General features: G+C 33.3%; 1 protein-coding gene, 2 long non-coding RNA genes and 1 pseudogene across 5 annotated transcripts; 3 read left to right on the plus strand and 1 right to left on the minus strand.

Moving 5' to 3' along the window:
- Window positions 1–15751: 15751 nt before the first annotated feature.
- On the plus strand, window positions 15752–25102 carry LOC145567610 (citrate synthase, glyoxysomal-like). Of its 2 annotated transcripts, XM_081626928.1 has the most exons (14): window positions 15752–15936; window positions 16773–17023; window positions 18072–18252; window positions 18757–18842; window positions 19011–19115; window positions 20585–20647; window positions 21113–21222; window positions 21368–21487; window positions 21569–21644; window positions 21809–21882; window positions 21985–22105; window positions 22453–22550; window positions 22640–22763; window positions 24738–25102. In XM_081626928.1, the coding sequence occupies exons 1-14, from the start codon at window positions 15930–15932 to the stop codon at window positions 24867–24869; spliced, it is 1548 nt and encodes a 515-aa protein (XP_081483054.1). In that variant the 5' UTR covers window positions 15752–15929; the 3' UTR covers window positions 24870–25102. The 2 variants fall into 2 exon arrangements, with proteins under 2 accessions (XP_081483054.1, XP_081483053.1); XM_081626927.1 differs by lacking the exon at window positions 15752–15936 and having other exon boundaries at window positions 16760–17023.
- Window positions 25103–31549: 6447 nt separating this feature from the next.
- On the plus strand, window positions 31550–34642 carry LOC145568951 (uncharacterized). Of its 2 annotated transcripts, none has more exons than XR_014096025.1 (5): window positions 31550–31671; window positions 33351–33572; window positions 33708–33918; window positions 34004–34120; window positions 34273–34642. It is a non-coding gene; the product is annotated as an uncharacterized LOC145568951 (long non-coding RNA). The 2 variants fall into 2 exon arrangements; XR_014096024.1 differs by lacking the exon at window positions 31550–31671 and adding an exon at window positions 32506–32620.
- Window positions 34643–47703: 13061 nt separating this feature from the next.
- Window positions 47704–51217, plus strand: LOC145566691 (uncharacterized; annotated as a pseudogene).
- Window positions 51218–53283: 2066 nt separating this feature from the next.
- LOC145568952 (uncharacterized) lies at window positions 53284–55084 on the minus strand. The gene is made up of 2 exons (XR_014096026.1): window positions 54907–55084; window positions 53284–53731 (listed from the first exon to the last, which is right to left on the minus strand). It is a non-coding gene; the product is annotated as an uncharacterized LOC145568952 (long non-coding RNA).
- Window positions 55085–60948: the final 5864 nt, after the last annotated feature.

Raw genomic sequence — 60948 nt, forward strand, 5'->3', positions numbered from 1 at the left:
TCGCTCGCCTCTCCTCTCCTCCTCTCTTCTAGGGTTTCTCCAAAATCTTGGGCGTTTAGGCCGGATCTAGTCTAATTTCTTCAAAAATTAGACTATTTCCGACCCTTGTCTATTTTTGACCCTTTTCTCATAATTTTCTTTAGTTTTGCAATTTAGGTTTCAGTAAATCTACACGAGTAGTGTACATATTCGTCCGTCTCCCTATGGTGGAGTCGTTAGTTTTTGTTAGTTTAGTAGTTTGTTTATGTTTAGGGTTTGTTTGTGTGTTAGAGTTTATATAAAAAGTAATCATCTTTTGCCCTGTTGTCAGTTCGTTGGTAAAGTTTGTTCGGGATTGCAACGGTTGTCAAGTTTTCAAATGCGTTCAAGCGAATCAGATGAAAATTATCCTTACCGCTACAACAAATCGTTAGATCGTTTCTTCGAAAAGGCTGTATATTCCAGCAATGTGTGTGATATTTTTTCAACGATTGTACCTTTGATGAAAGAAACCCTAATTTGATTCAATTTTATATATTTGTTAATATAGATTTAATTTGTAGATGGCGGATGACTTTTTATTAATGAATTGATTTGTTACGAAAAAAAAAAGATAATTAGAATTATAGTGGGTGTAGGCACCCAAATGTGTCTCCCCAAAACCAAACCCAGTGATGAATACCTTTTATGTCATTTGATTATCGAACAAGGTGAAAGTGTAAAAGGTCTAGTGATGAGGATGTTTTTATTAAAATATTTCTCTTTCTGTTTTCAAAAATATTTCTTCTCTTACTCTATTTATGAAAATAGCCAGTCAAATTTGGTTTGGTCCATGAAAAGGGTCCAATAATAGTGTAGTTGGATTGGGCTCGAAAAGAGCTTTCCAATGACATATTATAAGCCCAATTCCGATGAATAATGAGGAAGTTATAAATTATATTAAATTGAGCTCGAAATGATTTTTATATGCGGCCCAATGATGTAGAGGAGGGCCTATTAATTATTATTCCTAAAGTTATTAGGATTGATTTTAATCTTCTAGAATATTTAGATTCTTTTTAATTCTAATGAGATTAGGATTAATAATTATTTTAAAGAGTTTTATTTGGAATAAAATAAGCGTTTTATGATAAATCTGATCTTAAAAACTGTTTACCGCGGATTCTAATTACTTAATTATATTAGGAAAAGGATCCGTACAAAGCGCTTTTTATCTTTTAATTAGCGCCAAACGACAGAGTTTGTCGCCAGATGACAGAGTCTGTCGCCTGGCGCTAATGTCTGTCGCCTGGCGCTAATCATGTCGCCTGGTGCTGATGTCTGTCGCCCGGTGACAGAAGCCAGTTTTATTCCGATTCAAATTCTTACTCTTTCTATCAGTTTTCGAACTATTTTTCTATAAATAGGGGTCGTATCTCCCCGTTTTTAATCATTCACAACAATCATCTCTCTCTATTCTCTCTCTAAAAAAGCTAGAAGCTTCTTCTCTCTATTCTTTTTTTAAACCTTCCCTTTTACAAAATTCCACATACATTAGCTCTAGACACACCTAGCCAAGTTCGAAGTTGCCTTTGCCCTAGACGTGAAAGGTTGATAATTTCTGAGGGTTTGGTCCCAAACCTTATTACAATTCTTTGATTAGATTTACCGTTTTAATATTTTTCCTTGAAATTACTAACGTGTGTATTTTGTTATTAGAAAGAGGTACGAGGCATCGAAGTAAGTACTTTAATTGTTTTATTGATCTTTTGATATAGAAATCATGCTTAAATTATTTTGTTGATTCCTAGTATCATGTTAGGATGTTATATTGCTTCCTAGTATCATGTTTAGGGTAATAACTAAAATTTTTAATATCATGTATATTATTATGATGCTTCCTATTTCTTTCCTAATATCATGTTAGGGCTAAACCTTTGATCTTTAATGATTAGTGACATGCTAGAGTTTGTAATTAATCTTGTTAGTATCATGCCTAGGATCTTGCTATTATTATTACGCTTTATTGAGATTATTATAATGATGATTGTTATTGTTGCTTGATATTTTTATTGTTATTATTTGATCACGCCTTTTATGCATGTTTAAAGGGAATTTGTACTTGTAATCACGCTTAATAAGATAATTAATAATCTTGTTTAGGTTAATATGATTATAATTCAAATGATCGCCAATAATAGTTTTGTCTGTGCATTAATATTCAACCAACATAGATTAAACAGGTTTAGGGTAAACCTATTGATTGCATGTTAGTCAGAAAGCGCACATGAATATGAGAAGAATAAAGTAGAGGCCTATTATTAGGGCAAGTTCAATCTCTTTAAGGTTGGATTTGTACCTTCATCCCCGAACTTCCAGTCATGGTTCCAGACCTATTGGAGTTAACGATCTCCTGGATCGTTAAGGGGTGTAACCTTCACCCTGTGAACGGTTTACAAGTTTCTAAAACTTGTTGGCGACTTTTTTACTCTAGCTTCCTTCCCTTTGGACGCCACCATGCTTAAGTGTATGATCACAGTGGGGCTCAAGTGTGGGATGCTTGAAATATTCCCTACAGTGGGTCATCTCAACTGAAAGATTAAGATAATGGTTAAGGCCCAAAAATAGATTTATACTATATCATACCCCTTACACGAGAGCCCGTTGGGCTTGAAGAGTGGATGCAGCATTGACTCTCTCATACCATGTGCGCTTAATATTCCACTTTGAAAGGAGGGGTGGATGAGATTCGAACATGTGACCTTTATATCATGGTGGCTCTTGATACTATGTTAAATGATTAATTCAACCAAAAGGTTAAGCTGATGGTTGAGACCTATAAATATGTATTATACTCTATCAATTTTTTTTTTTTTTTTTTTTGAACGGCTCTATCAATTATCATAACTTAAGGTATTACGTAATAAAAACTACTTTCATAAGTTAAACATGTGCATTAGAGACTACAGTACATATAATGAAATTAAAACAACTAATTTTCTTGTTTTTTTTTTTTTGGAAAAAAGGAATAAAAAATGGATGGATTATAGATTTTTTTTTTTTTTTTTTTTTGGGAATAAAAATTGATGGATTACAATTAAACTCAAGTCAATTAGCATTAAAAATTGTATTTCATCAATGCTCCTTTTATTTAAAATGTTGCCAAAATTTATTTATACAAGGCCATAATATGAAATAATATCATCTTGATACTTTAATTTGTTTATACTTCCTTCGATTTAATAAAATTAGTAACACTTGACACTCAGCGTATTTTCTAATACAAAACCTTGACATTCATATTTAAATTTTTTAAAATTAAAATACGAACTCTTACAATAAAATTAATAAGATTTTTCTTAGTTCACTTTATTTCATTACCTTATTTCAGATCAAATTTGAAAAATAAGTTGAAATTAGACCTTATAGCTTTATTTGCGATTTTTTATCAATCTATAATCTTGTGATGAAAACAATTATGAAAATAACACAATGAAAAAAATACACATTAATACAAATCTAAGAGTAATTTCAATGGTTGTACCTAGAAACTTGCTTGCAATATTAAATAATCCCTAGCTACTAGCAATCTAGCATGACCATTTGAGCTAGAATATGCAATTAGTTTGGCCAAGCAAATTTTCTTTGCTAAACTGATTTGCTTGGAAAAAAAACTTGCCAAAATAGAGTAAATAAAATGAAATACAAAAAAGTTAACTAATTAAGTGGAGTTTATATATTCAAATAGTAACTAACTAGTTAAAGTCCCGTGCCATGCACGGATTTTATAAAATTATTTAACGAACTATAACATTAGTTTAACAATTATATTAACAAAGAATTACATTTATAAACGTAGAAAAAAATTATTTTACCTTTCCTTTTTTTTTTTTTTTTTTTTACAATGATGCCTGTAAAGGCTGTTGATGTGTTAGACTCTATAAATATGAAAAAAAAAAAATAAGAGTTTTGATTATTTAGAACCCATACTATATACCTTATTATGTCCCTATTTTGTTGATACAATTTTGACATACACATTTGTTTATACAAGTTTAATTAACTTTAACTTTATTTTTCTATATATAAAAATCAAATTTTTAAAAAAGAGTGAGAAATCGTAGGTTTTTATTATAATATATAAGTAAACTGAGGAAAATAATGAAACATCAAATACTATTATTAAAAAAATATATATATTAGCATGGGATTATTAATAGAAGTAAGGCTTTTCCAAATAATAATAGTAGCATGGGATATTATAGAAATATTAGCATGAGAATATTGTAGAAACATTGGAGAATATTACAAAAATTACTTAATATAAAATATATACATATAAGAATATTTCATTAAAAAAATATTAGTGTAAATACTTTCATGGAAGATTGAAAAAATAAAAAAAAAGGCCAAAAAAAGAAAAAGAAAAATTGGAGGGAAAATTTTTAACCATTGAACGACATGTGTCATCACTAGTTTCGCTTTTAGTATTAAGTTATTGATGAGATATTATAGAAATATTAGCATGAGAATATTGTAGAAACATTGGAGAATATTACAAAAATTACTTAATATAAAATATATACATATAAGAATATTTCATTAAAAAAATATTAGTGTAAATACTTTTCATGGAAGATTGAAAAAATAAAAAAAAAGGCCAAAAAAAGAAAAAGAAAAATTGGAGGGAAAATTTTTAACCATTGAACGACATGTGTCATCACTAGTTTCGCTTTTAGTATTAAGTTATTGATTGATAGCTAGCCGTTGGAGCTCAAAGTCGCTAATTAAAATGGCAATTAATTTAAAAGCTTATGTGACATGATAAACTAATTTGACAATTAGCTAGTTATTGCCTTATTGGAATTGCTCTAATAATTCCCCATTCAATATATTTTTCCTTATAAATTAGCATGCATATAAGGTTAAAGTTTAGTCACAATCAGATCAAATAAAAAACTAAGTTTTGAAATGGTTAGATAAGCAAAGATAAGGAGAACAAAAAATAGCCTAGATCATCGATTTTTTACTTGATAAAATCTGATGTTTGAAAATTAAGTTAAAATATGAAAATAGTATTATACACCCGGGTGCACCGGCCATGAGCATGGTGCACCCGGAAGGCGGAAAGAACAAAATGTTATTTGACAAAGAACATATCGTGTATGTCAAAGAACATACTTATGTTTGACAAAGAACATACCTAATTATCTACATATGTTTGATAATATGTTTTATGTTCTTTAACATATGTTGATTAAACATGTTTTTGGGTTTCAATAATACAAAATATGTTTCTTGAATTTGGCTCGTATGTTCTTTGAAGTAATGACTTCTTTAACATATGTTTTATAACATATGTTATTTTGAATTTTGAAATTTGAAATTTAAAATTTAATTTGAAAATGAAATTTTGAATTATTTTTACTTGAAAATAATTTTAGAGAGAGAAAACTAAAATTATTATGAAAAGTTGCATTTTTTGAGAGATAGAAAACTATTTTTGGGGAAATGATTTATTTGGTAAAGATTTTTCCGTTAATGTGTAATTTCTCATGAAATTTTATTAAAGTTTTTATCATGTTCTATTTGTAATGTCTTTATGTTCTTTAGTAATGCATGGTCTTTGTTAAAAAAAACATGTTCTTTTTCAAACACCTAAATGTTCTTTTTCAAACACCTAATGTTCTTTTCAAACACGCATGACAAAATGGTCATGCATCATACACATATCATGCATTATAATATGGGATCAAATTTATAAAATTAAGAAAAAAATTGTCAAGAACTACCCAACTAATAGAGTAATACGTCATTTTATCAACAACTACTCACTTAAAATTTTTATCAAAAAAACTATCCTCTAAATTTAAAGTTTGAGTAGCACTACCCATTAGTTTTCCGGCAACAAAATTTGGCAAGTATGGCCGAATTTTACTTTCCCCTTCCAAAACTTAAGCCTAAACCTCGTATATAACAACCAATCTAATCTCCTTTGCATCGACTTACCCTAAAAATACAAAATTTTCAATATTTCGCCAATTAAAGAGGGCGAAAGTAATTGTTGTTTTAATTAAGAGATATGTAATGCTTTTAAATTGATGTTAAATTCACCTGTTTTGGCTTTTTAATTGAGTGATTCATCATTTCGTGTTTCAATTTTGGAAGAAAAAATAAAAGTGAGTCCCACTCGTCGAATTTTGTTGCCGGAAAACCAAAATGGGTAGTGCTACTCAAACTTTTTAAATTTAGTGGGTAGTTTTTTTGATAAAAATTTTAAGGGGTAGTTGTTGAAAAAATGACCTATTAGACGGGTAGTTCTTGACAATTTTTCCTAAAATTAATAGTGTAGAAATGCCTGTATAGTAATTAATGGGTGGTTTAACTAAATTTTGTTATTTTCCTCCTAAAATAAAAATGTTGCAAAACTAAATGTGTGCAATTATTTCTAGACATAAATAGTGATACCAATTACCAAACTACCAATATAAATACAACCCTATATCAAGTGAAATCTAACCCATAAAAAAACACATCATATATATATAATTTCTCTTTTGCTACTTAGTTTACCTAGCTAGCTAGTTGGCTAGGTTCAATTCCAAAAATAATCATCACAACATATTATACTCGTAACTCGTATTATTTTATGGTGCATGTACCTTAACTAGTTACAAAATAATACCTTAACTTGCAAATTAATAGTCATTTTTTCTTTTTGAGTTCGATTATCAAATTCTACTTTAATTTGTATTAGATTTGTTTTGATGTGTATCAGTAGATATTTTTAAAGTATGATTTTTCACAAATTTAAATTTGGTTTAAGGATCAAAATTGTGCAATTAGAATATGTGACAACTGAAAAGACAAACATGTGGGTTTTTTTTTTTATTTTTTCATTCTTGGCAAGACGAAGTATTATCTCAAGGGAAATTATCTAATAAAGCAATCTTACTTAATTAGACGATTTCCAAAATAATACCACAAAATTGGCGCTATCCAAAAAATTTACCTAAAGTAGAAAATTTCTGTTGCAAAGTCAACTTACTATAACAGTAATATTCCAAATTTCTGTCTTTTATGCTTAATCAGAAACGATTGTATATATTCTTTTTGATGGCCAAGGTAATAATACTCATGCCCATACAACTATACAAGAGCAAGCAAATTGATCAGTTGATCTAGAGGTGTCAATGATATCATAACCGTCATTAAAAAAGTTCATGTTGGATAGATTAAATTAAAATAAGTTCAATAAATAAAAACTGCAATGTGTAAATCAAATAAAACACACATTAAGGTTTATCAGCTCTGATTATAGAACATATATGAACTATCAACAACCAATATAATCTTTTCGATGAGTATAATCAAGTAGATAGTCATGTGTATTTCATTCTTAACATGGTGATGCCAAAGGTACACGATAAACTACATACTAGCAAACTTAACATGTACGAAGTATAATTTTATGTGTTGTGTGGCATGCATTAGTTTTTATTGAGAAGCTATTGCGAGAAGTTCCAGAGGTACAAAAGGTGTACCTCTTGATAAGGGCTAACAATGAAGAAGCTGCAATGCAAAGAGTTAACTCTGAAGTACGTAAGTACAATCAATTATATATATTGTCGTGATTAATTAAAATGCTTCCCTTGTAGCTACTTTATGATTAAAGTATATTACTTTATTATCTCTTTCATTACAAGTTTAAATTACATTATCAATGACTTAATCATAAAGTAATATTATGATTTCATAAAAATTAACATTCAATTTAAATGTCGGGATCATATTACATAACTATGAAAACGCCATGTCATTTTCTATTATGTGAATAGATCATAGATTGCGCACCATTCAAGCGGCTGAAGGAAATGCATGGAGATAAATACGAGGAGTTTATGAAGAGCAAAGTGGTACCTGTAGTTGGAAATATTTGTGATCCTGGTCTTGGAATGGATAGCGATATGGCTGCTGTCATTGCAAATCAAGTTCACATCATAATTAATACTGCAGGCAATACCGCAATACCAAATGGCATGAGAGGTTTACACATTCTTTCCCTACATTCATTTACAAAGTAATTACATGGATCGATGAAGTCTTGGCCTAATGGTTAAGCCTGAGGGCTTGCATATACTCCATTCAATTCGTCCCACAATAATTGGCAAGTTGGAGATATTTTTCTGAAGTCCATCTATTGATAGTTTTTCTTTCTAAAAACATGGAGATATGTTGTAAACACAATTTTTTTCCCCCTAGTTCTATTATTACATAATTGTAAATTTTTGCTAAGCCTCTCTAGTTCTATTATTACAGGTATGATGTGCTCCTCGAGGTCAATGTGAAAGGACTCTCAATACTGCTTAACTATGCAATGAGTTGCACGAAACTTGTCCTTTTTTTACATGTTTCAACTGGTATACAAATGGGTAATTCCCAGTTTCTCTTCTTGAGAAACAAAGTTTGTATCTCATGAGGTTAAATTTGGAATTATCCTATGTACATCTAAGGGTAAGAGTGACTTTTTCTAGAATATGCCAATTTGGAAGTTGCTAAGCTTAAAGTCTACCTTTTGACGGAGTTAATGCTACTGTTAACCAAGTTTCCTCCTTACAACTTACCTCTGTCAGTGCCCAGTTTACCCACCACATGAGTTTTCTCCGGCGAATTCCTCAAAATCCAATTCGCCGTTCGGTAAACATAGCGAGGTTTTGAAGGCAATTCATAACATGTCCGGCGATGTACGAGTAGCGGTGTATTTGTATGCGACGAATTTCTCCATCCATTCTCATACCTCCATCAATAGAATAAAACCCTTCAATGGAGAAATTAAAATACACGCACTTCTTCAATGGAGGTGGAAGTCAGACCCTACCCTTAAGGGTTAACCAAGCCCTTATTTCTCCATTATTTCTATGGGTTTTTCGTTTGATTCGGCGGCGAAGCCGCCGAAAAGGCTAAGGAGGTTGAAGAAGGGCTTCACATCAGCAAGTTGAGTGGATACGAGATCTGGAGACAACTACATATAGTGATACGAACTAAACTTCACTTTCGTTCAAGTTTTCCGACGGAATCCTCCGACTTTGCTACTGGATCGTCCCTTCAAATTACAGTGCTTGGATGGATATTGAGGAATGAGATCTGACGGCAGTTTTTTAAGAAGTTAACACCGTATACTAGGGTCCACATAAGCAAGTTGAGTGGTTTTTACAATCAGCAAGAAATAGTATTAGTTTACAATTCCCAAAGCACAAAAACTTCAAAACTGCCATTAGAGAAACACTTCTTGTTTCTCAAGAAGAGAAACTGGGGTGCCCCCCAAATGGGTAATTCCCAGTTTCTCTTCTTGAGAAACAAAGTTTGTATCTCATGAGGTTAAATTTGGAATTATCCTATGTACATCTAAGGGTAAGAGTGACTTTTTCTAGAATATGCCAATTTGGAAGTTGCTAAGCTTAAAGTCTACCTTTTGACGGAGTTAATGCTACTGTTAACCAAGTTTCCTCCTTACAACTTACCTCTGTCAGTGCCCAGTTTACCCACCACATGAGTTTTCTCCGGCGAATTCCTCAAAATCCAATTCGCCGTTCGGTAAACATAGCGAGGTTTTGAAGGCAATTCATAACATGTCCGGCGATGTACGAGTAGCGGTGTATTTGTATGCGACGAATTTCTCCATCCATTCTCATACCTCCATCAATAGAATAAAACCCTTCAATGGAGAAATTAAAATACACGCACTTCTTCAATGGAGGTGGAAGTCAGACCCTACCCTTAAGGGTTAACCAAGCCCTTATTTCTCCATTATTTCTATGGGTTTTTCGTTTGATTCGGCGGCGAAGCCGCCGAAAAGGCTAAGGAGGTTGAAGAAGGGCTTCACATCAGCAAGTTGAGTGGATACGAGATCTGGAGACAACTACATATAGTGATACGAACTAAACTTCACTTTCGTTCAAGTTTTCCGACGGAATCCTCCGACTTTGCTACTGGATCGTCCCTTCAAATTACAGTGCTTGGATGGATATTGAGGAATGAGATCTGACGGCAGTTTTTTAAGAAGTTAACACCGTATACTAGGGTCCACATAAGCAAGTTGAGTGGTTTTTACAATCAGCAAGAAATAGTATTAGTTTACAATTCCCAAAGCACAAAAACTTCAAAACTGCCATTAGAGAAACACTTCTTGTTTCTCAAGAAGAGAAACTGGGGTGCCCCCCAAATGGGTAATTCCCAGTTTCTCTTCTTGAGAAACAAAGTTTGTATCTCATGAGGTTAAATTTGGAATTATCCTATGTACATCTAAGGGTAAGAGTGACTTTTTCTAGAATATGCCAATTTGGAAGTTGCTAAGCTTAAAGTCTACCTTTTGACGGAGTTAATGCTACTGTTAACCAAGTTTCCTCCTTACAACTTACCTCTGTCAGTGCCCAGTTTACCCACCACATGAGTTTTCTCCGGCGAATTCCTCAAAATCCAATTCGCCGTTCGGTAAACATAGCGAGGTTTTGAAGGCAATTCATAACATGTCCGGCGATGTACGAGTAGCGGTGTATTTGTATGCGACGAATTTCTCCATCCATTCTCATACCTCCATCAATAGAATAAAACCCTTCAATGGAGAAATTAAAATACACGCACTTCTTCAATGGAGGTGGAAGTCAGACCCTACCCTTAAGGGTTAACCAAGCCCTTATTTCTCCATTATTTCTATGGGTTTTTCGTTTGATTCGGCGGCGAAGCCGCCGAAAAGGCTAAGGAGGTTGAAGAAGGGCTTCACATCAGCAAGTTGAGTGGATACGAGATCTGGAGACAACTACATATAGTGATACGAACTAAACTTCACTTTCGTTCAAGTTTTCCGACGGAATCCTCCGACTTTGCTACTGGATCGTCCCTTCAAATTACAGTGCTTGGATGGATATTGAGGAATGAGATCTGACGGCAGTTTTTTAAGAAGTTAACACCGTATACTAGGGTCCACATAAGCAAGTTGAGTGGTTTTTACAATCAGCAAGAAATAGTATTAGTTTACAATTCCCAAAGCACAAAAACTTCAAAACTGCCATTAGAGAAACACTTCTTGTTTCTCAAGAAGAGAAACTGGGGTGCCCCCCAAATGGGTAATTCCCAGTTTCTCTTCTTGAGAAACAAAGTTTGTATCTCATGAGGTTAAATTTGGAATTATCCTATGTACATCTAAGGGTAAGAGTGACTTTTTCTAGAATATGCCAATTTGGAAGTTGCTAAGCTTAAAGTCTACCTTTTGACGGAGTTAATGCTACTGTTAACCAAGTTTCCTCCTTACAACTTACCTCTGTCAGTGCCCAGTTTACCCACCACATGAGTTTTCTCCGGCGAATTCCTCAAAATCCAATTCGCCGTTCGGTAAACATAGCGAGGTTTTGAAGGCAATTCATAACATGTCCGGCGATGTACGAGTAGCGGTGTATTTGTATGCGACGAATTTCTCCATCCATTCTCATACCTCCATCAATAGAATAAAACCCTTCAATGGAGAAATTAAAATACACGCACTTCTTCAATGGAGGTGGAAGTCAGACCCTACCCTTAAGGGTTAACCAAGCCCTTATTTCTCCATTATTTCTATGGGTTTTTCGTTTGATTCGGCGGCGAAGCCGCCGAAAAGGCTAAGGAGGTTGAAGAAGGGCTTCACATCAGCAAGTTGAGTGGATACGAGATCTGGAGACAACTACATATAGTGATACGAACTAAACTTCACTTTCGTTCAAGTTTTCCGACGGAATCCTCCGACTTTGCTACTGGATCGTCCCTTCAAATTACAGTGCTTGGATGGATATTGAGGAATGAGATCTGACGGCAGTTTTTTAAGAAGTTAACACCGTATACTAGGGTCCACATAAGCAAGTTGAGTGGTTTTTACAATCAGCAAGAAATAGTATTAGTTTACAATTCCCAAAGCACAAAAACTTCAAAACTGCCATTAGAGAAACACTTCTTGTTTCTCAAGAAGAGAAACTGGGGTGCCCCCCAAATGGGTAATTCCCAGTTTCTCTTCTTGAGAAACAAAGTTTGTATCTCATGAGGTTAAATTTGGAATTATCCTATGTACATCTAAGGGTAAGAGTGACTTTTTCTAGAATATGCCAATTTGGAAGTTGCTAAGCTTAAAGTCTACCTTTTGACGGAGTTAATGCTACTGTTAACCAAGTTTCCTCCTTACAACTTACCTCTGTCAGTGCCCAGTTTACCCACCACATGAGTTTTCTCCGGCGAATTCCTCAAAATCCAATTCGCCGTTCGGTAAACATAGCGAGGTTTTGAAGGCAATTCATAACATGTCCGGCGATGTACGAGTAGCGGTGTATTTGTATGCGACGAATTTCTCCATCCATTCTCATACCTCCATCAATAGAATAAAACCCTTCAATGGAGAAATTAAAATACACGCACTTCTTCAATGGAGGTGGAAGTCAGACCCTACCCTTAAGGGTTAACCAAGCCCTTATTTCTCCATTATTTCTATGGGTTTTTCGTTTGATTCGGCGGCGAAGCCGCCGAAAAGGCTAAGGAGGTTGAAGAAGGGCTTCACATCAGCAAGTTGAGTGGATACGAGATCTGGAGACAACTACATATAGTGATACGAACTAAACTTCACTTTCGTTCAAGTTTTCCGACGGAATCCTCCGACTTTGCTACTGGATCGTCCCTTCAAATTACAGTGCTTGGATGGATATTGAGGAATGAGATCTGACGGCAGTTTTTTAAGAAGTTAACACCGTATACTAGGGTCCACATAAGCAAGTTGAGTGGTTTTTACAATCAGCAAGAAATAGTATTAGTTTACAATTCCCAAAGCACAAAAATTTCAAAACTGCCATTAGAGAAACACTTCTTGTTTCTCAAGAAGAGAAACTGGGGTGCCCCCTATACAAATATAAGTGATCAACATCATTATTCTTAAATAAGTTGATTTTTTTTTTGAGGGATTAAATAAGTTGATTTGTTATGTGACACTCTCCTTTTTCATTCAACGAGATTCATTTTTATGTAATATTTGTATTTATGTTTTAAAACTTTTTTTAAAAATTTGAATGTGTGGCCTCCTCAAGTGTAATAGCTCTAACCATTAAATTATACTTCCTCCGTTTCTTTATAGTTGCATCACTTTCCTAAAATGAAAATGTCAATAGTTGCAACACACTATAATTGGAAAGCATTTTATGTCAAAAGTTGTACTATTACCCTTATTATAATCTCACGGCCCACTAAATTACACTCTCAACAATCTCTCTCCTCCATTTTAAGTATTTTAAATCATATAAGACCCACTTTTCTTAAATTGCGTGAAAAAAATGTGTGTTGCAATACAATTATTAAAAACGGAGAAAGTATGTCATATTTGCATTACTCCGATCCAACTATTTCTTTTATATTGTTACTATACATATAATATACTTTGATCTTCACAATCTCGAGTGCACATATTTGACCACATATATTGATCAATATGATTAAATAAAAGTATGTATTTATATGAAATAATATCATATACTACAAAGTTGATATATTGAAAATTCTTTTAAAACAAATCCAAAATTATCCCGCATAATATGGTTTTGATAGTTATCATAATTAATACGAGTAATGTATTTTAAATGATGACCACCAAAGTCAAAACAAAACAACAAAAAAGAAACGAAGGCAGTATATATTGTCTTTTCAAATTAAAATAAACTATGAAGAAATTGTTCATGGCGTTCATGCTTAATAGTATAGAACTTGTTATATATATGCAATAACTCAAGGCATTTTTAAAGCCCAAAAACTACATGATTTACTAAAACTTATATTGATATAATACATGTCATATAAAAGAATAAAAAATTAGTCAAACTTATTAAAATTTTGATAATTTTAAAAACTGACAATATAGATAAGTAGAAATACCTTTTTCTTGTTTCCCGTTTTTATAAAAAAAATTAACCGAAAACGATACCAAATAAACATTATTACTTTTTATTTTTGAATTTTTTTTAATATTTTTGATTACTTCTTCTGACTAACATTATTTGAACACTTTATAGTGGTGGAAAATTTTCTTTTGAAAATAATGTTTTCTTTCCATCATTTTAATTAAAATTTTATTGTTTTAAGGAATTTTATTTTACTTCTAAGGCCCTATTGGTATTTTATTATATATATATATATATATATATATATTATTTTGGTAAGGAAGGTCTTATTCAATTCACCTGAAATTTACTGAAATTGAATTATTTTGACTGAATTGAAATTATTTTTTATACTAAAATTAAATTATGTTTTGCTCAACTAAAACTTAATTATTTACTGAAATATAATGACCAACTTAAATTATTTGTATATTTTTTTTTAAAAAATAAAGTTTATCTACGTTAAATTGAATTGAACTTATTTTCACCTAATACTATTATTGTTTCTAGGTAACGATAGCTAGGCTAACAATTTTTTTTCTCCCATTAAGAACAAGGGCTGAATATAATTTGATTTTCTTGGTTTCAATAGCTTATGTCGCCTTCAACCGGGACATCATAGGAGTCGTTATGGAAAACCCTATAGCCATGAAAGAAAGCACAACAAAGAGGCCAAACTCAAATGTAAGCATGCCAACAGCAACCATGTATATCGAAACTGAACTAAAAATGGCTACGAAAATGGCTTCAGAAATTCCTAACCAATAACTACCAATAGAGATGGCTAAGTTAGGCATTAGGAGGTAAGGTGTACAAAATTTTTCTTACTTGATCATGCATTAAATATTTTGGTCTGAATGTGTAGTAAGTTCTATTTATATTTAGGGTCATAATGTGTGTTTAAATTATTGAGTACTTAATTTGTTCAAATGTTTAAATACTTTTTTGAATTACCTAATTTTTGTTATCTTTCTCTAGCTACCTCTAATTACCTAATTACGAGAACTAACTCTATACATGTTACGCTCAAATTATCAAAACCTATTTTTTGTTCAAATGTGGTTTTTTGCTGTGCAAAAATATATTAGGACATAAATTTCATTGGTTAACCTTGCACCCGAGTGTATTTTTTTACTTTTTTTTACTGATTATATTGTGTTGGTTATTAACTTATTATAAATAGATTGTAGTCACACTCTAAACAATATTATTATAAAAAAGGACTTTGTTAAAGATTATGATTTTGTGAATAAAATAAGGCTAAACTTCATGGATGCTTTAACACTTACCAACTAACAAAAGCCATGGGAGAGATGCTAATAACCAAACTAGAAGGAAGATTATCGACAGTCATCATCCGTCCGACTTTGGTCGAAAGCAGTATCAAAGAGCCATTTCCTGGATGGATTGAGGGATACAGGTGATAATAAACATGATATGTTATTAGTTTATTGTTTACACTCCTCCTCAAGTCCTCAGTACTGCATGTTTGTTTAGGGGGATAAATGGAGAGAGATAGGGATTTGGGGAAAAGGATTTTAAAATCTCATGTTTATTTATAAGGATTGGGATTAGAGAGAGGGATGGGACAAGGACAAAATCACCTCTTATCCCTCAATTTCTATACCTAGGGGGGTTGGAATAAGAATGAGGGATATGAATTTATAATTAAAATGACATTTATATCCTTAATGAAGAGAAAAAAAACAAAGGAGAAAGATAGAGTTAGTAAGAATATTTCGTAACTTTATTACTTATTCTACTTGTATTCCTAACTTATACTAAACAAAGAAAGGATAACACTTAATTTAATCCATATCCCACCCAAAATTCTTTGTCTTTATCCCATCCTTAAGACTTTCTGCTACTGAATTACTCATCTAGCCGCTTTTATACGTACTCAAGAACTCAACCCTCCTTCAAAATTTTCTCAAATCTCAACTTCTCAAGTTAAGCTCATAAAGGACATCAATTATTGAAGAAGGAAAAAGAGATCAAGATCGACAATTTTGACAAAGAACAAGCTTTTAATATATGGCAGGTGCGTTTTATTACTCTCTTTTCTTGTAGATCTGTAGTTGTTCTTGTAGTTTTGTTAGATATTGATAAAATTTATTCATATAGTTGGACAATTTTTTATGTTCTTGAGAAATTAGATGATTAATTTGGGTGATTTTTAGCCAAAATTTACAATTAATTGGGCGTTTGATTTTGTGTGGAAATTAAATCCGTTTACCCAATTAATTTGGGCGTTTCTAGTGTTTGCTTATTATGAAATCAGAATCATTCCCTTTTATGCTAGCTTTGTGATTTCGTGACATTGCAGACCACCACCACTTTCACTAATCTCATTAATTATCTTTTGTTGATTTTTAATTTCATTATGATAAAATATGTTACTCCGTATTAGATGTATGCATTAATTTCGATTGAAACAGAACATAGTCTAAAAATGTATGTTCTTTTTTTTTTATTTATTTATTTTCTGTCCTATATATACCGTGTTAAGAAACGTTTTTCTAAATTAAAAATAAAAATACCCTGCAAATTACCGACTTAGGGCCTGTTCTCTTACGTTGAAATTCAATTCAGCTCAGTTCAGCTCAGCTCAGCTCCTAATTTCCTTCTCTTATAAAATATTCAGTTCAGTTCAGCTGAACTGAGTTCAGTCAATGAGGCGGTGCTTATTCCTCAAGCAATCACGAATTTGTTTCTATATAATGCACTCAAGAATCAAGATTAAATTATTTCTGAATTGCCTTTAACAAAATTAAAGGCAAGGTTAATTAATTTCTAGAGTCAAAAAACACATTGATCAAGTCCATAAAATTGAATTATAATTCTGAATTATCTCACCTACAAAAATGGAGACTACAGATTTTTCCAGGAAAGCTCAAGGTAGATTAGCTGTTCTTGCAACTCACCTTTCAACAGCAGTATCATCATCAGCTGATCCACCGCTTAATTTCTCAAATGTTCTTGATTTATCTTGTGTTTCATCTCAATCCATTGTTGCTCCACCTCCTAATTTGAAGGGATCTATCACAATTGTTGATGATAGAACTGGGAAAAAGTACCAAATTCCTGTTTCTGAGGATGGCACCATCAAAGCTACTGACTTGAAGAAGGTAATCTATGATGGGTTTTTTTTTTTTTTTTTTTTGATCATTGATTTTTTATTTATTTATTATTATTATTTTTGCTTGAATTTTGTTAAGATATCGATATCTTTGATGTGGGTTTGTTAATTTCTGTGATTTTTTTGGTTTGTGTTTATTGATTTTGTAGTTTTTCCGGAAAAATGATGCATGTTGGTTATTATGATTTGATTTGTTGTTTTGTGGGGAAATTTTAGATGATTTTTATATTAGGAAGTGGGAAATTAAAATTTAATGGACATTGTTTTTTTTTTTTTTTTAAATTCATTTGGAGGTCTTGTTGATTCTTTTCAAAGCTCATTTGGTCTTAATTTGGTTGTGAAGGGATTGCATTGAATTATTGATGCCAAGGAAGAAAGTATAGATTTGTTAAGAATTATTTGGATGGAAAATTGAACTGATTTTTATGTTAAATTGATGAGAGAAGAATAGAGATTTGATAACAACTATGTGAGGGAATTTCTGATTTATCCTCATGTTATATTATGAGAAGGGGTATGTTGTAGAAGTGTAATTTTGTTAAGAAATTGCCATCGTAGCGAGTAAAGTGAATCGGTAAAAAAGAATCTATTTTGTAAAACACAATGGTGGGATTTTCGAATAGAGATTCACCATTTGATGTAAAGATGAGAGGGAGCGAATCATCTGTAAAAAGTAGAGATGCTTTAGGAAGAAAAGAAAAAAAAAGTGTGGGGGTATTAAGCTATTTGTATCAGGATTAGAGTCATTCTATACAAAATAATGAATGATACCAATAGCCTCCACGTTTTATAAGTTGCGTGTGGTTTTGTGTTTATTTTTGTTAAGAGAAGACAGTTACCTAAAAGGGTGCTTCAAGCTTATGTGGAATTCACTTTCCTGTTTTCTTGAAATATTGTGTTGTGTAGCACTGAACTGTTATCAGTTAAGTTAATGTATCTTGTTCTTCTTTGCACATTTAATAAATGTGGGAGTTTATCTTGTTGTGTTACTCTTTACATGCTCACTTAAGTATGAGATTCTTTCTCGTGTGTGATAGATTACAACTGGAAAGAATGACAAGGGACTTAAACTTTATGATCCTGGTTATCTCAATACTGCTCCTGTTCGATCATCGATTTGCTATATTGATGGTGATGAAGGGATCCTTAGGTATAGAGGCTACCCTATTGAGGAGCTGGCTGAGGGTAGTTCATTTCTAGAAGTAGCATACCTTCTGAGTAAGTAATCATGAGACTTTTGTCTATGTGTGTTTGCTGATATGACTGATTTTCATTAATGTTATTTCTACCAAACCATAACAATAAAGAATAATGACAATCCAAAACGGAATTCCCATTGTGGATATAGATATTGTGAGATATTATTATGTTTGAATTGAAGTTGTGGCCATGATGAGTAAGTTGCTATTGATATATAAAATACTTTCTCAGTACCTGTGACAATTGCTTCTTTATTACAAGAAAAGAATTTTGGAAAGAATATGTATAAACCAACCATCATAATCAAGTTCCCATTAAGACAATGTTGTGATATAATTTGATGTTTGCATATGTGCTACTTGATAGCCGGTGAAAACTGAATATATCATTTAGCTATAATTTTGCTGGAGTGATTATAGATTAAAATGGCCACTTGACTTTCATGTGCTTCATTTTGTTTAAAATGCTTTTTGTTTTACATGTTAAGTTGTTCTTTAAATATAATTGCGTTTCACATTGCAGTGTATGGAAATCTACCCTCGAAAAGTCAGTTGGCAGAATGGGAATTCGCTGTATCCCAGCATTCAGCTATTCCTCAGGGCGCATTGGTGTGTCTTTGAACTTCTTAGACCACAAATTAATAGTCTTCCTTGCACCCTGTCCTTTTAATTAAAGCTTGTTCAATTTGTTTCTGAACCAAGTTCCAACTAACATGGATATTATAAGTTAGTGAAAGATATTGATTTATATTCTGAAATTTTTCAATCATTTTGTAGGATATCATACAAGGAATGCCTCATGATGCACACCCAATGGGCGTTCTTGTTAGTGCAATGAGTACTCTTTCTGTCTTTCACCCTGATGCTAATCCTGCTTTGAGAGTAAGTTTACATTTTTAAAGTGTACTCTTTTATCATATGTTCTATCCTGTATAATGTATGTGAAAAAAGCAGCATGCCTCTATCATCCCAACAATGTAATGCTCCTTGCTGTTCAAACCTATGCACTTTGATCTTGTGTGATATTGTTTATTTTATATTTGGCTCGTCATTATGTTTAGTAACGATAATCACATTTTCCAGTGGCCGCAAATCTAGGAATATTGGGGTAATTGACGCATTACAATAAGAGGCTTTTTTATTTTTATTTTTTTTATTTTTATTTTATTTTTATTTAGGGGGGAGAGTGGTAGAAGTCTGATAAAAGTTGAAAAGAGATGATGGGAGGAGTTGGTGTTAATTTTGTAATTTCTAACATCAGAGGCTTTTTAAAAGAATTTATTGTCACCTTAAAACTGTGATTTGACTATGTTGGACCTCTTTCATACCTGGTCATGGGAGGTTGCACCTATAGACTATGCTCAGCCTGACTTTCAGCCCTTCTAACTCCCTCTGCCCAAAAAAAAAAAATCACTTTTTTACATGGAATCTAGTTGAACTGATTTCTATGATTTATTAAGATCATGTATGTTATTTTCCAGGCCTTCTTTAGCATCTATTTAGTATAATGCGGATTCAGTTCATTTCTGTTTAGGTATTCTTAGTAACTATAAGGACATGAGTTCACAGATGCTTCTGTACAATTGCGTTATGATGCTGCTCTTGAGCCTTAATGCTTATTTATGAATAATTTGCTTATTCAGATCAAAATTGATAATGCTTGACTTCTAAGGATGACCTTTCGGAACATATGGAGATTTACTGTTTATACCTTGAAATTATTTACTGTTTTCCTGTGCTCCACTTCTGACATGCACTAATAATGACAATCTCTGTTCTGGAAATTGACTTTGATTTACGAAGTGATGAGCTCTGTGTTTTTTTCATTACATTTCATCATGTTTATGATCTACTAATGTGGTTTATGCTGCTATGAGTGCTATCTTTGTAGTTAAGGATAATTCTCTTTGAAATCTATTGCTGTTACCTATTGGTTAGACTGTTAAAACTGCTTATTTGCTGGCCATTTGCCCATTCTCCAACAATATGTGTGATGAGTTCTGTAATCTGTTTAGTTCCCATGTAGTGTTTGGCCATGCTCCTGTGAGATATAAAACTGACCTACTTTTATCATTAAAGCAGTTTAGTGATAATGCTTGATTTTCCTGGTTGATTCTGCTGCCGATTTTAGCCTATTAATCTTTTATAAAAAATTTATCATGGAGGGTCTAACTTTCTATAATGATGAGAAAACTATTTTGGTGATAGTTCTCCTTTGTGAATTTATGTACATCGGACCTTCATCTTAAGATATGATATCAGGAGTTGGTTACTCATTTGCTATGGATCTGTCTTTTAATGGCCTCAAAGTACTTGTCAGCTCTTTATGATCTATTCTGTTTTTTTTGCAGGGTCAGGATCTTTACAAGTCAAAGCAAGTGAGAGATAAACAGATAGTCAGAATACTTGGGAAGGTCAGTATCACAATTTCTGCACTTAATAGTCTTATCCAAATAATTCGACTGTCAAGATTTAAGAATTCTAAAACATGGTGGTCTAGCAATTAAGCATTTATTGAACAATGCGTTGTGTTTTTGTATACTTGCTCCATTATAGGATGTGTTTACATGTTCACCACAGTCATGTTCAATTGTTCAAAGCCATTCACACATGATTATATATAATTTAATTTTTAGGAAAAGGGTAAAGCGAAAAGTGGGACTATTATTGTTCTTCAACCCATATGGCCATGTCCTCTAGTTATTGGTTTGGGGACAGGTATGTGGTTAATAAATGTGATTGTTTAGAAAATAGGGTGGTAACATGTAACTGAAAGTCTGAAACTTCATTTGTTCATTTCTTGTTGGAAAATTGCTGTTCTTTGAAAATCTTCTAGTTTGATGTCTCATCCCTTAAGATTTATTTTAATATCTTTACAGGCCCCAACGATTGCAGCTGCAGCTTATTTGAGATTGGCTGGACGGCCTCCAGTTCTTCCTTCCAACAACCTTTCATATTCAGAGAACTTCCTTTACATGCTTGATTCTTTGTATGTTCTGTTTACAAACTCCTTAGATCACCAAGGGTTAATTATTTGTGTTTTTTGTGCTACCTGTTCATGTGTGGTCTTTTATTGATTCAATAATGATGTGACTTGTCACTTTTAGTATTGATTTTTCCTAAACTGCATGCAGAGGTGATAGGGCTTACAAACCAAATCCTCGTTTAGCCCGAGTTCTAGATGTTCTTTTCATACTACATGCTGAACATGAAATGAATTGCTCTACCGCTGCTGCTCGACATTTAGCATCAAGGTATATGATATATTAGTGAAACATGTTCAGATGGTTTTGTTATAATACATTTCAAGTATTGATCTGGTATTGTACATGCAGTGGTGTTGATGTATACACAGCTCTTGCTGGTGCTGTTGGGGCACTCTATGGTCCTCTTCATGGGGGTGCAAATGAGGTAATATGCATTAAAGATATCTATCTTAATCTGGTAGCTCTATAATGTAAAAGTTAAGTAGATTGTGGCATGGAAACTTTGTCCATGCATCTCTCTGGTGACTGAATTCATCAGAAGTATTCTATAAGTGTTTAATAAGTTCGCCTTTTCTATTCGGAACTTAGGCTGTGCTCAAAATGCTGAATGAAATTGGAAGTGTTGAAAACATACCAGACTTTATCGAGGGTGTCAAAAATAGGTAGTTTTTTCTGTATTTGTCATATCATTATGTATGGTTATTGCTTTCAAAGTAACAAACAAAAGTTGGACTAATAAAACTGTCATTTTTGCATCTTTGAAGGAAACGGAAAATGTCCGGATTTGGGCATCGTGTGTATAAAAATTATGATCCCAGAGCAAAGGTTATTAGGACGTTGGCAGAGGAAGTATTCTCCATAGTTGGAAGAGATCCCCTCATTGAGGTACTTTATTATAACTTGTGATTTCATCCACTACCTCCTTTATCTAGCCCCATTCTAGAGATGAATAATAATGACTTGTATGTTAGCGAATTATTCAGGGTTTTAAAGATTACATTAGAGATGTAAATAGAGAAAAAATCACTTCCAACATCAAATACAGTAATTTTTTCCAGAAAAATTGATGTCATCTTTCTTTACCGTTGGTTGATGAACCATGAGATTTGGTAGAAATTTTTAAAAACAGTTTTGAAAAGATCAGAGCTGCTCAATTGTATGGCAGGAAATCTTAGTAGACAAAAATTCAATGCAGAATCATCCATCAATTTGAAATTATGAATATTGTGCAGGTGGCTGTTGCTTTGGAGAAAGCTGCCCTATCAGATGAGTTTTTCATAAAGAGGAAGTTGTACCCAAATGTTGATTTTTACTCTGGGTTAATCTACAGGTGATTTTCTGTGCAGAGTTAATTTCATGTATTTAATTTTAATCTTATTACATTGTAAGTTGATTTATTTTTATTTTTTTCCCAACCAGGGCAATGGGCTTCCCAACTGAGTTTTTCCCTGTTTTGTTTGCAATCCCTCGAATGGCTGGGTATTTGGCCCACTGGAGGGAGTCACTTGATGATCCTGATACAAAGATAATGCGACCCCAACAGGTTCGATTTTAAATTTGTGAGATCTTTGATGCTCAAAGGGCTTACAATTGAAGGCTTAAGAAAGATTTACAGTCATTATTCTATGTTTTCAAAAATATCTCTGTTTAATGCATCATCGTATTCATTCTGGCTAAATAACCACCACCCCTTGTGTTTTTACATCTGTATGATTAACTTTTAATCGATAATCACTACAGCTTAGGATTTTATGCAATTTTAATTGCTCCGTTACTAATTTTGTTCCAAATGTTACCCACTTACCCATATGATTAACAACTGCTCCATCTCCACTGTCCAATGTCCCACCACCTGTCTCCACCAACCTATTTCAACCCAAATTCGGCTGATGCCACTGCCTTGAACCACAAATCCACCACTGCCAGAACCACGTCGTCCTCACAAACCTCAGCCCCACTATTACTGATACCTCAATATCCCTCTACTACCACATCCACTTTCACCAAGCACTAATAAGCCACAACATTCATCAACCACCAGCCCACTAATAATAATCACCACAAACCCTTAAATCCACCACTACATCCACATTCGCATATTGAGAGAGAAGGCTTCAAGTAAGAGAAAGAAGATTGAGTGTAGTAGACCAAGAGTACAGACAATGAAATCAAGAAAGCTAATTTAGATTGAGTGGAGAGAGAAGATCTATTGAGAAAGAGGAGGTCGAGAGAGAGAAGAATTGTCTGATTTCTAGCACTTGGTGGTGCCTTATTTTCCACCGCTGTTGATGATAGTTACTGATGGTGGGCCCCTGCTAGGGGGTTTGAGATGGGGTTTTGAAGAAGGTGAAAGTTGGGGTCAGTAGATGCTTGTGGGATGAGAGGATGACAGTGGTAGTGGAGGTAGCCAAAAGATGCTGCAAATGGTAGAGTCAATTTGAGGAAGATGATGATAGTGGTCGGTTGGAGAGGAGCAAAGGGGACTAAGGGTATTAGTAAAATCTGATAATGAATATTTGGAGGGGTTGAGAATTAATTGATTATGTTTAAATCTTTAGTAAGGAATTAAGGATGAGGTTGTAATCTTGTCTATTTTGCATGCTAATAATTGCTACTGATAAGGTAAAATAATAGTGCTGCAATTGTTTCATGATCGCCAAAATTGAAAAGTGATTTTAACATAAACAAAAACGAGGAAGGATATCTCTTAAGGTCTCTAGAGTGATCATTGTTCTGGGTTAGTTATCCTCATAACTTCTTAGACTGAGCTGCAATAGACACAGTAATTGATGTTTGGTTAGAGATCATATTGTACACTAAATCTGGTACAGTTGCAATGGCCCATGTTTTTGTTCCATTTATTCACTTTGCAATTTGACATTAAATCTTATAACATTTTCTCTGATATCAGATCATATCACTAGTGAAATCTTGTAATGCTGTAGGCCTGTAGGGCGTAGCTGTAGAGTGATCAACTTTATGCTTACCTAGGCTCTGTATTCCACTTATTTCAAGCATTTGAATCCCTTCATCCAAAGTTTATTGTCCCGAACCCATCTCATAGTAAAATTCTGTGACTACAATAATTTCATTATAAAATGAGTAGTTTCCTTTCCGTTATCACTCCACCAATCTATTAAATGGGGCTATCTTTGGTTACATTCATAATTATATGACAATACTTCCAAGTAGTATACATGAAAAATATTTCAAGGGAGTAAAAAAAAGGGTATGATGTGAATGTGGATTTTTGTTAGAAAATGATAATAAACAAAATTGATATTTTTTAAAACCTTCGTAATGCATGAGGTGTTGTAGAATTCCAGAAGCATTCCCAATTCAAAAACTTCCTGTTTTTCACCTATCCAGTACTCCAATAAAACAGAAGTTCTAAAAAACTAATTGTTTTCCTTTTTTCTTCTCTTGTATTTGTATTTGTATACTCATTAGGCTTTGTGGTTGTTTTGTTTGTCTCAAATTCATCCAGAAAAATCAATCAAATTTCTTTGCGTTTCAGGTATACACTGGAGTATGGTTAAGACATTACATGCCCTTGAAAGATCGTATGGATTCATCTGGGGCAGACAAGCTTAGTCAGGTCTCGGTTTCAAATGCAACAAGGCGGAGACTGTCGGGATCTGGACCTTAAAGAAAAAATATTCCACTCTGATAGGAAATAAATGGAAAAAACAGTTTCTATCTTGTTTTTATATAATAAGGTTATGGGGATAACAAGACTTGACATATAGGAAATGACTTTATGACGGGAACTGTAACTAAGCTTTGGTTTTTTTTCTTTTTTTTATTATTTTATTATATTTTTTGGTAATGTTACAAAATAAATTGTTGCAGGGGTTAAGTTATTTTACTTTTATTATTTTCCTTTTTTTTTTAAATTACCTAAGATTGATTTGGAATTTTGGAGTGTGTTTTTAATTTGTCCAGTAAGTAACAAATATGGATCCTTTTTTAGCTACCATATATCAGTTGGCAGTCTTGGAACCCCATTACCCCAATTATGCTCTTACGAATGCAGACAAGCAAAAGCATTCTGAGACATTCATGCTGAAGAGATATTATATTATCATGAACATAATGGCTACTACTCCGTAATATTCATCTATGCACAGTCTACAGTGAAAAACTTGATCACTATTTCAGAACTCACACTTGTCAACAACCTCATATCATGCACCTTGAACTTATGAATCATAAACGATTATAACAGAGGAAAGGCGTTGCTATAAATGTTTAAACATTTAATGCTCAATACACATTTAACAATTTATGAAATTTTTGCTTAGTCTCTCCTTATTTATTCAAATCATGTGTGGGTAGCGATGATCTTGCATCTTTATAAAAAACAACCTCAGATATCGCCCGAATCAATAGCTAGTTGATACTAATAATCCAACTGTTTGGTATGTATTGCAGATGTTTTGTTCATAATAATGGTGAAAAGAAACTTGGGAAAGTTTGATGAACGAAGTGATGAGGTTGTATTTTTTAGGATATGCCTAAAATAGTAAAGTTTATAGAGTTTATAATAAATGAACAATGTGTGTTGAACAATCTGTACATGTTATTTTTGATGAAACTAAACAATTGATTGGTGTATAGGAAGGTGATGATGAATTCGAAATTGGACTTGTGCTAAATCTCAAACACACCATTCCATTGTGGTGTTCCTAGAGGTGTCAATTCTGATAGAATCCCATGTTCTTTCAGATGGTTGTCGAATTCTTGGCTTAGATATTCACCACCTTGATCTGATCGAAGTGCTTTAATCTTCTTGCCAAACTATTTCTCTACTTCACTCTGTAATTTTTTGAATTTTTCAAACGAATCAAATTTGTGTGACATTAGATAGATATAGCCATATCTACTAAAGTCATCGGTGAAAGTGATGAATTAGTGAAACACAGGGCACCTCTTGCAGTTGTGCTCACTGGGCCACACACATCGGAGTGAATGTGGCCTAATAGCTCACTTTCCCTTTCCCCTAACTTGGTGAAAGGTTGCTTTAATTGTCATTTTGCCAAGCAAACATGATTCGTAGTTTTCAAATGACTCCAAATCAAATGAAATCCAGAATTCCTTCCTTTTGAAGTTTTTGAATGTGCTTTACGTTTATATGGCCTAATCAACAATGCCAAAGATACACTGGTAGAAAAACACAAATGCGCACCGAGAAATTGGCACCGGTTTTTAAAAATCGGTGGGAAAAAAACAATGCAGAATTTAGTTTAATAGAAATGCCACAGGTTTGACTAAATGTTAGTTTTTCTAGTTTTACTTTTGTTAGTTTTTCTGGTTTGACTTAATGTCAGTTTTTCTAGTTTTACTTTTATTACTCTTTAATTTATATTGCTCCCAACCCAAGCATAACAAGAATGCATTATAAGGTTTATTTATTTATTTTTTATTTTAAAAAAAAATCTGTTATTTACCACCTTATTTTTGTCAAGTGTTTTGAACTTGCCACCACTTATTGGTTGTCTTACATACTCCAAATTTTTTTTATCCAAGTGGGGTTAACAACCTGATTTATTTTCTTAATTCCTTTCCACCTTTTTTTTTCTCCCTTTCACGATTTCCCGGCCCTAATACTCTTTATGATTTTTATTGAACATGGTTGATTATTTCAAAAAATTATTTCAATCAAAATCCAATAGTAACATAGGGCTTTTGTATTTGCAATTAATTTTCCATAAACCAAGTTTAGATTTAATTTGAAGATATTTGAGTGTTGAGAGAAATCAACGATATAGGAGAAATTGTTTATTGAAACTCGAGAATTTTAATGTAGAAAAAGAAGGAAAATGAAAGCGGGCCCCACTTAGATGGAAAAATAAATGACAACCCTTATGGCATTTGGAAAATATAAGGTCATACATAAACAAAAAAATAAAAACTTGTATAAGAAAGTGAATACAGGCTAACAAAATGTGTTAAATATTTTGTATAAACTATTATTTTGGATCTCAATTTAAAATATTTTTTGTTTTAAATGTTAAATAATTAGTTATCATATCACGACGTCTAATTTTCCACACTAGAAAAAATATTACGAGAAATGACAATTTGGGTATCTGGACATTCACTTGATTGAAAAAGAACTGAGCACATGTGCTAGCAGTAACAGTTCAAACCTATTAAGTACTTAATTCTATTTTGTTACAAGATGATAAAACCTATGTCGAATACTTATACATTATGCGTGGTCGAAACTACACCACGGCACCACGCACCCTAAGATTCAATAAAAATTACATTAATTGTCTCTCTCCTAGGAAGATAGATAGGTATGTGATTATTTGATGGGAGATACAAATGAAATTGTTAAACACTTGATTATTGCATCTTTTTAACTCTCCTTTTCTACAATTAAAAAAAATCCCAATAAATATTTTCTTACTTGATGAAGCCCGTGTGATGCACCGTTTGTTTGGATTTTTTTAAAATAATTTTTTTTGGTATTAATGTGCTAAAATTTGTTATATATTTAGATAAAATTCCTAATATTAAAAGATAATACATGATATTTATTTAATTCGTGCGATGCACAGTTTGTTAAAAAATATTTTTTATATTTATGTGATTGAAATTGTTATTATATTAGTTTTAAAATATTAGATAAAATTTCTAATCTCAAAAGATAATATTTTGTATTTGATTAATTTAAATTTTAAAATCTCATTCGTCAATTTTGCTTACGTGGCATTTGAATTATTTAATTGTAACAGAAATTAATAATCTCTTATTTAATTGGCTACAACTAAAATTTATAATCCTACATGGCGCTAACAAAATTAAATCTTACGTGGCTCTCTAAAAACTCGGGGAAAAACTCCCCTTTATATATATATACTAGATGAAAGCCCGTGCAATGCTCGATTTTTTCATACATTTTTTTTTCAGGTTGTTTTTTCATACATAAATCTCAAAAAAAAGTTATCTTTATTAGTTAAACCATATAATAATTTAATTAAATTACTATTATCTATCAAAAAAGATAATTTTTTATTATATTTTTGTAAAAATGTGGCTTTATCGGTTGAGGTTATCTTAAGAAAAGATAATTTTCTTACTTTAAACCATATAATATTTTAACGAAAGTAATTTATAATGTGACCTTATCGGTTGATGTTAGTTAAGTGGTAACTGACGTTATTGATTATTATAATACTAAAATAAAATATAATGAATCGCTATTTGTGTCCATCGTTGAGTTCTAAACCAAGAATTTTATGATGTTCAACTTCTAAAATATGCTTCTTTGCCTGTAAGTATTATTGGCACTTGAGATTCTCATAAAATTGTATGTATATTTGTGCGGGCCTATGAGATTAACAATAGATTGGTTATATAAGATTAAAAAGCAATGCTAAATTTAAAGTGGTGATAAATTTGTATCATTGAATATGATAAATTTTGTTAATATAATATTTAATTTTTTAATAGAAAAAATGATAAATGATTAGCGGATGTTTTTTTATTTGCAAGATAAAAAGAAAGGATTTTTTTTATTTTAATAATTTATGATTTAATCTAATCCAAAATTGATTTTTTTTATATTGAACATAGTTTATATTTTTTTATTAGTTTATTTTTAATGTAAATTTTTTATATCACTTTTCTTTTTTTTGAAAGAATATCACTTTTCTTATTACATTATTATTTAATCTAATCCAAAATTGAATATTTTTATTAATAATTAAAAGTGATGTTTATTTCAATTTTACTTTTTAAGGAGAAATTATCTTTCTTATATACATTTAATTTTATTACAATCATATATTGTATTTTTAACACTTTTCAAATATATTAGTTGAACGTTTTTTTTTTTCACAATTTTTAACTTGAATGTATGTAGTTTATGTTCATTGTTTTTCAATATATCTTAATTTTTTTTGTTATTAGTATATATTTTTAATTAATAATTTAATTTGTAATATCAAAACATAATTTATTCATTTTTTCTTAAATTATTTGAATCCTAATATCTAAAGTTGATTTTTAGTTTATTTTATAAGATGATTTTTAGTTTTTAAAAGATAATTTTAGTTTTTTAAAATAATTTTAATCTAATAAATCACTATTTTTTTTATCAACGTGGCCAAATTCTTAAATCTCATCCGTCGGCTTTACTTAGGTGGCAAGTGAATTTTTTAATTCTAAAAATAGAAATCTAATTTTTAATTGGTCGAATAAGACTTTTGCTTATGTGAATATCACTTTTCTTATTACATTATTATATTATCTAATCCAAAATTGAATTTTTTTTTATAATAATTGAACGTTATTTTTATTTCAATTTTAATTTTTAAGTTGAAATTATCTTTCTTATATGAATTTTATTTTATTACAATCATATATTGTATTTTTATCACTTTTCAAATATGTTACTTGAATTTTTTTTTTTCACAATTTTTAACTTGAATGTAGTTTATGTTTATTATTTTTCAAGCTTTCTTAATTTTTCTGTTATTAGTATATATTTTTTAATTTAATAATTTAAATTGTAATATCAAAATATAATTTATTCATTAGTTTTTTAAAATTATCTTAATCCTAATATCTAAAGTTGAGTTTTAGTTTTTTTAAAAGATGGTTTTTATATTAAGATAATTTCAATCTAATAAAACACTATTTGTTTTTTTTTTTTTACCAACGTGGAAATTTTTTTAAATCTCATTCGTCAGTTTTACTTAGGTGGCAAGTGAATTTTTTAATTCTAAAATAAAATAGAAATCTAATTTTTAATTGGTCGAAATAAGACCTTTGCTTATGTGGCACGCCAAATGCTCTCCAAAACTACCTACTTTATTTATATATATTAGACTAGTTTTATGCCCGTGCGATGTCCGGGTTGTTTATTGAATTTTAAGATAAACTTTTTATTTACTACATATATGTCAAATTTTAAAAAATATCATAAATACAAAATTAGTTAGGAATTGATTTGCTTTTATGACGATTTAAATTATGTAGTAGGTATGTAATGAAAAATAATATTGGTAAAAATGTTATATTAAAAACTTATATAAAAATAATAACAAAATAAGCTTGAAATATTATAAAATTTTAAAAATTAGCTAAAAATAAATTAAATAAAAAAAAATTGTTCTAAACCTGTCGGGTTGATCCGAACCCAAAACTTTGGGTTGGGGTTGAATATTTCTTTACCCGTGACCTGAAGTGACCAACTCAAAATGACCCGTGACCCGACCGATTGGCATGTTTACAATCCATTAGGATATGTTATAAGAGATGTTGTCCGTTTTGAACTAAAAAATAAATTTATATGATAATTATTGAACTTACTAATCTAATATTTTTTTAATAAAATTATAATTTAATTTGTATATATGGAATTTGATATTTTATCAAAAATAAAACTCTAAACAAACATTTTTATCCTAAATTCTATCCAAATTTGATTAAAAATAAAATTCTAAGCTAACTTTTATATCCTACAAAATCTATCTAAATCTTTTAGGATAATTATTAAGATCATACGTGTCAAAATAATTATTATTTATCGCCAACGTGCCACAACACTTGGCGAAAAGTTGGAACGCCAAGTGTTGTTGTCTCGTTAGATTATAGATAGATTAGATTGGACTATCCGTCCCATTTTTTAGTTGGGCGCTTGAACTATTTATAACTAGTGTGGGTTAGGATGCTTAGTGAGGGCTCCAACTCATTAATTAACTTTAATTGCGAATAGTCTATTATACATTTATACAAGTATAACTAGCCTTTTGGTCTGTTCAACGAACGGGTTGTAGCTCATTTTATTTTTCTTGAAATGTGTTGCTTATTTGTGTCGTATGTGTCGGTGATTTTTTATAATAATTTGCTTAATTTTCTTACTTATAATTTGCAAGTTAGGAATAAATAAAGATTTTAATATTAAATGATTTGTTATTTTAACTTTACATTAAAAGGGGTATAGAGAGGAGTACAACTTTTTTCTATAGTGAAAATGGAACACTCCATTTTCTTACTCAAATTTGTAAGTTAGGAATGCATAAAGACTTTTGCATTCAATAACATTTTATTTTATCTTTTACTTTAAAAGGGAGTATAAAGAGGAAATATTAATGGATGTGTTATGTGGCATATGGGTGAATTATGATGACATGTGTCATGTAGGTGATTGTGATTTGTCTTTTTAAATACTAAGTATAGATATAGATTTAAGAGTGTTTTTCACAACACTTCTAAAAAAAAAAAATTATAACTTCCAATTATACTAATTTTTTCCCTAAACATAACATACATAATGCATGGGGTAAAAGAAAAAAAAAAGAAAAAACGGATAAACGTACCCCTTACGGCCTTACCTCCTTCTCCTCCCCTTCTCTCTCTCTCTCTCGGTTCTCCATAGAAGCGCACTTAACGTTCTCCATATACTTGTATCCACCATTGAAGCAGATTTTGAGGTAAATTGTTGTTTCTGTTTGTAATCATCATGTCAATTTCACAATCTAGGGTTTAATTTAATTTAATTGTCAGAGTAGGAAGTTTAGGGTTCGAAAATTTGAACTATTGGTTCTAATTACTAAGATTATATGAAAGAGCAATTATGTTGCTAGAAATTTGATAATCCCTTAAATTATTTATGTGATAATTGAATCAAATTTGGTTGCAGAACCCATTAATGTATGTTGGCAAAAAGATACACTCGTAACTTCTACGAATTATTGCTAAGTTTTATGAAATTAATTAATTTGATTAATACAAAAGGAGGATCTTATATTGATTAAATATGGGGTAGGTTCTTGATTATGAATAGTATGACATATTTCCTTAAATTAAATAAAATTAGTTAGGTTGAATCATGTATCTTTTGATACTATTAACTTTGATATATAAATTAGAAGTGTGTAAATGAGATACAGATTATTGAGCAAAGATATCTCAATCCATCCAATGCTGTTGAAGAACACAAATTTTTATATGTAGTTAGTGGCATCGATGGTATTAGGCCTCGTTCACTTCACCTTATTTTTGTTAAACTGAAATTAAATCTACTTAAATAAAATTATATTTACTGAACTTAAATTATTTTTACTAGACTAAAATTATTTTTACTGAATTGAAATTAATTTTCCATAATATTTTTTTTAAGTTGAAGTGAATAGGCCATACTCACGTATGTGCGTTGCATGACTCTTTAATTTCTTATACCAAGTATCTCCTAGAATCCTAGACTAGACTATAAATATAAAAGAAATTAATGAATTAAATTAAAAAAAAATAAAATTGCAATTTTCCAGAATTATAGTTGAAGAGCAGCGCAACCCCCAACTCCCAACCCCTGCAAAAACCTTGATAAAACTAGGGTTCTCTCTCCTCCCCTCATTAGGAAGACGCTGTTCTTTCTCACAGGTTCTCCATCTTTCTATTTAATAAAGCTTTACCTTTTTTATTTTTTCCCCAGTATTTTAAAGTTCTTTCCTTTTTCTGGGATTTCATTTTTTTTCAGGTATAATTTTAGGGTTCTTCTTTATCGATTTGGTGCTATAGTTTAATTTAAATTGTTATTGTGTTGACAATGTTACTTCTCATTGTTATACTGTTCTTAATTTTATGGAAAAATCTCTGCTTGTTATTGTTTACAGTGATATTTGTGAACTGAAGTTTCTGCATCTGCTTGTTTTGAAATCTTAAAAATTTGAACTTTATGCATCTGTTGTATAATTTTGTATGATTTATGTACTGGGGAAGATTTTAATGTGCTAAAGTCATTACCTTTTAGCTATTTTTTATTCAATTTGCACAACAAAAATATAAATTGTTTTCTGTTATAATTAGGCATTGTAGTACCATTGATTTAGTCCGAGATTACTGTTATAATAAGTTGATGATGGTGTGATCGGTTCACTTATAAGACAAATTAATTAATAATGGGTTTAAATAGACCGAGATTACCTTGATGGATGAGGGTTACTCTAATGAGAGAAAATTGAGATTAGTTTTATAAACATATGGATTGGAGTTGTTATCTCTTTTTTGAACGATTTAACGGAGACTCTGAATGGTTAATTAATCTTAGGTTAAATTTGTTTGTTTAATTATGTTCGTCATTTCTCTCTCCCAACTTAATTTTTGGCTGTAGGAATAAAGAAGAAAGGATGGTAGATCTAACAGCTGCATTCAACAATCAGAGCCTAAGTGAGAGTAGTAAAGAGCTTCCTGACGGTCGTATTATCAAAGGTCGTACCGGAGGTCGTGTTCCATCCCGGATTACAGGGGCCGCAGAAGATGTCTTAGCACAGTGCCGGCGTTGCGCTGAACAGCACTTGCGTACTAAAATACCAAAATAGCTCCCAACTGTGGGGTTTGTTTTCTCTTTCCTTGTATTTCTCTGTAAAAACACATACCTTTACTCATTTAACCATAACCAAAGAAAACTAACAATCTAATGTAATAATCATTAAACCAATATTGTTTACTGTTTTATGTCACTAATCAGGGTGTTACCTATGAGATGGTGGACCTCGGACAGAGCGCTCCGTTTTGCAGACCAATGACTGTTGGCTGGAATTATCATTGCAACTTTGCTGCCAAGCCTCATAACTCAGATGATCCCCCTACGCTCTTCTTTGCTGAGATTAAGACATCAATCTATAAAGAAGTACTGCCTACTGTTCTAAAATTGTACATGCTTGGCCCTCAAGGTAAAGGTATGTAACTGAAATAAACCCCAATTTTTGAATTTTCAGCATCATGTTCTTCTTATTGATATGTCTTTTTTGTGATATTATGCAGTTTTTACGGGTACTAATGGCTGCCTTGCATGTGGTCCCGACGAATCATCAAACCCTATCCATCATCCTCCTAATGGGGACTTTGATATTGGTGTTGATCAAAACCGCCTCTCTTAGGGTAAGTATTCATCACTTTGGCTCTCCTAGCACGGCTTCTTCATCAGTGTTGCTTGCAGTATAATGAGCCCCTTTTCATTTCTGATTCTCTAATCTTTTTCTTCTCCATATTGGTGATTTGACATCGATTGTATATTTTTATTTTGGTTTCAGGTATGATGAATGGGGAGCTTAGCTTGTGAATCAATATTATCAGTAGCACGACTTTGACCCAAGGATGACATCAGTATGGTGATCGATTTTCATTCCATTCCTGTCATTGCTTATGTGATTAATAACTAGCTAGACGGTAGTAGGATGTAGTAACTTAACCAACTTTGGCATTTTAAGCTGTTAACTATGTTGCTAGTTGTAGTATAGATGCATAGTGTGCCGTGATGTGTGGTCATGTATTCTGGCTCTTTAAAACCAGCTTAATACAGATCACTACATTCCTGCACTGGTGCATAATTTTTCTATGCTTTTGAGAGATGTACCTGGGCGCAAGATTATCTAAGCAAATTGGTATGTGGTTTTGGTCTAAGGGTTATCTTGATTAGTTTGTTAGTATGACTTTCACTTTGTTCGCCTCTCTGTTTCTTATTGTGGTTTTGGTCTAAATTTATCATGATCGGTATTGAGCTTGAAATTCGGATGGCCGAGCAGAAAGACTAGTATTCTTGTTCATATTAGCATACTACAAAGTACATACTTTGTATTACATTGTGTAATTTAGCATTGGTTATATTCATTGTGGTAATTTAGCATTGGTTATATTCATTGTGGTTTCAAGTATGATACATGGGAGCTTGTGAATCAATTGGTGGCATGGGTTTGATCTAAGGATTAATTACATCAGCGTGTTAATAATTTTCATTACGTTCCTACAGCCGGTAGTAGCTAGCTATAATTATCATCTACCTATGTACTTTGGCATCTTAACTTCATTATGTTTGCTACTAGTCTGTTTGATCGGTTATTTTTTGGTCTGTTTGTAATTGGGTCGGATCATGTTAGTGTTTGGTTGACATTGGTAAATCAACAAGTTATACTTTTATGTTTAATGGAGTATAACTTGTTTATTTACCAATGTCAACCAATGTTATTGTTAAACATAAAGTGGTAAATAACATAAAGACAAAGCATAGGTATTAAAAGTAAATAACATATAAAGGGAGTTCATAAACATAAAGTGGTAAATAATATAAAGACAAAGCATAGGTGGTAAAAGTAAAAAACATACTCCGCATAAAGGAATACAACAATAGAAATAATAGAAGAAAGAAAGTGACCTGTGGAAATTTAGCCTCCCATGAGTGAAAGGATGGTTAGACGGTTAGTCCTTCCATTTCCTCCTGAGTGGGGGGTTCGTTCCTCAACCCCTCTCCTGCGATAGGAGGGGGCTCCCCCATACCTTACGGTAAAAAATTAAAAAAAAAAAAAAAATTGATTGACTTGACGAAGTGATGAAGTTAGGAATTATATTCTAAAATGTGAACTCATGAAAATTTGATGAATTGAGAGCGATTTGTAGGAGAATGACAATATGACATTGTAAGAGGAATTGTAATTTCAGGTGGGCTTTGCTGCTGAATTTTCAAATATGAAATGAAAGACCTGCTACTCGTATAACTTACGGTGTGGTTTTCAATTTTCCAAAAAATTAATTGAGACACGGTGTAAACTTTGGACATAATATGGTTCAATTTTGATTCGAATTGAATTGGTTGAACTTGAAGGCTAATACGATACATTACATCTAGTAAGCTAAATTTTGAAATCTTAAACTTAATTAATTACATCTAGTTAGAGCTGTCAATTCCGGTAAATGGGTCGGGTTTGGGTCGGGTCAACTCTGGTCGGGTCAATTCAGGTTAATGTTGTAATCTATGCGGGTCAGGTTCGGGTTCGGGTTGGGTCATGCTTGAGTCGGGTCATGTCGGGTCATACATCTTATCAGGTTTGGGTCGGGTTTAGATCGAGTTAATATCAGGTCGGGTTATATTCAGGTTGGGTGAATAATAGGTCGGGTTTAATTCGGGTTTTCACGGGTTAAAACGGGTTAGGGTCATTCTCGGGTCCAAGTCAGGTTCGGTTCAAGTCAATAATTTACGGGTTATAATCAGGTCGGGTCATTCTCGGGTTTAAGTCGGGTTCAGTTCAATTCAATAATTTGCGGGTTATAATCAGGTCGAGTTATTCTCAGGTTCAAGTCGAGTTCGATTCAAGTCAATAATTTGCGAGTTACAATCAACTCGGGTCATTTCCAAGTCGGGTCATGTTTAGGTTCGGGTCTCAAATATTGAGTTAATCTGGGTTTCGGGATGATTTCAGGTCGGACCATATCAGGTTTGAGTACATTTTAAGGGTCATTTTGTTAATAATTCATGTAATGACGTTCACATTTAATCATTATCAATTTCTTCATTTATTGTAAGAGAAATTATTTCAGATAAGTTTAAATTCGAGCTAATTAGTTCAAATAAGTTTACATAAGATATAATAATAAGTGACAATGTAACTATATAACTATACTTTTGATCAATATTAATAAGGTGGTCTAAATTGAATTTAAGGTGATTTGAAATCATTAGGCCAGTAACAGGTTAGGTTGAGTTCGAAATGGTCAGCAACAATTCGGGTTGAATTTGGTTTGGGTCAATAACAAGTCGTGTTGATTTTGAGTCAAGTTAGTAACAAATCGGGTTGAATTTCGGGTCGGGTTGGTAATAGGTCGGTTAAAATTCGGGTCGGGTTAATAACAGGTCGGGTTATATTCGGGTCGGGTTAGTAACAAGTTGGATTAAATTCGGGTTTTGATGGGTTAAAATGGGTTTGAGTCAATTTCGGTTCAGGTCGGGTTCGATTCTGGTCAATAATTTACGGGTCATAATCGGGTCGAGTCATCTCCAGGTCGGTTCATGTTCGTGTTCGGATCTCAAAATACTCGGGTTAACTCGGGTTTAGAGTTGGTTTCAGGTCGGGTCAAATCGGGTTTGAGTCACCATTTTTTCGGGTTCAGATGAGTCGATTAATAATCGAATTCAGGTAAGTATTTCGAGTCGGGTCAGCTTTTGACAGCTCTACATCTAGTAAGCTAAATTAGAATGTTAAACTCATTTTGTTGAACTTTTTTGTGATTAATCTTTTTTTTAAAATACTTGAGATGTGGGCTAGAATACTTGAATCTCTCAGGAATATTGACAAGTGAAAACTACTTTTTATTTTTTTCATACACCAAGCCTATATCAGCAATTATAAAAGTGTCGCGCGTATTTATATAGTCTTTTGTGTACAATATCAGGCGGTCTACAAGATTGAGAAACATTTTATGGAGTATAATCAGTAAGGAAATAATCAAACATTAGTTTACAAATAAAGGTCTCCAGGGAAGAAGAGCCACCTACTAGGTAGGGTTCTCCTCAAACACCCTTAAACCTATTTCAACGGTTCTATACACATTATGACACCTCCAATTAAGATTGTAACATGGTTTAATTGACTTTATAAATATAAGGTATAACGAAGGATTTTTTTACAAAATAACACCACAAAAAAGTCACAATTTTGATTATAACACCACACACACACACAAAAACAAAAAACAAAAAAAAAAAAAAAAAAAAAAAAAAAAAAAAAAAACTTCTTATTATAACACCACAAAAAAAAAAAAAAAAACACAAAAAATTGATTTCACCACCACTTAACGGATTCCATCCAAGAATCCGTTAGTGAGGCCCATAACAGACACTGTCATTAACCTATTGGTTTAACAAAAAAAAATAAATAATTAAAAAAAAAATTAAAAAAAAAAAGAAAAAACCATAAACAACCAAACACAGCCCAATTCCACCACCGTCACCACCTGTGCCCCACCTCCGACAACCTAACCCAAGTCGCAGGTACCCAACCCTCCCTTCCCCCTCCCCAAAAACTACCCTAGCTCCGCCTTGCCTTAGAGATCCACAAACATCAACCATGAATCCGCACCGAGCAACCACCACCACCACTGCAGACATCGAATTCCCACCCCTTCCGACACCTCTCCAGCCACCGAAACCCTCTTCCAACACACCCCCAGCCACCGAAAACCTCCTTCGACACACCCAAGCCACCGAAACGCTCCTCCTTTCCCCACTCAAAATCGAGAGCCACCACCATATTTCTTAACTCTAAAACAAAACTAGCTATTCGCGGTTGAGATCGGCCAATTTATGGTCGAATTTGACTACTCAGGCCCTAAATCGGCCGATTTCAACCGTTAGTGGCCAGTTTTGGTGGTGGCTAGGGTTTAGGGGGTTGCGGGCTGGGGTCAATCGCGGCTTCTGGTGGTCGATGGGGTTTTTCGGGGTTGGTTAAGGAGGGTGGAGGTGACCTGGTGAACGCTGGTGTTGCTTGGCGGCAGTGGAGGGTCGTGCCGGCGGTGAGATGTAGGGGCTGCTGCCTGCGGCCTGCCTGCTGGTGGTGTGCTTGGTTATTGACTTAGGATTTAGTTTTTTTTTTCCTTTTTTTTTAAAATTTTTTTTAAACCAATATATAAACGACACGTGTACTTGGCGGGGTCCATAAACGGTTTTTTGGACAGCATCCACTAGGTGGTGGTGATATCAAATTTTTCGATTTTTTGGTGGTGTTATAATCAAAGTTTTTTTTTTTGGTGGTGTTATAATCAAAATCGTGATATTTTTGTGGTGTTATTTTCTAAAAAATCCTATAATTAATTATGGAAACAGAAAATTCTAAACTACTTGTCTTCCAATATAACAGCAACCAAGCTTGCAAACTAGAGTCCTAAGGCTGATTCGGCATATCATCGTAAAGCACAATCTGCATGCATTTTGCAACTGCAACTGCTTTAATACTGCAAGAAACTTAAATATCATACATATGTCAAGTAATACAACCTTAAGTGTATGTTGGGAATCCCGTGATTGAAAAAGGTCGTCCTCTCTTCTTCATTCTTATATTTGTAGAGGGTGTGACGTCCAGGAAAGGACTTCACTCCATTAGCCTCAAGATTTTGAGGTTGGTTGATGATTCGCAAGCGCTTCATAAGCCAAATCTGAAAAAATTGATGAAACAGTGAAATTACGAAATTCGAACCTACTGGGCAACAGGTGTCGCGCACAACCTTATAAGTTGCGCTCGTATAGAGTGCAAGTTTCAAAACTGCGCTGACTTTTCAGCGCAACTTTTGAAATTGTGTGCCTTGACGAGTACGAAAAAAAATGCACATGTAGAAGGAGTGCACTTCTAGTGAAACCATTCCTGTTTGGATTTGCTCTAAGACGATTCAAACGAAGTAAGGTTTCCGTTAAAGCTAATGGAGCAGGTGAATGACATCCCTTTATTTGCTCGACTATGGGCATCATTTAGTAATCTCCATATTCTTTACTTGTTCTAAACAAGCAATTGACAACGAGACAAAAACATAAAGTGCGAATTTTAAAATGTTGTCTAATCAGATTATTACAAGAGGGAATGAAGTGTTTGAACTAAATTTACACCATTTTCGATGTCTATCTTGGTCATATCATTGTCACTCAAGCTAAAAACTCTCTGAAACGCAGGCTTGAAATTTGACAAGTTTGGAGCATAAGTCACGCGGAGAGTATTCGCGGGAAATCCTAAAAGAGCTTCAAATTCGCTAGGCAATGGCACTATCTTGTCCCCTTTAAACAAGAAAACATGATGGTTTGGATCCCAATGATTGATGGCTACATGAAGAAAATCATAGTTTATATTGAATTGCATTTAGCTTATTAAAATATCAAGGTGTTAAATTTTGGACCTAATTTGTCCTCACTCAAAAAGGTGGTCATTCATTGTTTCAAACGTTGCTCAAAATTCTTAGTCAATTTTTCCCCTTTGCTTAGCAAGAAGAGTTAAACGATTTAATGTGAGATGGTGCAAAGCCCAAAGTTGGACTTATTTAAATAGTTAAATAAGCCAAAACGGTCGAAAATTTGGCAAAAAGACTAAAAAGAAAATTTCACCAGCAGATGTCGCGCACAACTCAAAACGTTATGTTCGGTAGCTACGAGCAACTATTAAAGTTACATGCGACAGTCACGCACAACTCTTAGAGTTGCGCGTGATCTGTCTATGCAGCGGAAAGTTTGGATTTTCTTTAATTTCATCGTCGAATTAAAGGAAGTTGTAATATATAGTTTTTATGATTAACTAGCATGCTTGCCATGTCCTTTATTTTAGTTAAGTCTTTCTTTCTTCTTTCATTTATAGTTTACGACGCGTCGGTCTAGAAAGTATTTCTTTCTTCTTTTCTTTTTGCTTTTAATCAAGTCGGTTTTGCTTATTTTTTTCGAGGGGTGGGAGTCTGGAACTTTCCCTCCCTTGAATTTTGCTTTGTATTTTTAGAAAGTATTTAACATGTAGTACAATAAATAAAATATGGTGATATATACAAATTTGATACGTCAAGTTATGCATATTTATCCGCTTGGTTTTTGTAGGACTCAACTCTTTTCCAATTCTCTCAAGTCCTAGTAAATATTGGAAATTTTTAATAAGAGATGTATAGGGATTGGACAATTTGTAAATACACAAATTTTACTAAAACTGAGGTTTTTGTCAAATATAAATAATTAAATATCTAAAAATTTATGGGCATTGACACATACCAGTAACTAGTCTCTGAAACTAGTAATCAGCAATAAGGCCCGGTGATATTATACAGTAAAACAGATTCAGTTTCGTAGCCCAATGAGTGATGAAACTATATAACATCGGATTTAGACGAGGCACTGAAATGCACCTCCAAAACGAATAACGTTAGATGTGTTCATGAATTATGTGCAAGGCAAAGTAACAAACGCGTACAAAGTATAAACGACACATAATACCTCCACAAATGAGCAATAAATATAACAATTTCCCCAAAACTTGGAGAGTGATCACACAAAACCCCTTGACAATTCTGCAGATGATATATAAGAATACACACCATTATCTCTTGCTAGTTTAAAATGAGTATATAAATTCAAAAGTGTGAAGATCTAATGATCCACAGATACAAATTCAATGAACAAGATACGGAAAATAATCCTAAAAATTGTTCAGCCAAAAGTAGCTCAAGGCTTCAGGTTAGGCTGGATTGATTATTCCATCACTAAGGGTAATGGTCCAGATTAAAAATGTTGTACATACAACAGAACTGCACAGCCCAGATTATTACTATGTGCCTATGCGGATATACAGAAAAAGAGACAAGTCCTGCTCAGATTTGCCAGTGCCAGAAGTAGAATAAGATCACCTCAGTCAAAATGTCCAACATCGGGGTCTTTGAGAAATGCCAAGTTAATAATTCCTGAAGTTTTTAGAAGTAGAGCATGCCAATGAGGATATAAGGTAAGCAAATTTGACATGAGGATCTTGAAACAATGTATTCATTTCTAAACAAGTTGATAAACTAAACTTGTCAAAACCGCAAATAAACATATCGTCTATAAGTTTGGTAAATAGTGTAGTATGTATAGTACTGAATCCAATAAATAAATTCTTTTCTTAAAAAGGAAAATTTGTCAAAAATAAGTCAATCTTTGCGTTTCGATTAACTCAAAATAAATCAACTTTTAAGGGGCATTTTCTTTTAATAAGCTAAATTACCTACAATCTATCAAACAAGTCGTTTTTATAACTAAAATAATTTATTTATTTAAATTAAATGTTTATAACTAAAATAATTTATTTATTTAAATTAAATGTTAGCTATAACTATATTAGATAAACAAGATTTTAAAAATTTTTTTAAAAAAGCCCAACCATACCCTCCTCCACCCATTACCAGCATCCTTCCCCCTGCCAGCGGCCGATGGCCAGTGACCACCTCCCTCCCCGGTGCCGGCAACCCACCTCTCACCTTCTCCCACCTGCTCACGCGCAACATATCACCAATTCTCACAAACTCACCTAAACGCCTACACCCATAACACAATTCACCAACACCCACACGCATCACCAATCGAACCACCTCGCACAAAATCACACACCGCTTATGTGAAAAATGAGTCATCAATCAACATTGTTCGAGCAAACCGAAATCGTGTTCGGGCGTACCAAGCAAATCCAAATTCACCCAAAGCGTTTGCCAAAAAAATCGAGTAAACTCACCATTTCGCTATTAAACTTTTCCTGGTTTAAAGAACCTCAACAGTCACGAACTCACGATAGTGGGAAAGGGGAGGGGGCCGTTTCCTATACAAAGAAAGGGGGGAGGGGGCAGTGGTGGGAGAAGCAGGAATAGGGAAAGGGGAAATGGAGGGAATGGTCGCCGGTACCGGGAGGAAGAGGTGATCGTCGGCCGCCGCCGCTGACAGTGGATGGGAGGAGGAGGTGACTGGTTTTTTTTTAGGTTTTCAGTTAATTTGATTTATTTGATAGAATTAATTAATTGTTAATTTTTATAAACGTTTAATAATTAATAAAATAAATTAATTTTTATTAATTTTTTTTTAAAAAAGGACCAACCATATAAAGACACATATTATAGTTTACCTCTATAACAGGTTACTTTATAATCTAATAGGTTCTGGCTCATTTTGAGAAAATATCTTATAAAAATCGACTTATTTTGAATTAATTGAAAAGTTGACTTATTTTGAGCTAATCACGTAAAGGTTGATTTATTGTTGACAAATTTTTTTTTTAAAAAAAGAGAGAGAAAAACAAAAAATTTCCATCCTGTTGAGATAGAGTTTGGGGAGGTGTACATGTATCAATTTAGTGCTGTCAAATTTCAAACCGAAACCGTTTAACTGCCCGAAACAAACCGACCTAGATGAGAACCGAACCGATTAAAAACCGTTTTTTTGAAACCGAAAACGGACCCGAACCGTATGTGAATGAACCTGAAACCGAACCGATCCGAATTACGTTACACCGTATAAGAACCGAACCCGTTAATGAACCGAACCAGTTCTAAACCGAACTGAAATCAAACCGAACCGAAAAAGAACCGAACTGTTTCTAACCCGAAACTGCTTTCAACCCGAAACCGTTTGAACTGGGATAAAAACTGTTTACACCGAACCGTTAAAACCCGCGACCCGTTTGCACCGAACTGTATATAAACCGAACCGCTTGCAAACCGAATCGTTTATGAACCGGACCACTTATTAACGAATCGGCTACAAACTGCTTAATATAAAGAGAATATAAAAATGAAGGTGTTTTAAATGAAATTTAATTATGCACACATGTTTACTACCAATGGAGCATTATTATTTTTCCCAAATTTTTTTAATGTAATTATATGGATTAAGCAAAATAATCTTACTATTGATAATACAAAGAACCATTAAGAATTTGAAAATTTATCATAGTACAAAAATTCTTGCTGCCAAATTAATATTAATTGAAAATTTATCATAGTATGAAATATCTTCCTCCAAATTATTATCATAGTATAAAACCATTTAACTGCCCGAATCCAAACGACTCGATAAACAATCGATTTTTTGAAACTAAAAATGGACTCGAACCGTAATTTAGTAAACTCGAAATGGAACCAATCCGAATAACGTTAAACCGTAGAAGAACCGAACCAGTTATAAACTGAACCAAAAAAGAACCGAACCAGTTATAAACTGAACCGAAAAAGAACCGAACTGTTTCTAACCCGAAACCGTTTCCAACCCGAAACTGTTTGACCCGGGATAAAAACCGTTTACACCGAACCGTTAACAAACCGCAACCCGTCTACACCGAACCGTTTATTATCCGGACTGTTTACAACCCGAACCGAATTAAAACCGCTCAAGAATAAATCGAAACCGAATCGAACCGATAACTATTTAAACCTTTAAACCGAACTGAAACCGACCCGCGAGATACTTAAACCGATTTAATACGAACCCGATTTAATACCGAACTGAACCCGAACTCTCAAACCGTTTTGACAGTGAATGTATCATGTATGTAGCTTTTCCCCAACTAGTCAAATACTACAAAAATGATTTTGGAGACCCCCACCGCCCAAGGAATATTTTTTTACAGAAGGCAAGTATAGTTTTTAGCTAGGAAGCTCGGACTCGGGTACGGGTGTCGGACTCGAGTATGGGTCCAAGTGTCAGACTCGGAATATTATAAAATTAAGGATCTGCGGACACGTTTTAAAAGAGTCCATATTTTAAATTTGGACTCAGGGACATGACAATTTAAAAAATATTAGAGTTGAAGGTAAGTAAAAATAGGTCAAAGTAGAAGTTTAGAGTAGTACTTATTGTTCAGCTTTTAAAAAAAATATAAAAGTAGTACTGTAAAAAAAGAAAAGAAAGAAACAGTAAATAAGATTATAAATCACGTGAGTTTTCCACCCACCTCCACATTCACTATTTCAATTTTCAAGACTGCCTACCCCACCTACGTTAAAAAAAAATAAAAGAAAACAGAAATTGCAGTTGAAGTTGAATGGTCGAGAACTCGAGACTCAAAGAACCAGTTTTCAGTCGCCGGCAAAGAAATCCAGCAACTTCTGGGTGTCAAACTGCTCGTTTTTCATTTTCGATCAAAAACCCTAAGGTTAGGCTCTTGGGTTGGTGAATCTGTCCTCCTAATTTAGATCTAGGGTTCACAATTGGCGAGTCCACTTTTTCACGCAAGGGTCCGACCCAGATTTCGTGTCCGCACCCGGGTCGCGTCGTGTCGACACGGGTACGGCTGGGTGTTTGGCCGAGTCCGAGCTTCGCAGGTTTTTAGAACTTTGACAAACAGCTCTATACATTTCGTGGAATGGACAACAGAAAGTGCATCATCATCACCAAAAGTAATTGGCAAAACGTGAAATTGAAAAGTGAAATGCATTCAATTTTTTATATAAATACCTGTTAAAGTGTTCAGCTTTTGCCTTCTTCAAAATGTTGCTCTTTGCATTGGAATAGGCGCTTGATTCTCCAAATGCTACATGTAAGCATCATATCATATGGTAAGAGAATAGACAATAGGATATTGAGGCCCCGTTCTTTAGAGCTGCTCTGCTTTGCTCTGCTGAAATCTGCTCTGCTCTGCTTTAATCTGCTCTGCTCTGTTCTATCCTGCTCTACTTAAAAATAATACTTAATATTGAATTATTATAATAATAATTAATATTTAATAATAATAATAAGTAATAAATAATTAATATTTAATAATAATAATAATTAATATTGAATTATTATAATAATAATAATAATAAAGAATTAATATTTAATAATAATAATATTATTAATAGTTAATATTTAATAATAATAATATTATTATTAAAAATTAATATTTAATAATAACAACAATAAATAATTAATATTTAATAATAATAATATTAAAAATTAATATTTAATAAAAAAAATAAATAATTAATATTTAATAATAATAATAATAATTAATAAATAAATAATATTTAATAATAATAATATTATTAAAAATTAATATTTAATAATAAATAATTAATATTTAATATTTAATAATTAAAATAATAATTAATATTTAATAATAATAATAATAATAAATAATTAGTAATTAATAATTATAATTATAATAATAAAAATTAATATTTATTAATAATATATAATAATAATAATAAATAATAATTATAATAAATAATTAATAATTATAATTATAATTATAATAATAAAAATTAATATTTATTAATAATAAATAATAATAATAGTAGTAGTAGTAGTAGTAGTAGTAGTAGTAGTAGTAATGATAATAATATTTTCTCAAAAAAAAAATAATGACAATAATAGTAATAATAATACTTATTATTAATAAATAATAATAATAATAATTGATTTTTTATAATATAAATTAATATTTAAAGATAATAATAATAATAGTAATAATAGTAATAATAATAGTAATAGTAATAATAATAATAGTAGTAGTAGTAGTAGTAGTGGTGGTGGTGGTAGTGGTGGTGGTAGTGGTGGTAGTAGTGGTGGTAATGGTGGTAGTAATAGTGGTGGTGGTGGTGGTGGTAGTAGTAGTAGTAGTAGTGGTAGTAGTAGTGGTAGTGGTAGTAGTGGTGGTAGTGGTGAGTGGTGGTAGTGGTAGTGGTAGTGGTAATGGTAGTGGTAGTAGTAGTAAGGAAATCTGCTCTGCTTTGCTCGGCTCTGCTCTGCTGAAATCTGCTCTGCTCTGCCCAGAAGCTCAAAAGAACAGGGCCTGAGTCGCATGATCATTTTGAGCCCCACAAAAACAACAAAGATACCTCCGCAAAAAGTCTGTCTCTTAGACGAGGGGGGAACCTTTGCACAAAACTGGATTTGACGACTTTGCTTTCCTACAGTAAAAAATAAAATAAATAAATAAACAAATTCAGAAAACCCCTTTGAGCTAATACCTCCATATAGAATAAATAAACAAAATGAATGGCTTGAGTATTAGAGGAGACTTACGGGCACTTTCATTCTTTAATTTTTGTGCTAGGTCGCTCTACTGATACATTTACAGCCTCATTTACTTCCTTCAATTTCGCCTACAAGGAAAAGCCTTGATTAAAACTGAACAATAAACAAGTAGCATTTAGATTTGATTACACAAGACCACACTTAGGGGGTGTTTGGTATAGGTTTTTTAGAGGGATGGAAACAGAATCATGTTAGTGTTTCCGTTACATTGTGTTTGGTTACGGACTAAAGTAACACAAACTGTTAGTAAGGGGTAACGCAAGTGAGGAAACAGATTATCTTTCCTTCCTCTAACACAAAAAATAAAGAAAGCTCGACAATTCTCAAAATTGCTCGACAATTCTCTGAAAATTCCCAAAATTGTTCGACGATTCTACAAGAAAAGCTGCAATTCTCCGGATCTTGCTCCTAAATTTTCAATTTTCTACTGCAAATCTTCAGAAATTATCACAGGTTTGCTATTTCATTTCTCTCGTTCAATTTCTAGGGTTCATGTAGTATCAATTTTTGCGTTTTTGGTTTGAAGTTTTTACTTGCGTGTTCAATTGCAATATTTGATTTAGGATTTTGATGTTTGTTGGAGTTGAATGTTTGAATCTGATTTTGTGCATATGCATTGATCGAAGTTGTTTTTGTTTGATTTTTGATTGTATTATTGTAGTTACTTCAAGTTTCAGTTTCGAATGTTATTGTTTAAGCTTTAATTAATTTATTTTTTATGTCAGAATATTGATATATGTAAAATCATCTTTTGTACAATGCATTTGATGCAATTAATCGTAATATTACGATGTGAATCTTAGCTCAATAGCTATGAATCATCATCATTGTGGTTTAATGGTGTATGTAAGCTGCGATTTCTATTGATTGCGACTCGTATTAGGCGATTCATTTGAAATTATTTAACAAACATTGGAGTTTTGTATAACATGTTATTGTTGTTCGTTTGATTTCTAATGAAATTATTGATTCGTTTTCATTGTTGTTCTCTTTAGTTATTGCTGTGCCAAAATCACTTGTTTGAGTAAAACATGTCTTTGTTGCTGCTACTATTTTGCTTAATTTTGCTTGTTTCTTGACTAGTTTACTCTGCATGATCTGGTTGACAATATTTGTTATTTGATTAACTAGAGATTGATATAACTATTGTTTTTCCGTTTATCAGGTTCAATTGCCATTTATTTTCTGTGTTTCTTGTACAATGGCTCGACTTATGCGTTCTATAAGGAAGAAAAAGCTAAAACAAATACAATTAGTAATTGCAATGGTTATTATTATGTTGATGATGTATTGGATGTGGTATATAATTTGCGTTGTTACAATAAGGGGGGTTCAAATAAAAGAAAGGAAAAGAAACAAAAAATTGTTACGAATGTTAGTATTGAGAGGGCTTTATAGGGAGAGTGATGTGAAATGCAAGAGTGAGCTTCGTGTTAATAGAAGAACTTTTAATATTATTTGTGAGATGCTTAGAGACATTGGGGGTTTGAGTGGAACAAAAAACATGTCGCTTCAAGAGATAGTAGCCATGTTTTTATACACGTTGGCTCATCATAAGAAGAATAGGTCTATTGGACAATACTTCTTTAGAAGTGGAGAAACCGTGAGCCGATAATTTCACCTTTGTCTAAGGGCTTTTCTCAAGTTACATGAAGTACTATTTTACAATCCCACACCAATATCGGATGATTGTGAAGATGAAAAGTGGAAATCCTTCAAGGTATTGGTATTTTCAAAGCCCCTAATTTTTGCTAGGATTTTCTTATTTTTGCTTGTTTGTAAGTAATAATTTTTCCTATTTTTTTAGAATTGTTTAGGAGCATTAGATGGGACCTACATTAATGTAAATGTGCCTTCACAAGAACGACCAAAGTATAGAACAAGGAAAGGAACGATTGCTATGAATGTATTGGGGATTTGTGCACCTAATATGCAATTTATTTATGTTCTTCCTGGTTGGGAAGGTTCATCCCATGATATGCGTGTACTTCGAAATGCTCTTTCTAGACCAAACGATTTTAGGGTACCTCGAGGTAAGTAAAGGTCTTTTTTTTTTTTTTTTTTTTTTGTGAGTATATATGTTTTGTTAGTTTTTGTGAGGTAAGTGAAGGTCTTTTTTTTTTTTTTTTTTGAAGGTAATTATTATTTGGCTGATGCGGGGTATACGAATTGTGAGGGTTTTCTTGCTCCATATAGAGGTCAAAGATACCATTTAAAAGAATGGACAGATCGACAACCCAAAAGTGCCGAGGAATTCTATAACATGAAACATGCTAGGGCGCGAAATGTGATTGAGAGATGTTTTGGCCTACTTAAAGGAAGATGGAGTATACTTAGAAGTCCTTCATTTTTCCCTATTCGAACTCATGGACGTATCGTGATGGCTTGTTGCTTATTGCATAATCTAATTAGAAAATTCATGCCTACGGATGATATAAAAGAAGATGAATTGAGTGAATCCGATGATGATTCCGAGAGTGATTCTGATGATGAGAGGGAATTTATTACAAGTGTTGCTACTTCATATCATTGGACCAATTTTAGAAACACATTAGCCCAAGATATGTTTAACGATTGGAGGGCGAGAGGGAGACATGGTCAATAACACAAAAAGTATGATATGCCTTATAATATGTTATGTTCAGTTTTGTTTAATATGCCTTATAATATGTTATGTATGATATGTTCTATTATTATTAGCCTTGTAAATTTGTTCTATTCAGTTCTAATATGCCTTTTAATCGGCAATTTTTTCAGATGGAGGCTAGTCAAGCTAAGGGTGAGGCAAGCAATCAAGGTAGAGGTTAAAATAAAAGGTATTGGACGTATGAAGAAGATGCGGTTCTAATAAGATATTTGCATGAGTTGAGTTGCGATCCGAAGTGGAAGTGTGAGAATGGGTTTAAGAATGGTTACATGAATAAGTTGAAAGATATGATCAATGGTGTACTTCCTAATTGCGGCTTGAGAGCGGTTCCCCACATTGAGTCGAGGATCAAGCATTGGTCGGAGAAATATAGTGCATTGGCGGAAATGTTATCCACCTCAGGATTTGGATGGGATGCTGAGAAAAAGATTCTACAAGTAGATAAGTCGGTGTTCGACGAATGGGTAAAGGTATGAACTGCTCTTTCACACCTCTTTGTTTTGCTCTCAGATTTTTTTATAAGCCTTGCAGACAATTATTATCTGCCACTGCTTCTGTATTATCTGCTTTATTAGTATCTGCTTCTGTATTATCTACTTCTGTGGTATCTGCTTCTGTAGTATTTGCTTCTGTATTATCTGAATATGTCCTCTGCTCTCAGATTTTTCTTGATTGTTTTGATAATCATTTTTCTATTCTGATGCATTAATCTGTTATACTTTTATTTATGCTAGCAGTTATACTAGCATAAATAAAAGTATGTGGGGGGGAGGAGGAGGAGGAGGGATGATAAGGGGTGTAAGGAGTGTTTTGTGTTGGCATTTCAGATTGCCGATTTGTAATTGTGTGCTTACATACTACTGTACTAGTGTATGTGTTCAGGATGTATGTTCTGCTGAACACATGTATGTTCTGCATTTTGACAGGTGATTTGGTGGCATTTTAGTGCCTCTTTATAAACATTTTCACTAGGTTAGCTGATTGCAGCCAGAACAAGGCAAAATTTGCATAAAATTTGTATGAAATTTGCATAATTCTATGATGTGTATCTGATAGGTGCATAAAAAGGTCTATACTATTATCTTTTCACCTGCCAAGGTATACTATTATCTTTTCATCTCAAGCCATTGCTTTAGTATTCTGTGATGTGTATCTTGACTGATTAGTTAACTTGAAATTGAACTACAAAACCACTGTGAAATATACAATAGTTAAGATATGATATTCTGATAGCTTAAAGAAAAAGGTCCAACTGTGGGAGTACTTTCCTCAATAGTAAATGGCATCCATCTGCTAAGAATTAAGACCTAAGGCATGTCTTGAACATCTATTATTCTTTAACATTAATCTTCTGTTCTTATTCTTTCCAACCTACCTTTGAGGAGAAAATGTATAAAGGATTTTTGCCAAAAGAGAACATTGATGGAGCAGGAGGAACCGCATATTTTGTCAGTTTAATCAGAGTAGCCCTGTTGCCCCTGTATGATCTTTCTGTAATACTTGTGATTGGAATCATGCCCTCCCCACAAGGCCAATCGAAACACCACAATGCTCTGGCCAATTACATGTGGATATATATAGCTGTAAACTCTTTGCTGATAAGCCTTTAAGCACTCTGGCAAGGTAAAATTTTTTTTACTGGTAGAGGCTTTACAACGAGATTCAATTATCTGACCTTTCTGATAGACTTAAGATTTTTTCCCTGTGAGATTAAGCAATGTGACCAATCTTACTCATGAAATTTTATGCAAATATTATACCCATAAATTCCCTGTTGTATTCTCTTATATGGCAGACTCATAAGAAAGCTAAAGGGTTGTTTGGAGTTCCATTCGTTCATTATGACACTCTAGCAGAAATTTATGCAAAAGACAAAGCTACCGGAGATGCAAGTGAGTCGTTTGTTCATGCTATAGAAGATATGGATCAAGAGATTGATAAGAAACCATTGAATGTCGAGAGCGATGAAGAAGATGATATGAATTCTACTCATTCGGACACTTATTCTTCTACAAGTCAATTCGGAAAACGTCCCATGAAGATAGAGGATGATCATTCAACTCCTTAAAAAATGGCAAAAGTGAAGGCTTCTATGATTCATTCTTCCTCAAGTGATTCCACTACTCAGTCCGAAAAACGTTCTACAAAGGCGAAGGAGGCTAAGGTAAAGGGAAAAAACAAGGTAGATTTGAAGAGTTTGTGTAGGAATGATGATGATGATGATTTGGTGGCCTCCCTCCATGATGTTTCTAACAATTTTGGGAAGATATTTGAAAATGTCAATGTTAATCTTGGGACTATGGCTAGTGCATGGTCTAAAGCAAAAGAAAGAGAGCAAAGGATGGATGAAAAAGTGAACAAAGTTTTGGATGAGGTGATGAAGTTAGATGAAATTTCTCCATCCGAAGCTTCAGAGGTTGCTAGAATTCTCATGGCGGAAGAACATAAGCTTCGTATCTTCTATCAAGCGCCAACTAATATGAAGAAACAATATGCAATTGATCTTCTTAAGAAGAAGTAGAAAGTTTTGTCCTAAGCTGTTATGAAGAAACAAGGTTTTGGATGGTTTTTGAATGCTTTTTTTTTTTATTATTTTTTTTATTTGAGAATACAAGAATTTCAATGCTTTTGTAATCAACAATTTATGTGACTTTGCCTATATCTAGCATATGATATATTATGGTAATCGGTTCAATATATATATATATATACACACACACACACACACACACACACACATATATATATATATATATACACATACATATATATATATATATATATATATACACATACATATATATATATATACACATACATATATATATATATATATATATATATATGATATATACATATATATATATACACACACATACATACATACATATATATATATATATATGTATATTATGGTAATTAGTGTTGCTCTACATTGTATAATGTATAGCAAAAGTTAGCCAAGACAACAAAAAATAGAAGGAAAGCTATTTGTTTCCAAGTTATCTATGCCAAACAAGAGGAAAGAGATTGGTTATAATTGTTTACGTTTCCTTACTAATACCAAACAACTAGTAAGGGTAACACTATATATACCCTTTCCCCTCCTAATTTGTTTCCATTCCCTTACATTTACTAATTTGATACCAAAAGCTCCCTTAAAGCCTTTTCCAAAAGGGGTAAACCAAACATAGTAGCAAGTAATAGAACATAAAGTGTCTGCATGATAAAGCACACCAGATGATTGTCAAATACCTACAGTTGTCTCTAATTAAATGTCACATTATACTTTTTCATCCTCGCCTCTACCACTTTAACACTCTCCGCAAAAAATTTTGCCCCATAAAATTTCTTCCAAAGTTTATCCGTAATTGGACTAAGATCCTTCTCCTACAATAGTTCAAAACAACATAAGACTTTAGATAAAATAGAGTAAAGATATTCAATGCAAGGCCAAAGAGATGGTTCAACTTACAGCTGTAGCATTTTCAATATGCATCAACTGCTCCACTGTACAATGGGGCAAGATGCGCTCTAGAAGATGTGAATCTAACGCAGCAACATTACTAATGTATCTAATGTCATCTATTGCTGTCTGAACACTTAAATCAACCAGAGATGGAACTTTCCCATTCCCAATTTTTTGTTTATCAGAAAAGTGTATATACCCCGATCTCATGTCTTCAAAGTCCTGCTGGACCCAAATAATTAGAAAGCAAACAGTTAGAAAATCCTGAACAGAATCTCAGACACTGAAACATTTAGGGGGTGTTTGGTATCAAATTAGTAAATGTAAGGGAATGGATACAAATTAGGAGGGGAAAGGGTAATATATAGTGTTACCCTTACTACTTGTTTGGTATTACTAAGGAAACGTAAACAATGATAACCAATCCCTTTCTTCTTGTTTGGCATAGATAACTTGGAAACAAATACCTTTCCTTCTATTTTTTGTTATCTTGGCTAACTTTTGCTAAACATTATACAATGTAGAGCAACACTAATTACCATAATATATCATATGCTAGATATAGACAAAGTCACATAAATTGTTGATTACAAAAGCATCGAAATTCTAGTATTCTCAAAAAAAAAAAAAAAAAAAAAAAAAAAAAATAAATAAATAAAAAAAAAAGCATTCAAAAACCATTGAAACATTAACTCCAATAACAACTTAGGACAAAACTTTCTACTTCTTCTTAAGAGATCAATTGCATATTGTTTCTTCATACTAGTTGGGGCTTGATAGAAGATGCGAAGCTTATGTTCTTCCGCCATGAGAATTGTAGCAACCTCCAAACCTTCGGATGGAGAAATTCCATCTAACTTCATCACCTTATCCAAAACCTTGTTCACTTTTTCATCCATTATTTGCTCTCTTTCTTCTGCTTTAGACCACGCACTAGCCATAGTCCCAAGATTAACATTGATATTTTCAAATATCTTCCCAAAATTGTTAGATACATCATGGAGGGAGGCCACCAAATCATCATCATCATTCCTACACAATAGAGGACAGCAGGGGAATAGAGGACAGATTCGGTTTTCTGCTCACCATTCGGCATCCATCAAGGTTTAAAAGCTGCATTGTGCATATGAGTACATTATATACTGGTATATGAATAAATAACTTAGAAAAAGGAAGTAATTGATTTTACATATGAGTACATTATAATGATAGTGGTGATGATAATTCAATCAAAATGTGAAACAGCAAAACATCATAGAATGCCATAAGAAAACGTGACTCTTACTTCACATTGATCAAGATAAATTTGGAATTTCTCAAATTGAGGGCATCCCTATATTTGGAATTTATGATGATGTTTAGAATCATGATCATCAATCCCTGGGGAAGGAAATTCCCGCAGAGAAAACAGAGATTGTATCTTAAGTCCTACTTTTCCAAAATCCAGCTTGTTTCAAATTTACCAATTTGAGAGCTATTGTCTCATATTATACTATCAATAGCATCATTCTGGCGTTCTGACAGCATTTTAGAAACCGCATACTCAGCCAAATTAATCAAGTAGTGTGCACCCAATAACCTCAAAATAAATAAATAAACAAAAGAAGGAAACATTTGAAATTCATTGTAATTATTTTATAGATACTTTTTTATTTGAAGTATTTACCATTGACTTTTGCTGAACAAAGCTCTGATTTGCAGAACTAGACATCAGTTTGTTTTACTAGTAAGCATAAAATCAAAATTTGGGGGAAAAGAAGCCAAATAATAATAGCAAAAAAATCAAAATTTGCAGAACAAAAAAATCAGTAAATATTATTTCATCAATACTGATAAAAGAAGCCAAATAATTACAGCAGATTATACCATCTAATTTAAGCATAAATCGAAATTTGGGGGAAAACACAAAATATACAACAATTACATGCAATAATAGCTATATATACCATCTAATTTAAGCATAAAATCGAAATTGATATCATGTTAGCAATAATGTCATGAAACAAAAAGCAGGTGATTCAATTGAGAAAAATAAAACTCAAATAAAACTGAAAAATTAGGATAGAAAACCCTAGAAATTAACACCATAAATCGTAAATAGCAATCAACACAAACAAAAAATATGGATAAAAAATCAAATTAAGAGCATGGATCGAAAATACCCCCTAAATAGCAATCTTTCGATATACAGTAGAAAAATCAAAGCACAATCAATCAAACAAATTTTATATAAATTCAACACAAACTCAACATCTAGGGTTCTTAATCAAAAAAGTGAGAGATCAAACCTTGAGATTGTGGATTTCTGGAAATTTGAAGTACGAAAATTTAGGGTTCTTCAGCGAAATTGTGGCTTCGATCGATCAAAGTTGAGGATTTTGTGGGGTGATCTGTTGTATGACAGGAGAGAGAATAGATAGAGGAAAGAAAGGGGATTTGTTTCCCCAAGTTTTACAGTGGAAACAAAGTAATGGAATGGGTTAGAGGAGGGAAACGGTTTCTATTACTTAACTCTTTAACCATAATGGAAATGGTAACCCGATTCCGTTTCTAGCCCTATAAAAAGCCCATACCAATAGGGGTGTCCATTCGTTTTTCGGTTTGGATTTAGGCCAAATCCAATCCGATCCGAATTATAATTCGGTTTTCATTTTTCAATCCGATCCAATCCGAATTACTCTTCCAATCCAATCCGAATTTTAATTCGGTTATTTTGGATCCGATCCGAAATCCGAATTAAATTAAGTTGATTATAACGTCTAATAAACTAGTACGATAACATAAAATGATAGTCATGATTAACATAAATTGCTTAACATCCAAACAAATTAAATTGTTTAACATAAGTAGTACAACTAAAAGGCAACACTAAGAGTTCATTACAACAATTAAGTAGCATGATTTTTGTTCAAAATAAGTAGCACTTCTGGCAGTAGCAGACTAGCAGGCACAGGCGCACAGCAACTTAAGAAGAAAACAGCAGCAAACAGCAGCAAAAACAGCCCACCAGCATTCTTTAATCAAGGCAGAAGCTTAGTCGTCTAAAACCTCAACTGTATCAGGCTCAGCAATGGATATCTTGCACAAATCTTGATATTGGGAGAAAAAATAAAGAGCAAATAATAATTAGATTCAAAATCAGTAACAATATTAATATATAATTAAAACAAGAAAATAAAAAGATTTAGCAATCACCTTCTTCAAGTTGCTCAACTTCCTCCAAACATTCTTCAACATTTAATGAATTCGGGGAGGCACGCAACCAATTTTGTGAACAAACAAGACTCTCAACAACTCTAGGAGAAAGGGAACTCCTAAATGGATCAAGAATCCGTCCACCAGTGCTAAAGGCACTTTCGGAAGCTACTGTTGAGACTTGACAAGCTAAGACATCACGAGCTAGTTTTGCCATTGTAGGAAATCTAGAGCAATGAAACCTCCACCATCCCAAAACATCAAAGTTATCAGAGTCTTCCTCTGTTTCTTCTTCCAAGTACTTGTCCAACTCTAACTTTGTTTCTCCTCCTTTTTCCCCCCTTTGTTTCTTATACTTGTTTTTCAAAACATCAACTTTCTTTTGAGGAGCATTTAAGTGAGCATCATCCCTACTCTCACTTGAGTCCTCTCTAAGTGTATCGGTTGTTGGAAAAACACGATACTCATCATACAATGCATATAGAGATTCCCTCAAATTTTTTGTGAGTATAGAACCAACATTGAAATCATAAATCTCACTGATCATCCACTCAACATAATCAAGTTTATAGCGAGGATCAAGAACAACAGCAACGAAAATCAGCAAGTTTATCTTTTCTGGATCCCCCCAATATTTTTCATATTTCTCCTTCATTTTACAAGCCATCAAACACATATTTTCATCCCTAGATGCACACAACTCTTTCAAAAGCGCAGCAACATTAACAAGCTCATGAAAAAACTGATTGGCAGTCACATATGCAGAACCAGAAACACGCAAAGTCAGCTCATAAAAACACTCTAAAAATTCAGAAAACCTCTTAACAGTAGCCCAATCATCACATGTAGGGGGTCCATTTCCTTCCCGCTCATATAACTCTATATTATGATGGGGATCCTCCTCTGAATATCTATCAAAAGCATCCTCTAAAGCAAGGGCAGCATCTAACATAAGATACGTAGAGTTCCACCTAGTCGGCACATCAAGACACAACAACGCATATGAAGGAAACGACATTTAAGAACCCCTGTCTTCCAGCCATTGATTTTTCTTTTCATATAAGCTACAGCAGTGTCATTTGAACTCGCATTATCAACAGTTATGCAAAAAACATCTTCAAGCTCCCACTCAAGTAAACACTTCTCTATCATTTTACCCACTTCTTCACCTTTGTGACTTGCAACAGTACAAAAACTCAGAATTCTTTTTTGAAGTTTCCAGTCATTATCGATAAAATGAACAGTCAAAACCATATAATTAATTTGTTGAATAGAAGTCCACAAATCTGTTGTTAAAGAGACCCTAGAATTGCATCGTTTTAGGACATTTTTTAGCTTTCTTTTTTCTGTCAAGAACATCTCATAACAGTCCCTTGCTATAGTTTGTCTAGAAGGCACATGAAACCTAGGTTCCATAATACTACAGAAATACTTAAAACCTTGACCCTCAACAAACTTGAAAGGCAGTTCATCAACAATTACCATAAAAGTTAGTGCTTTTCTAATGCTAACAGGGTCAAATTTCTGATAAGTCAAACCACTAGTTGCTCCACATGCTTTATTACTACCATTTTGAAAAGAAAGTAAGCTTTGCTTGGATTCTTTTGGAGTAGAATAGGGATACTTACGGCATTTAGAGATATGAGCCCACAAAGGGCTGGTTCCATTCTTTTTAGGGTCGCAATTATACTTTGTCTTGCAATGCTTGCAGATTGCCTTTAGCCTCCCACCCGTTTCCTCTTTGTCGAAGTGATCCCAAACCTCAGATCTGTCTTTCATCCTCTTCCTCTTACCCTTTTCTTTCTTTGGGTTGTTGTTTGAAGTAACTTCAAGGTCTTCAACATCAACGTTACTTTCAGCATTATTAACTTCAACATTATTAACTTCAACATCCCCTTTGCGTGAGACTCGCGACATACTGCAAGTATAATTACGAAAAAATTAAAAACTTGTAGTTGAAATTCAACAAAAAAAAAAAATGAAAAAAAAAAAACAAAATACAATAGAAGAAGGGTAGAAAATTACCTTAAGTGGTTTAGGATTGTGAGATCATAAGGAATGATTTGATTTAAATTTTCATGAGATGAGTAGCAGAGTAGATGATGAAGTGATGAAGAAAGAGGCGTGTAATGAAGACTGAATAGGCAGATTTAGGGTTTTTATTTATATAATATGTATTTGGGCTAAATTTTAAAGGCCCAATTATAAACCAAAACAGGCCATATTATAAATGCTGGCATCTTAAAGTTCGGTGTTCGGTTTTAATTGGATCCGAATAGGGTCAATCCGATCCGATCCGAAAATCCGAATTTTCAAAAAATTTCAATCCGATCCGATCCGATTTAAAGTTCGGATCCGATCCGAATTGACAATTCGGTTTGGATTGGATTGGATTTCGGTTTTTATCCGAATTATGGACACCCCTAGTTGTGAAGTCAGTTTATTGAGTTTAAGGACCATTATTGTCATATAGGCTGATTTGTTGGGCGGATATCTTCATTGTTTGGTTTAGGCACAATCACTTCAACTATTGGGCCTACTGTTATAAGTTTTTGTTGCTGATTTGGGTTTTGTTTAGTCGGTTATCATGTTTAGGTGAGTAGTATTTTTAATGGGATTAGAAGTTGATTAGGAGTCAAACTCCTTTTTCTATCTTATTAAAGGAGGTAGTACGGAGGTTTTGAGATTAGGTAGCTTTAGTTTTAGTTAAGTTTTAAGTTGTCAATATCGTCTTTATCATGAAAATCCTAAATCTCCTTATGGTGAGTTTTTCGTGCGTGCTCCAGATGATTTTAGAGTCTTTCCATTTACATATGATCATATTCGAAAACGATTGGTTGCAAATGAGAGTTATTGGAAGGCTCTTGATGAAAAAGTCTAGGGACACTATAATAATACGAAGGTTATTGAGGATGAAGAACCATCCGTTACAGAATTTGTGGTTGAAAAATCATTGGTTGATGAATCGATGATTAAAAAATCATTAGTTATAGAAACGGTGGTTGAAAATTCCTTTGTTGATGATGAGGTTATTCATGAGGGTAAAATTTGCAAGTCATTATTGGATGATAAAGACAATGACTACCTCCATGTTCGTTCTATTAATTCTAAATTTTTAGCGGAGGAAGTAGAAGGTTGTGGTGTATTTTCAGCTTTCTCTTTTGATTTTTTCTTCTACCTTGAGTTCTCTTTATGTGCTCCTAATTTTTCTATGTAAAGATAAGTGTGCTTATTTTTAAGCCCTATCTAGTGCTTAATGAAATGTTTGCAGGAGCATTTGATAAGTTACTTAAGGCGTTGAATTCCTCCGATTGAGAGAAGGAGTATGGTCGAGCGGGACCTTTATAAACTAGCGCTTACGGGAGGCAATCCGTATTTTGTTGCTTTTTATTTAGGTTTTTTTTTAATTTATTTATTTTTGTGTATGTGTGTATGTATGTGTGTGTGTGTTTTTTTTTATATATTTCTTTAGAGAGGTAAGGAGAGTGTATCTTATGCTTGTGGGAGTTTCGTTTTTGTGTAGATTTTGATCTAGAAGGCTGATTTAAAAGGAGAAGAAACGCTGAAATGCACTCATATTCGATCGGGCAAAGCTCGCCCGATCGGGCGCGCGTAAGCGTCAGAAAAATTTGTCAATTTCGACAGGCAATAAATTTTGTGTTTCTTATTGGATTTTGGCATGTGACCTATCGTTGGAAAGCTCTTCAAGTCTAATTTTTAATGAAAAAAAAAATCACTGCATTATGGTTTATACATCAAAAGTTATGATCCGAATAGTGCACCTGACTCAATTTTTATCTTTTTCCCACAAACACTTTGTTTCTTTCTTGCCCATATTTGTTCTAAAGAGATGTGTTTTTGGTGTTTTTGTCCCTCGGGAGAGTTACGGCTCAAAGAATAGTCTGACTGCGCCTATACCTGCAAAACAACAAAGACTCCGGGTGGTTGGAGTTTCGCCTTCGACAATCAAGTTAGAACGAGTTGGAGAATGTAAAAGGAGCGAAAAGTAAAGTAGGATCTTCTCGGATTTCGAGATCAGGTGTTTTCTCTGATGTGAGAGAATGTAGGGTAGGTGTAATAAATGATTGAATGTCCCCCAAAATGGGGGATATCTCCCTATTTATAGGGTCGTTGGAAAATGTGCCCTCTCTTAGGTCACTCTGACCTATATTTGGTGCGCTGCACCGTTTTGCGGTTTTCTCGGGAATTGGGCCTTGAAGGCCGCAATCCTAGTTGATATCTGAGGCTGACACATATCAGCTGGTGAGTGGCCCATGTGGGCCTGTCCAGGCTTGACACGTGTCCCTCTCTGATTTGACCACGTGTCTAGGGTATTTTAACCCTAAACATTTGCCCCTCGCAGGGGTCACGTGGTAGGCCACGTGGCGCCTGTGACACGCGTCTTTCTAGGAGTGGTGAACAGTAAAAATACTGTTCACCTTCTGGGGTATGACGGGGATGCCCCCCGTTATACCCCTTTATAAATAGGGATTTACCCCCCCCCCTTTTTCCCCTCACTTGTTTGACTTGCTTTTACTTCTTAGAGAGAAAAAGGGATTTCTAGAGAGAGAGACTCTGCCCCCACCTGTAGCGAGTATTTAAAGCTTCCGTCTGCATTTTAGAAGAACACATCCGGTCACCGTCTGAGGCTGTTTTCAGATTTTCAGAGTTTAAGATAAAGGTAATCGCTTCTTCCCTCTTCCAGCTTTTTTTACTTTTTCCGTTTGTGTACATAAACTTCCAAAATAGAAATGGACTCTCCATCGACACACACGGCACTGCCTAGGTCATTCAGCCGGTCTCCTGGTAAGGCTGAGTCTAGAACCAGGGGTGCCCTTTCTGGACATTTGGACCCGCATTGCTCATCCCCGAATCCCTCTGTCTCTGTGACTATGCAGGACACAATGGTCAGAGTTAAGCAGACGGCTACCAAGCCTAGGAGGCAGCGTGCTCAGGAAGTGCCCGCCAATGAAGTTACTCTGAATAAGGAGTACGAGGGATCGGAGGAGCAAGCAAGTTCTTCTCCGGGTGGCACCCCTTCCACCCCAAGTGACACAATCTTGAGGGAGTCAGGCGACGAGAATGCTGCCTCTTCCCAAGGCTCAGATGAAGAGTAGTCAGATGATGGAGAGGCC

Source organism: Chenopodium album, chromosome 11 (genome assembly GCF_948465745.1).
Source record: "Chenopodium album chromosome 11, dcCheAlbu1.1, whole genome shotgun sequence".
Taxonomy (NCBI): Eukaryota; Viridiplantae; Streptophyta; class Magnoliopsida; order Caryophyllales; family Amaranthaceae; genus Chenopodium; species Chenopodium album.

Bases quoted from the DNA above. Each gene is read 5' to 3' on its own strand.
- LOC145567610 (XM_081626927.1), top strand. From the start codon at position 16,760: ATGGAGACTACAGATTTTTCCAGGAAAGCTCAAGGTAGATTAGCTGTT. The intron at 20,648-21,112 runs GTCAGTATCACA...ATATCTTTACAG, and splicing joins TAGTCAGAATACTTGGGAAG to GCCCCAACGATTGCAGCTGC. The intron at 22,764-24,737 runs GTTCGATTTTAA...TTTGCGTTTCAG, and splicing joins AGATAATGCGACCCCAACAG to GTATACACTGGAGTATGGTT.